At 41.0% G+C, this 72,089-nt stretch overlaps 6 protein-coding genes and 1 long non-coding RNA gene across 7 annotated transcripts in view; 2 read left to right on the top strand and 5 right to left on the bottom strand.

Moving 5' to 3' along the window:
• LOC147864137 (UDP-D-apiose/UDP-D-xylose synthase 2-like) overlaps positions 1-1,883 on the bottom strand; it is a 3,381-nt gene extending 1,498 nt beyond the window's left edge. The window contains exons 1-6 of the mRNA XM_087319809.1: positions 1,564-1,883; positions 965-1,057; positions 785-892; positions 365-479; positions 118-251; positions 1-11 (exon numbers count right to left, since the gene is read on the bottom strand). The exon at positions 1-11 is cut by the window's left edge and continues 91 nt beyond it. Of these exons, the coding sequence (XP_087175935.1) occupies positions 1-11; positions 118-251; positions 365-479; positions 785-892; positions 965-1,057; positions 1,564-1,845 (743 nt within the window). The 5' untranslated portion in view covers positions 1,846-1,883. The remainder of the gene's footprint in view (positions 12-117; positions 252-364; positions 480-784; positions 893-964; positions 1,058-1,563) is intronic.
• An 18,210-nt stretch (positions 1,884-20,093) lies between these two features.
• LOC147864136 (pentatricopeptide repeat-containing protein At4g13650-like) lies at positions 20,094-22,457 on the top strand. The gene has a single exon (XM_087319356.1). It carries the CDS (start codon positions 20,094-20,096, stop codon positions 22,455-22,457), a length of 2,364 nt encoding a protein of 787 aa, XP_087175482.1.
• Positions 22,458-23,572: 1,115 nt separating this feature from the next.
• LOC147864135 (protein KINESIN LIGHT CHAIN-RELATED 3-like) lies at positions 23,573-27,324 on the bottom strand. Its single transcript, XM_087319808.1, has 2 exons — positions 24,945-27,324; positions 23,573-24,006 (listed from the first exon to the last, which is right to left on the bottom strand). The coding sequence occupies exons 1-2, from the start codon at positions 27,056-27,058 to the stop codon at positions 23,877-23,879; spliced, it is 2,244 nt and encodes a 747-aa protein (XP_087175934.1). The 5' UTR covers positions 27,059-27,324; the 3' UTR covers positions 23,573-23,876.
• Positions 27,325-35,995: 8,671 nt separating this feature from the next.
• LOC147864134 (putative pentatricopeptide repeat-containing protein At3g05240) lies at positions 35,996-38,067 on the top strand. The gene has a single exon (XM_087319135.1). It carries the CDS (start codon positions 36,024-36,026, stop codon positions 38,040-38,042), a length of 2,019 nt encoding a protein of 672 aa, XP_087175261.1. The 5' UTR covers positions 35,996-36,023; the 3' UTR covers positions 38,043-38,067.
• A 411-nt stretch (positions 38,068-38,478) lies between these two features.
• LOC147864133 (DNA/RNA helicase protein) lies at positions 38,479-42,934 on the bottom strand. Its single transcript, XM_087319807.1, has 3 exons — positions 41,222-42,934; positions 40,708-41,014; positions 38,479-39,536 (listed from the first exon to the last, which is right to left on the bottom strand). The coding sequence occupies exons 1-3, from the start codon at positions 42,884-42,886 to the stop codon at positions 38,734-38,736; spliced, it is 2,775 nt and encodes a 924-aa protein (XP_087175933.1). The 5' UTR covers positions 42,887-42,934; the 3' UTR covers positions 38,479-38,733.
• Positions 42,935-58,173: 15,239 nt separating this feature from the next.
• LOC147864132 (uncharacterized) lies at positions 58,174-63,008 on the bottom strand. The gene has a single exon (XM_087319269.1). The coding sequence runs from the start codon at positions 63,006-63,008 to the stop codon at positions 59,187-59,189; it is 3,822 nt and encodes a 1,273-aa protein (XP_087175395.1). The 3' UTR covers positions 58,174-59,186.
• LOC147864131 (uncharacterized) lies at positions 58,174-63,190 on the bottom strand. Its single transcript, XR_015529810.1, has 2 exons — positions 63,098-63,190; positions 58,174-58,352 (listed from the first exon to the last, which is right to left on the bottom strand). It is a non-coding gene; the product is annotated as an uncharacterized LOC147864131 (long non-coding RNA).
• Between the last annotated feature and the right edge of the window lie 8,899 nt (positions 63,191-72,089).

The raw sequence follows: 72,089 nt of genomic DNA, 5'->3' as shown, positions 1-72,089 counted from the left end.
CTCAAGAGATTCTGGAAGAAACATCATGAGTTCAACGTCAATTATCACCCAAACAAACACATCAACATCAAGTTTCTGAACACACAGATTAATAATAAAAACAATGACTCTACTTACATTGCTGAAGCAAGCAAGAACTCTAGGCACACCTTCACTTGGACCATCAATTCCAGGAATGAAATCCATCCGAGGACCAATCCAATTAAAAGGTCTGACAATTGTAAACTCAAGTCCATTCTCTGCTCCCTCACCTACATACACATCATAACATTCCGGTAAAAAACCAAGGAGATTAACCATACATCTTGCAAAAAGGAAGCTCAAAAAATATCTGTTTAACCAATTACAAGATCACACGGTTTACCATAAATAACCCTTTCAATCAATTGCTTAGCACATGCATAAGACCAACGTTGCTTTTCCACAGGACCAAATATACAAGGCGATGTGTCCTCACTCAGCACATAGAATTCCGGATCCTGTAAGAGAAAAAAAAAATGGAAACAGACAACTTGATGTCATACGATTAATTTCAAAAACTTGTCAGCCAATCTGTTAACAAGGCCATTAACTCCACTGATGCAAATCCATTCGAATGGAAATAAATAAATTCCCGACATCACAACTCCTAGCACATTTGAACTATCCACAAGTATATTCTAGTGGTTAGAGAGATTTTACGATTTCTAATGAATACACACAACCAAGACTTAAAATCGACCAGTGATGAGGTCTGTTTCCCTACTAGCCAAAGAAGTGAAGATTGGACAAGTAGAACTCATACCTGTCTGAGAGGACTATCTTTTGGAAGAAAGCTGCCAACAGTCTTCCCATAAATCTCACAAGTCGAGAAATGGATAAGTCTTTTGCCATTATCTGAGCAATAGCGCACCTTCCACAACAAACAGCAATGGCATTAGGTCTTTCCTTCACTTCTACGCCCTAAAAACGCATTATTACATACCACTGGTAGAGCATCCACAAAGTTGCTGTATATTGTATCTAACGGTCGGGTGTTGTAGTCAGCTGGGGTACAAATAGCAGCCAAGTTTATCACCTGTTAAACAAGAAGAAGATCAAAGCAGTTACACCACAATGGGAGTATTGAGACTCGGAGAGACATTGTCTCAAACACGGATTTTAAAGAGAACAATCTTCGAAACGAAGCAAATGATTCAAGAAAAATAGTCGAACACCCTAGCTTCATTGTCTGTTGACCTTCTTTCATAAAGCAATTATAGAGGAGAGACAAGCATCATCAATATCTGAGCTCAATACCAAGCAGCAATGGAAGCCAAAAACACTTCCGGAACAAAAATAGTAAACACAGAAGAAGAGGGGGACTTCTGAGAGGCTAACCACGATACGAAATCCGTGGTAAATGCAAATGCATATACGATCCGAGGAACTGCCAAATTTTGAGAAAAGAAAGAAACAATGGTGGACGCAGAAGGAGAGGAGAGGAGAGCGAAATGTATGTGCGACTACACATGGAGGAGAGAGAGAGAGAGAGGGAGAGAGAGGGAGAGAGAGATGGTGATGGTGATGATGAAGATACTCTACCATGTCAGAGATCTTGATGAGGCCCTCAAGGCGCGAGTCATGCTTGATGTTGATTCTATGGAACTCAATGCGTTCGCTCCATGGCTGAGAGGGTTCAAGCAGGTGTTGGATCTTGTCGCTGTAGACATCAATGGCGAGCACTGTATGCTGAGTTTCCCACATCAGTTTCTCGCAGAGGTGAGATCCGATGAATCCACCAGCTCCGATCATACAGATGGTGAGAGGAGGAATGGGGTTCCCGTCAAGGTCGAGACGCGCAGTAGAAGAAGAATCAGAAGCCATGGGTGGGTACTGAAGAAGAAGAAGATGAAGAAGAAGAAAGGGGAGGGGATTGAGGGGAGAGAGAGAGAGAGAGAGAGAGAGAGAGAGAGAATGGTGTGGAAGGAAAGGAAAGGAAAGAAGAAGAAGAAGAAGAAGAAGAAGAGGATGATGATGATGATGTGTGATAAGGAGGCTTAAAAATAAGCAAAGGAGGAATTAAAGCGCAGAGAGAGAGACAGAGACAGACAGAGACAGACAGAGAGAGAGAGAAAGCGAGAGGAACCCAAGCCTCTGTGTGTGTGTGTGTGTGTGTGTGTGTGTGTGTGTGTGTGTGTGTGAGAGAGAGAGAGAGAGAGAGAGAGAAGGGAAGATGAAGAAGAAGAAGAAGAAAGGGGAGGGGATTGAGGGAAGAGAGAGAATGGTGTGGAAGGAAAGGATTCAGGAAAGGAAAGGAAAGAAGAAGAAGAAGAAGAAGAAGAAGAAGAAGAGGATGATGATGATATGTGTGACAACGAAGCTTAATGATAAGCAAAGGAGTAATTAAAGCGCAGAGAGAGAGAGAGAGAGAGAGAAGGGAGATGGAGAGGAAAGGAAGATGAAAAATGATGGAAGACGAGAAGAAGAAGAAATGGCTAATATATGTGTGTGTGTGTGTGTGTGTGTGTGTGTGTGTGTGTGTCTCGTCTCAAGAAAAAACAGCCCTTTTTTTTGTGTGTGAAAGAGAGAGATTGTGTTTAGTTGGGTGTGGGTTGTTTTTCGGTAAAAAGAAAAAGACAGAAATATCTATGTATCTCTACTACTTACTAACTGTGTATGTATGTATGTACTACATAGTAGTAGTATAGTATGTATAGTATACTACTACTATTACATACATACGACTACCACTAGCGACGCTACTAGTAACTACTACAGTCTACTACTACTAATACGACATGCCCACCCCCCTCTAGGTCCCTCCCCATTTTACATAACACATATGGTGTATACATACATACATACATACATATATATATATATATATATAACGTAACTCTCTCGATGTATAGAATAGATCGACTGAACCAAACGAGCGTCACACTAGCATGTGATAGAGAAGAATAAATATAATTATGGGGTTTTGGTGTTCCCCCCCCCCCCCCATTGGAGGGGGGGTTTGACCCTTTTTGTAGGAGTGCTCACTCTGCGGGCAGCCGCACACGGTGCATGCAAGGCCCACAACCCTTGACCCATCCATATTAATATAGCATTGGAACTTTAGGGTGTGTGTATGGTATGTTTGTGTTTGTGTTTGTGTTTGTAACACTAGTTAGTCATACACACCACATGCCACCCACTGTCCAAGTTAAAATGAGGGTTTGGTGAACAACGATACGACCCTTTTTACTACTCTTTGACCACTAGATACGCTAAAATCTAGAGCTCGATTTTCAAGCTAAATAAATAATATGAAGGAGAAAAGCTTGTCTTCATGTATTGTTGTTGATATTATTATTATTATTATTCTAGAAAGAACAAAGAAGAAGAAATAAACACGCAATTGCTTCTTTTACCAAACATGTGTGCCATACATAATACTTTGTTTCTCTTTTGTCCTCTTGCATCATTACAGTCCGCATGTCACATCTAAACATGTTACAATGATGACGAATAAATAAAAAAACAAAAGACAGCGCGAATGAACAGAAAACTTTACTCTAAACCATTCCGAAATAAGCTAATGATTTACGAAATGAACTTGATTTCGATTGTTCCAAAGGAAGGCAAATGCATTCTCACTATGGGCAAAATAAATTAACAAAACAAGTTGAGCCAATGCAATTTTTCAAAAGCATCACTTAACACTCTTTCTTTTTTCGCTCTTTCTTTGAGATTTGTCCAAATAGGCTCTAAAAATCTTGATTTAGTGTTCTCTATGAATGCAATTGCTATAATACGATCAACAAATATTTTGTAACAATTTACATACCAAGATCATTGTAATTCATGGTCTATAACTAAAGTTTTTATTTCTATCAAAGTGCATTATTTGACCATCCCTTTGTCATGAATGGTTCGAGACATGTATGTAACGCACCAATATGTGAAAAATGAGTGTCATATAAAACTAGACACTATATATACATGCATTTTATAGTGACATAGTACTAGATGCGCAAATTATATGCATTGGTCACATGACACAATTCTAATGGCATTAAGGACTGTGTGATTTTGATTAGATGCCTAATGTAGTACAAAATTTCCATGGATTCCCAGTGTCATGATAATGATTGTGTTTTATGGTTAGATGTTCTTTACTTGATATTGTGGTAAAACATTTATTTGCTCACAACAAAATAGAAAAATATTGCGATTGAACCTACATGTTTACATCATGAGTGTCAAATTTCCCATAGTGCAACATGCACATAAATGTTTCAGGTTAAGACATTTTACTTTAAACATATGGGTTCCACCATAATGTTCAACATGGGTGGCAATGCTAGATTAAAGCTTGCTTGTCTCTCCTTTTGACGTCTTTATAAAAGACAAACTTCTACATATAGTCAAGTGATAATAGTATGGTGTTTGAGCACCGACTCTTGCATATTTGTAACATTAAGAATACTTATGAAGTACCGAACCCAATTGTTTCATCTGGACAAAGTTTAACCTCATCATGTCATTTTATATTGTCTTACGACCACCACAAAGCTCCTTAAGCATGTTATTATAAAAGCCAAAAATCTAATTGGTTATTCACCACATATTGCCATTTAGAACTCGACTTGTATCAATGGGGCTTTCTATGTAGTAGAGGAAAAGGTAATCTATCTTATGAAAATAATTCTTAGGTTAAAGTTTAACTTAAAAGAACTTCTACCCTCCCTACCCCACAAAAAAACACACATAGGACTAGACTCCAACAGGTATGTATTCATATCATGAAAGGCATTCATATTTTCATGTATATTGATCATATATGACATGTGAAAGTTGCCATGACATGAACAATATGTATGCACTGCCAAATTTGTTTCCTTGTCAATATATACATATATATACACATAAAGGAGTCGCAACCATATGGCTACAAGAGCTACGAGCATGAGTCATTATCAATAAGGTGAAATATCTTATTTATTATCATAACAACAAGTTCTAAAGATATACAAAAAAATACATATCTTAGTACAATTCATGATTCAACATTTTCACCACAATTAGTCAAACATAAGACACACAGACACAATTTGCATGGAATCTATAATCTTATAGTCACATAATTCTTGATGCGTGTGGATTTAACCACGATGACACTCACATTCGTCATGCTCATAAAATTATTTGATCAAGCATCGCACCAGGAAATCAACATCCCATCATCTAATCTATAATTATTCGAGTCATTTCATAGCACCCATAATGTATTTCTTTTTTTTGGGGGGGGGGGAGGGACTTGCAAGCTCATGAAAGGCTCAAACTTGCCCCATTGAAAATTCATAGAAATAAGTATACACATTCAAAATTTCAATTATCTCAATCCTTCAAATTCCATATGTGCAAACAAAAACAAATCCATTTTCCTAAAACCAACGTTAGCTAAGAAGGAACTCACACCATTTCCAATGATTGATATGGGCCTAAATGAAAATGAGCATACGGTCCTGTATTCTCTTCACACATGGGTGCTTTAAAACCCCATGCATTGTAATCAAAGTCTACTCAGTATAGACAAAGGGCCAACCCCATTTCCCATGTTATTGATAAATGTAAACATGGCATACGCCCTATATTCTTTTCACACAATGATGAAGGAAAGGGACATCGTCAAATGGGAGGGAAGAGAGGTCATTCATTTCCACATCAACTACCTTGTACAAATCTTTTGCTCTCCATCTCACTTGAATGCATCTCGGCTAAGTGCAAACTTTTCATTGAAATCATTAACAACCTGCACATGTGGCACCCATAATGTATTTTTTTTGGGGGGGGAGGGACTTGCAAGCTCATGAAAGGCTCAAACTTGCCCCATTGAAAATTCATAGAAATAAGTATACACATTCAAAATTTCAATTATCTCAATCCTTCAAATTCCATATGTGCAAACAAAAACAAATCCATTTTCCTAAAACCAACGTTAGCTAAGAAGGAACTCACACCATTTCCAATGATTGATATGGGCCTAAATGAAAATGAGCATACGGTCCTGTATTCTCTTCACACATGGGTGCTTTAAAACCCCATGCATTGTAATCAAAGTCTACTCAGTATAGACAAAGGGCCAACCCCATTTCCCATGTTATTGATAAATGTAAACATGGGATACGCCCTATATTCTTTTCACACAATGATGAAGGAAAGGGACATCGTCAAATGGGAGGGAAGAGAGGTCATTCATTTCCACATCAACTACCTTGTACAAATCTTTTGCTCTCTATCTCACTTGAATGCATCTCGGCTAAGTGCAAACTTTTCATTGAAATCATTAACAACCTGCACATGTGGCACCCATAATGTATTTTTTTTGGGGGTGGAGGGACTTGCAAGCTCATGAAAGGCTCAAACTTGCCCCATTGAAAATTCATAGAAATAAGTATACACATTCAAAATTTCAATTATCCCAATCCTTCAAATTCCATATGTGCAAACAAAAACAAATCCATTTTGCTAAAACCAACGTTAGCTAAGAAGGAACTCACACCATTTCCAATGATTGATATGGGCCTAAATGAAAATGTAGCATACGGTCCTGTATTCTTTTCACACACGGGTGCTTTAAAACCCCATGCATTGTAATCAAAGTCTACTCAGTATAGACAAAGGGCCAACCCCATTTCCCATGTTATTGATAAATGTAAACATGGGATACGCCCTATATTCTTTTCACACAATGATGAAGGAAAGGGACATCGTCAAATGGGAGGGAAGAGAGGTCATTCATTTCCACATCAACTACCTTGTACAAATCTTTTGCTCTCCATCTCACTTGAATGTATCTCGGCTAAGTGCAAACTTTTCATTGAAATCATTAACAACCTGCACATGTGGCACCCATAATGTATTTTTTTTGGGGGGGGAGGGACTTGCAAGCTCATGAAAGGCTCAAACTTGCCCCATTGAAAATTCATAGAAATAAGTATACACATTCAAAATTTCAATTATCTCAATCCTTCAAATTCCATATGTGCAAACAAAAACAAATCCATTTTCCTAAAACCAACGTTAGCTAAGAAGGAACTCACACCATTTCCAATGATTGATATGGGCCTAAATGAAAATGAGCATACGGTCCTGTATTCTTTTCACACATGGGTGCTTTAAAACCCCATGCATTGTAATCAAAGTCTACTCAGTATAGACAAAGGGCCAACCCCATTTCCCATGTTATTGATGACAGGGACTACACGCTCCCTTTGAACAACGCTCGACCACAACCGAGCCTAGAATAAAACATAGAAAACAGGGAATGAAACACAAACACGATAGAGAGAAGAGTACACAGGATGTTTACGTGGAAAACCCAAACTCAGGAAAAACCACGGCAGCCCACAGACCGCAAACTATCACTATGTCAGAATGTACAATAAGAAAGCACCGAGGCCACGACCTCGAGCTTGCTGTCTTTGCCACAGACAACGATTACAATCAGAGGCAACGACCTCTTCCTCTCTCTCACTCTCTCTATACACAGTTGCGCGCTCTAATCTTGCGCCAACAAGAATGACAGTAACTCTAATCATAAGTTTGCCCAAGTCATATTTATACTAATATGACTTTTCGGCTATTTACAAATATAGCCACGATGGACTCTCAGAAACATATTTACAAATATGTCTCTTCATCCGGTTCTCACCGGGTCTGCACCATCCGGTTCTCCGTAGCCGGGTACTCGTCATCCAGTTCTCACCGGGTCTGCACCATCCGGCTCTCCGTAGCCGGGTACTCGTCATCCGGTTCTCACCGGGTCTGCACCATTCGGCTCTCCGTAGCCGGGGTACTCGTCATCCGGTTTTCAGCCTCGGCCTATCGGCCTCGGCTAAGTTTGCTCATAAGTACTGTTCTTCTCACTTCCCATCAAGAGGGACCTATTTCCTAACAAACTCCCCCTTCACTCCGGCATGGGATGTCTTACTAGTCCGACCCACTTCCGGCATGCATCCAACTTGTCGGGTATCAGTACTTTGGTCAGCATATCTGACCCGTTCTCGGCCGTGTGGATCTTCGTCAGCGCGAACTCTTGGTCATCTACTCTTTCCCGGATCCAGTGATACCTTTGCTGGATATCCTTCGTCCGGGAATGGTAAGCCGCATTCTTAGCAAGGTGGATGGCACTTTGACTGTCGCAATAGAGCCGGTATTCATCTTGCCGGATACCGAGCTCTCCGATGAAGTCCTTCATCCATAATATTTCCTTGCCGGCTTCCACAACCGCCATGTACTCCGCCTCCGTGGTTGACAACGCAACCGTCTTCTGCAACCTCGACTGCCACAAAATAGCACCCCCTACATATGTCATTACATACCCGGATGTAGACCGACTGGTATCCACATCAGCCAACATGTCCGAATCGGTAAAACCGTCTAGTTGAGGTTTTCCGGAGCCGAATCGGAGACACATATTCAAAGTGCCCTTCAAGTACCGGAGTATCTATTTGACCGCGTTCCAGTGCTCCTTGCCGAGATTGCTCATAAACCGGCTCACCACTCCGACTGCGTAGCCTATATCCGGTCGGGTACACACCATTGCGTACATCAAGCTCCCGATGACAGAGGCATATGGAACCTTCATCATATCAGCCTTCTCTGCTTTCGTCTTCGGGCTTTGCTTACCGAATAATCTGCAGTTTGCCGGGAGTGTCAATCCGACCGGTTTCGCATCTGACATGTTGAACCGGTGAAGCACCTTTGTCACGTACTTCTCCTGTGACCGCCACAATTGCTTCACTGACTGGTTCCGGATAATATGCATCCCCAACATCTGTCTTGCTGGACCCAAGTCTTTCATTGAGAAGGTCCGGTTGAGAGCCATCTTCAGCATCCGTATTTTGGCTTGGTCCCGTCCGACAATCAACATGTCGTCCACGTACAGAAGGAGTATCAGGAAGTCGCCTCCTTCGAACTTCTTCACAAACACGCAGTGATCGGCCTGCTTCTTGTGGTACCCTTGATCGGTCATGAAGGAGTCGAACTTCCGGTACCATTGCCGGGGGGCCTGCTTCAACCCATAGAGGCTCTTCTTCAACCGGTAAACCAGGTGCTCCTTCCCTTTCACCACGAATCCTTCCGGTTGCTGCATGTAGATCTCCTCTTCGAGGTCGCCGTGAAGGAATGACGTCTTCACGTCCAACTGCTCTACCTCGAGGTCCATGCTTGTCGCTATACTCAGCACCGTCCAGATGGAGGTCATCTTTACTACCGAGGCAAATATCTCGTCGAAGTCCACGCCCTTCTTCTGCTGGAACCCCTTCACCACGATCCTGGCTTTGTATCTCGGGGGGTTGCCGACATCTCCCGGTTTCAACTTGTACACCCACTTATTTCGGAGTGCCCGCTTTCCTTTCAGCAACTCCACCAATTCATACGTATGGTTCTCATGCAGGGAATCCATCTCATCCTGCATGGCACTTAACCATTTGCGGTTGTGGGTGTCATCCTTCGCCTCTACAAAGCTTTCTGGCTCCCCCTCATCGGTTAGAAACACATGCTCTGCATCCGGAAATCTCCGGGGGGCCCTTCTCTCTCTAAGAGGATATCTCTGTCTTTGGGCTTCGGTAACCGGCTCCTCCATTTGCTCTTCATCCGAATCCCATTCGGGGTCTTGGCCGGTTTCGGTTTCGGCTTCCTCTACTTCTTCTTCTGCCGGTTCGGTATCCTCACCGTAACCGGCTGGTTCCTTGAGTGCTAACCGGTCTCTTGCCGGTTGGGTCTGTTCATCATAGAATCAATCCTTACCAGTCGACTCGGAGTTCATTATCTTCTTCTCCGACTCCCAGTCAGTGAGCGTCTTGTCCTCCATGAAGATAATATCTCGACTCCGGAATACCTTCTTGTCGACCAGGTCCCACACTCGGTAGCCGAACTCATCATCGCCGTAACCGGGGAATATGCATGGCCGGGTCTTTGGATCTAACTTTCCTCTCCGGTCCTCAGCTACATGCACGTACGCGAGACACCCGAATACCTTCAGATGCCGGTAGGACACTTCCTTACCGGTCTAGACTCTCTGTGGCGTGTCTCCGTCTAAGGGTACTAAGGTTGATCTGTTTATCACATATGTCGCCGTCGACAGTGCCTCAGCCCAAAACTTCTTGGGTAGTTTTGCATGCGCCAGCATACTCCGGACCCTCTCCATTATGGTCCGGTTCATCCTCTCGGCCAGCCCGTTCAGTTCCGGCGTCTTCGGCACGGTAAATTCGAGCTGGATTCCCTTCGAGCGACAATATTCCTCGAACTGCCCCCGGTATTCACCTCCGTTATCTGCTCGAACCGCCTTCAGCTTCCGGTCGGTTTCTGTTTCCACTCTCGCGTGGAGCTCTTTGAAGACGGATAACACCTGATCCTTCGTCTTCAACGGTGTGGCCCATAGCTTCCGGTTGTGCTCATCTATGAACGTCACGAAGTACTGCGATCCGGCATGTGATTTCGTATCCACTTGACATACATCAGTATGCACCAACTCCAGTGGTGCATTACGTCTCATCGGTGTCAGGAACAGTACTAAGACAGAGAAGGACTTAGTACTAAAAGAAGTATTAGTACTAAGTGAGGTGAAGAACTCTCGAGAGAAGGAAAGAGTGAGTGAGAGGGAGGGAGAGAGAGATCGAGAGAGAGAGAGAGTGATGATAAGAAAATATATATATTATGTGAAGAAAATGTACAGTAACTAGGAGGCTTAAGACTGGCGTTGAACCAATTTGGTTCAACATAATGCCTAGTGCCCTCTTTTATAGTGTTTTCAGGAATAATCTTGAAGCTTCTAGAATGTTCAAGAGAAATCTGGAATATACACTAATTTCCTATAATAAAATGTAAATGAAAATAATATCCTACGTATTACAATAGATGGTCTAATGGTCAAGAGCTCGACCCATATAATCTAAGGTCATGGGTTCGAGTCTTGCCATATCATGACACTATCCCCCCTTTAAAACGACGAGTGTCACGAGTCGTCTTGGATTGAGGACCCGGTTTGTGTAGATATTGACGATGGAAGTCTTCAAGAAGAGCACGAGCATTGGTCACATTCTCGATCGGTTCCCAAGTACGTTCGCTGGGACTATAGCCTAGCCAATCGACTAGATAGTAGAGCTTGTTGCGAACAATCTTGGAATCAAGGATGGCGGCAACCTCATACTCCGGCCCATCTTCAAGCTCGATCGGGGGTGGAGGTTGGATAAGACGTCCTGGGATGGTGCTCTCGTGGTAGGGTTCGAGGAGAGAACTATGAAACACCGGATGTATCCGAAGTTGAGGAGGTAGATCGAGACGAAAAGTGACATCATTAATCTGTCCAATAATACGGAAAGGACCTAATCACCGATAATCCAACTTCTCACATGGGCGAGTAGTCTTGATGTGTCGTCATAGCAGCCACACCCGATCTCCAATATTAAAACTGGATGGAAGTCGATGACGATCCGCGTAGACCTTGTGTGTTTGTTGAGCTTGCTGGAGATGAGTAGATAAATCCACTTGTATCTTGCGTAACCGCTCCAAACGATCCTCCGCGCACGGATTTGTGGACACCTCTGGGGTTTCAAGTACACTCCACCGGGGGTGACATCCCGTATAAGCATAAAATGGCGTAACTTTAGTGGATGCGTGGATAGAGTTGTTATAGGCAAATTCGGCGAAGTGAAGAATATTTGCCCAGTCGTCCTGATGATAACTGAGAAAGCACCGCAGATACTGCTCCAGCGTTTGATTTGTTCGTTCAGCTTGGCCGTCGGTTTGTGGGTGGTAGCCGAAGGAGAGGTTACAAGAGACCTTGAGCATGTTAAAAAGGTGCTTCCAGAATTTAGTGGATGCGTGGATAGAGTTGTTATAGGCAAATTCGGCGAAGTGAAGAATATTTGCCCAGTCGTCCTGATGATAACTGAGAAAGCACCGCAGATACTGCTCCAGCGTTTGATTTGTTCGTTCAGCTTGGCCGTCGGTTTGTGGGTGGTAGCCGAAGGAGAGGTTACAAGAGACCTTGAGCATGTTAAAAAGGTGCTTCCAGAATTTTGACACGAACTGGGGTTCACGGTCGTTGATGATACTATCGGGAAGTCCATGATGTCGACATACTTCACGCATGACAATTTCGACAGTGTCTTCACTGGAGGTCTCCTTAGTACATGGCAAGAAATGAGCCATCTTCGTGTATCGATCGCCCACCGTTAGAATCGCATTGAACCCCTTAGAGACTGGAAGATTTGTGATGAAGTCTAGAGCAATGGATTGCCACGGCTTGCTTGGAATTGGTAATGGTTCTAATAAACCATATGGATGATGCCTTGGCATTTTCGCTCTGCAACATGTATCACAAGTCCGAACAAAATCCTCGACAAATTGTCGCATACAGGGCCACCAGAATGATCGTTGTACTAAATGTAATGTTTTAGTACTACCAAAATGCCCAGTTGTATATGTGTCATGGCAGTTTTGAACTACTCGAAGGCAGCAAGAACCATTAGGAACATACAAAAGTTCTTTAAAGAAGAGTAATCCATCATGGTATTTGAATTGCCGATAGTCCGTACCTGGTGGTTGCGACTGTGAACACGACGCTCGAGAGGGATCAATTTGTGCTAGTATAGCTTGGGCGAACGCATCTGTCTTCAAGTCTTCACGTATGGTATCGATAACGCGGGAATCCATTGGCATGTCAAAGATCTGTGTTGCTTGTAGTCGTGCCGGTCCCAAGAGGACTTGTTTTTGGTTATCGAAAGCTGGCTCGCCGGGACGGGGTGCTAGATACGAACGTCGTGATAATGCATCTGCCTTCCCTTGGTGCTTCCCCGGACAATATGTAATTTTGAAGTCGAAACGCGTGAGGAAGTGGGCCCACCGAGCTTGACGTCGATTCAACACACGAGCATCCTGAAAGTAGGCAAGGTTCTTGTGGTCACTAAATATGGTGACCGGATGAGAGGATCCCTCCAGAAAATGCCTCCATTGCATAAAAGAATCCACTATTGCCAATAGCTCCTTGTCATGAATTTCGTAGTTGATTTCGGCGGCGTCAATCTTGCGTGAGTGAAAAGCCACAGGATGTAGCTTCTCATCATTCCCCTGTTGTGACAGAATGCTCCCCAATGCAAAATCCGATGTGTCAGCTTCGATAATGAATGGTTTTTCCGGATCGACATGAGCTAGAATTGGAGCCGAGGTAAATGCCTTTTTAAGACTCTCGAAAGCCACATCCGTTTCTTCAGACCAGATGAACGGTTGTCCCTTCCTGGTAAGTTGTGTGAGAGGTAGAACGATCTTTGAGTAATCTTGTATGAACTTCCGGTAAAAATTGGCAAAGCCTAGGAAGCATTGCACATCCCGCACTGAACGCGGAGTCTGCCATTCTACCACCGTTTTGACCTTAGCTGGGTCCATGGAGATGCCTTCTGACGAAATGATGTAGCCGAGAAATTCCACTTCGTTGCACCCGAAACTACATTTTTCCAGCTTTGCATACAAACCATGTTCTCGAAGCCGTTTTAGTACTAATAGTACACGAGAATCATGTTCTTCTTGGGTCTTTGAATAAACCAGTAGATCATCCAAATAGATGATCAAACAATCATCCAATAGATCTCAGAATATATCATTAGCCATGTGCTGGAAGACTGCCGATGCATTAGTGAGGCCGAACGGCATGACCGTATACTCGAAGTGCCCATATCTGGTGCGAAACGCGGTCTTCCATTCGTCTCCTGGTCGGATCTGTACGAGGTTATATGCTCCCCGTAAGTCAATCTTCGTGAAGAACCTGGCACCATTGATCCGTTCTAAAAGACTTGAGATAAGGGGAAGAGCATACCTATTCCTGATTGTAACCTTATTTAGGCCACGGTAATCTACAACAAGACGAAGCGATCCATCCTTTTTCTTGACGAAGAAAATGGGCGTGCCCGCTGGAGATTTCGAATGCCGGATGAAACCATTTTCCAAATTCTCCTCTATATAGGCCCGAAGGACTTCCAGCTCGGTCGGTGACAAATTGTAGATCAGTCCCCATGGCGGCTCTTTTCCCGGTTGTAAATCGATGGGGCAATCGTACGGTCGATGATGAGGAAGTGTGTTGGCTTGTACTTTATCGAACACATTGGCGTAATGATGATACTTATCGGGAAGTTGAACGGTGGATCCTTCTTTAGTGGTGCTGGAGGGGTTTACTGATATTGCAAAGAGGAACATTTCCTCCTTGTGCCCTTCTTTACGCAACTGACGTAGCGAAATGGTTGCCATCTTCTGAGTTGACCCTTGGGTTTGTCGGCACCGGATTTCTCTTGTTCTCCAATCTATGTCTGGGTTATGTAACTCGAACCACGGTAATCCTAAAACTATGGGATGTTCTGGGATACTAATAATATTAAATGATACTACACATGCTAAGTTATCTAGGACAATATTAATGGGCTCTGACTCTTCTATGATATTTCCGGAAGCAATGGGACGTCCATCAATGACTACTACAGAGGTTGGACATTGGAGTTTTCTTAGGGATATCTTATGAGCTTGAGCAAATTTCTTATCCATAAAGCAAGAGTTAGCTCCAGAATCTAGGAGTGCTAGGACATGTACTGGAGGGGTACTTTTAGTACTAACTATTACTTGGGCTACGAACACATCACTAACTTGCTTAGAGGGAATGGAACCACTAATGGGCTGCACAGATCTAGGGCTATCCAACCAAATGGCTCCTATTTTGGCTGGACTTAGTCGTTTAACTCTTCTTCTAACTGACTAAGGACATCAAATCTGTTTGCTAGATCTGAGCTATTAGTACTATTAGGACTATCAGATATCCCTACTGAAATAGGCTCGGGTTTAGTACAATTAGAACTAACGACTATTTGGTTTACTTGTCTTCTTGGACTATGGGGGCAATTTATTGCAATATGTCCTGGTCCACCGCAATAAAGACATAGTCGATTTGTACGACGTCACTGCTTTTCTTCTTCGGATAATGGCCCTCAACGACGTGTAGTGTCAATCTCCATCGGAGTCGGAGTATTCGCTGGAGGCGCATTATATGACTCCCTCGGAAAAGGTCTTGCTACCACTGAGACGTAGGTGGGCTCTGATCTTGCCCTCGGCATCTGTAGTTGTCGTTCTAAACGTCGCTCAAAGAGGCAGTTGTCACATCTCACCGCGCAACTGATTGCTTCTGTTAAGGACTTGGCTCTTCGGGGAACGTCAAGAGTAAATCCTTGACGTCATTGCGTAAACCATAACGGAATTGCTCCATCAACGCTTGATCATCCCAAGGGATATCGGCGACGAGTAGGCGAAAATCTGCAGCGTATGCGGAGGCTGGACGGTCACCTTGGCGTAATCGCCGAATTTTGTTGATTGTGGTCCTGATGCTGTCAGTATCTCCAAAACATGCTTTAAACTCACCTAGAAACTCTTCAAAATTGTTGAGTAACGGAGATTCCTTTCCTAATAGTGGAGCGAACCATGCCAACGCTGAGCCACTTAACAAAGTGCCTACTAAACCCACTCGTGATGCATCGGTGGGATACCGGGAAGGATGCATTTGAATAACTAATCGTACATGGTTAAGGAACCCTCTAAACTGCGATCGCGTTCCATCGAACTTCGTGGGAAGGCCAATCTTGGGTTCTTTATGAATCCCTTGTGTTCCGGGCCCTTGTTGTTGCATCGCTACGATGGTTACTTCGAGTTGTTGCACGCGTAACGCAAGTTCCCCATGCTGTTGTTGCGTTTGCTGCTTTTCTAAGGAGATTTGCTGAAGATCCCCCAACAACCGTTGGTTTTCTTGTTCCAAAGCATGGAACTTCTCTTTCAAGCATTGAAATTCCGAGAAAACAGATTGATATTCTTCAGCGCTAACAGTGGCCATGGGATGAAAGAAAAGAGGAATAAGAGATTAGTAGGAAATGAGAGAGACAGAAGGTAGGGAAAATCGGTTCAAACAGTCAGGAACAATACTAAGACAGAGAAGGACTTAGTACTAAAAGAAGTATTAGTACTAAGAGAGGTGAAGAACTCTCGAGAGAAGGAAAGAGTGAGTGAGAGGGAGGGAGAGAGAGATCGAGAGAGAGAGAGTGTGATGATAAGAAAATATATATATTATGTGAAGAAAATGTACAGTAACTAGGAGGCTTAAGACTGGCGTTGAACCAATTTGGTTCAACATAATGCCTAGTGCCCTCTTTTGTAGTGTTTTCAGGAATAATCCTGAAGCTTCTAGAATGTTCGAGAGAAATCTAGAATATACACTAATTTCCTATAATAAAATGTAAATGAAAATAATATCCTACGTATTACAATAGATGTTCTAATGGTCAAGAGCTTGACCCATATAATCTAAGGTCATGGGTTCGAGTCTTGCCATATCATGACAATCGGTGGCCTCGATCGGAAAGAGGTCCGGTTTTGTTTATCGGTCAGACAATCAGTGCACGTTCTTCACTGGAATGAGGTTTTCGTCTGCAAGCCTCTTCATCCCCTTCTCACTCATGTGGCATAGTCTCTTGTGCCACAGCTCACTGGCAGTGTCGGATGCCACGTTCACTTCTTTCGGGCATAACCGGACATTCATCAGGTACAACGTGTTGACCTTCCGGGCCCGAGCCACAATCAAGCTCCCTTTGCTGAATTTCATAACACCGTTCCGGATGCTACCCATGTAGCCTTCATCATCTAGCCGACCGGCTAATATCAGGTTCAGACGAACTTCCGGAACGTGTCGAACATCCTTCAGTAGCAGTTTGCATCCGGTTGGTGTTGTCAGCCACACGCCTCCTATGCCGACAATTCGGCATGTACCTTCATTCCCCATTCGGACACAGCTGTGATCACCGGCTGAGTAGGATGAGAAGCACTTCCGGTCCGAGGTAAGGTGGAATGACGCTCCGGAGTCGACCACCCAAGTCATCTCGTCGCCGACAAGGTTTATCTCACTCTCCTCGGTGATGAGCATCAACTCTTCTTCACTTGTCGCGATTGCCGTCGTTCCCTTTCGGTCCGATCCCCTACGGTCTTTACCGTTCCAGTCCGGTGTCCGCTTCGAATCAGTGCCGTCGATTTCCTTGTCTTTACGGAAATGCTGACAGTTCTTTTGGAAGTGTCTCGGCTTGCCGCAATAGAAGCAAGTAGGCCTCCCCCTTGACTTAGACCGTGTCCCCGACTTTTCCCGGTTCTGGGGGCTACAAATCCTTTGTCTTCCGCGTTCCGATTTGGTAAGGAGCGCTTTGGAGTTGGAGCTCGTATCCTTATCTTTCCGACGTGCCTCCTCATCTAGCAAGCTCGACTTCACTCTTGCTAGGGATAATCGTTTCCCTTCCGGCTCGACGTTGCCCAAAGTGACAACCAACATCTCCTAGCTATCCGGGAGGGAACCGAGCAGGAGTAGCGCTAGTACCTCATCGGTGAGAGGTACTTCCAATGATGTTGCCTGGTGTATCAGCCCCTGGAAGGCATTCATGTGCTTCGCCATGCTGGAGCCATCTTGGACCGGAGTCTTACTAGCTTCCGGAATACCGAAACCTGGTTAACAACATTTTTGTTTTGAAACATAATGCCGATTTTCTCCCAGAGCTCATGAGCCTTGCTCTCTTCATTGAAGTTGTTGTATAGGCTCATGTCGATGAAGCACCGTATGTAAGTCGTTGTCTTCATGTGCATCACCTCCCATATCGTGGCGTCGATTTTGTCTGGTCTCTTGTCCCCAAACTAAACCAACAACCAAAGATCTTTAACCACGAGCATGTCCCTCCTCTTCGACTTCCACACCGAATAGTTGGAGCCGGTGAGCTTGAACATGCCTCCCAACGAGTCATCCATTTTCTGTGTCGTTTCGCTCTGATACCACTTTGACAGGGACTACACGGTCCCTTTGAACAATGCTCGGCCACAACCGAGCCTAGAATAAAACACAGAAAACAGGGAATGAAACACAAACACGATAGACAGAAGAGTACACAGGATGTTTATGTGGAAAACCCAAACTCAGGAAAAACCACGGCAGCCCACAAACCGCAAACTATCACTATGTCAGAATGTACAATAAGAAAGTACAGAGGCCACGACCTCAAGCTTGTTGTCTTTACCACAGGCGGCGGTTACAAATTAGAGGCAACGACCTCTTCCTCTCTCTCACTCTCTCTGTACACAGTTGCGCGCTCTAATCTTGCGCCAACAAGAATGACAGTAACTCTAATCATAAGTTTGCCCTAAGTCATATTTATACTCATAGATTGACACATGCGTGATATTCGTGATATTCTCCATGCGCAATATTCTCAATATTCGAGAATATGAAATGGCCCCAAGAATATTAAAAACCCATTCGTTTTGCAAAAAATATATATAATGTTTATTTATTTATTTAAATAAATTTATTTCACCAAAAAAAGAACAATTATTCATTAATAAATTATATGTAATGTCAAGAGAGTTTATGAAACTTATTTTAATTAATCAATTTATTTATTTATTTTTTAAAAACGAATACTTATAACTTATAAGTTATACATTTATTATAAAAATTTAGTTATACTTACAAATATGATTAGTATGAACTCTAAATATATGATTAGTTTGAAGTACTATTTTTAATGTCAAAATAAAAATGTCCATAAATTTTGAGGGAATAAAAAGTGAGAAATTAATGAGCCTTTATTTTATTTTATTTATTTATTAAAAATAAAACGAATATATACTTATAACTTATAAGTTATACATTTATTATAAAAATTTAGTAGTGTCAAATCCCCAAGTCCCTATTTTATTATCCCTATTTATTTGTCAAGTTCCTTTTTTTTATCCTAGGAAATTAAAAAAGACATAGTTTTTTTTTTTTTGAGTTAAATGAATACTTGACCACCCATTCGTATTCGTATTCGTTTGCATTCGAATGGGAAACCCGACGAATGCGAATATGTCAATCTATGTTTATACTAATATGACTTTTTGGCTATTTACAAATATAGCCACGATGGACTCTCAAAAACATATTTACAAATATGTCTCTTTATCCGGTTCTCACCGCTTGCATCATCCGGCACTTGCCGGATACTCGTCATCCGGTTCTCACCGGGTCTGCACCATCCGGTTCTCCATAGCCGGGTACTCGTCATCCGGTTCTCACCGGGTCTGCACCATCCGGCTCTCCGTAGCCGGGTACTCATCATCCGGTTCTCACCGGGTCTGCACCATCCGGCTCTCCGTAGCCGGGTACTCGTCATCCGGTTTTCAACCTCGGCCTATCGGCCTCAGCCGAGTTTGCTCATCAGTACTGTTCTTCTCACTTCCCATCAGGAGGGACCTATTTCCTAACAATTGATAAATGTAAACATGGCATACGCCCTATATTCTTTTCACACAATGATGAAGGAAAGGGACATCGTCAAATGGGAGGGAAGAGAGGTCATTCATTTCCACATCAACTACCTTGTACAAATCTTTTGCTCTCCATCTCACTTGAATGTATCTCGGCTAAGTGCAAACTTTTCTTTGAAATCATTAACAACCTGCACATGTGGCGGGTTGGGTTAATATGTGGTCTGTTAACCCGCGATGAGTTAGCGACATGTTAATTATGTCCAAACCAATCCTTGTAAGTTGTAATTATTATGAAAGAGCTTAAAATTTAGCGAGAGTAGTTAGGAGTGGGCGAGACTCGGTTGCAGAATTGCAGTTCTAAACTCTTTTAGATTGTTGCCACCGCCCCAAAGTGCACGATCATTTGATGACGAGGAAACTCTGTTTGATCGGGTAACGGATCAACTTGTGGTAACAAAAGCAGCCAATTTCGTCCACCCTAGTGTGAACGCAGCCATAGCCATCAGAAGAGACGCAAAGACACACAGGCACAGCGAGAGCAAGAGAGCGCGACGAGGTTCTGCAGGATCACTCTGTTTTACGGGAGGAAGCTTAAACGTGGCCATGCTGATCATTATTATCACAACCATGGCCATGATCCTTCGTTATTACCCACCTTCCATATCCAGGAGTTTAATCTCTTTGCCCGCTATGTTCATTCTCTTCGTACTCTCAGCCACAGAGAAAAAGAAGAAAAAGAAGAGGAGGAGGAAGAAGAAGTAGACCTGGACATGGCGATGGATGAGCTTTCCCATGCCAACACTCGGTTGTCTGATAAGGCTTACATTACTCTGCTCAAAGCATGTTGCAAGAGAAAGGCTCTTCATCATGCTAATGATGTATATACCCATATGGTCCTTCATAATGTTGATATGGATGCATACATGGGTCAACACATGGTGAAGACATTAGTAACATGTGGGGATGTAAACCATGCATACCAGATATCCACAAAGTTATCCGGTCGGAATGCTTTGATATGGACATTCATCATATCTGCATATACAGAGAACCAAGAAGGCCAATTTGCCCTTGAAGCTTATCAATCTATGATTGACGATGGTGTTCAACCAACCCATTATACATTTGTTTGTCTCTTCAAAGCTTGTGCTACCATAGGTTCACTTGAGGAAGGAAAGAAGATACATGATCATGCTCGCCGAAATGGTTTTTGTTCTGATGTTCACGTTGGTTCTTCCATAGTTAGTATGTATAGCAAATGTGGAGATATAGTCGAGGCAGAGAATGTGTTCTCTTCATTGCCTCACCGGGATGTAGTTACATGGAACGCTATTCTCTCTGCTTACGTTAAACAGAACCAAGTGTACAAGGCTTTGAAGCTCTACAGACAAATGCAAGAAGAAGGATGTGGTTCAAATCACTTAACCTTTGTCATCCTTCTTCAGGCATGTGGTGCTCTTGCAGATAATAAAAAACATCATATCAGCCAGGAAATGTCTATAATGTCTGGGAAGTCTATTGGTCTTGAAATTGGAAAGGCACTTCATGCTGATGCTTACAAAAAGCCAATGTGTAGTTCAAATGCCCTTCTTAGGAACACTCTGATGGTAATGTATAGTAAATGTGGGGCAATTGAGGCATCCCTTCGCGTCTTCTCTATTTTGCCTGAACGAGTAGCCACCTCTTGGAATACTATGCTTTCGGCACATTTCGGACATGGCCAAGCTCGAGAGTGTTTGCTGTTATACAAAGAAATGCAAAAGGATGGAGTGAGTCCAGATGAATTAACATTTTCAATCGCTTTTCAAGCATGTGGGCTCCTTATAGAGGAAGAATCGTGTGCTTTGAAAGTGATGTGCCCTGAAATCACTCAAGCTTTGCATAGCGATGCTTGCTTGAAGAACTATGAACGAGATGTATTTGTGGGTACTGCTCTCATAAGCGTCTATGGGAAGCTCGGATATATGCTGGAGGCAGAAAATGTGTTTAGTTTGTTGTCTTGCCGAGATGTTGTGACATGGACAGCAATGATATCAGCACATGTTGAACACGAGCAAGGGGAGAGAGCATTGCAGCTATATATGCAAATGGAAAGCAATGGTACAACCCCTAATCATTTAACCTACATTGTTGGCTTCCAGGCATGCTCCATCCTCGCGGAGAAGCAAGAAGCTCTTGATGTTAAGGGAAGGTCAATGAAAATGATATCACTGGAGATTGGGCAGGGTTTGCATGTAGATGCATGCTTAAGAGGTTTCACATCGGATTTACTTGTTAGGACTGCTATCTTATGTATGTATGGCAAGTGTGGACGCATAATTGAAGCTGAGAATGTGTTTAATGGTGCATTGATACATGTAAGGGATGCTGTATCATGGAATGCAATGCTCTCTATGTATGTAGCCGAGGGCAAAGGGGAAAAGGCTTTAGAACTGTATATTGAGATGATGAAGCAGAATGTGATAATTAATGATGGTACACTTGCTTGCATGATTCAAGCTTGTAGTGAAATAGGCAACTTAGAGTCATGTAAGAAGCTTCATTTTCATGTAATTAGTTGTGGTTTTGAGCATCTTCAGATTTTGGGAGCTGTATTAATTCATGCATATGAGCGTTCTGGAAGTATGAGGGATGCACAAGAATGCTTTGATGAGATGACCCATGCTGATATAGTTTCTTGGACCTCATGCTTATCGGGTTATTCAGATCGCGGTGATTTCAAAACGAGTATCTGTATGATTAAGGAAATGGTGACAGCAAATCATAAACTCGATGACTTTGTTTTTGCTCTAATTCTAACTTGCTGCAGCCATACTGGCCTTGTTGATGAAGGTATAAAGCATTTTGTCCTCTTGAATAGAATGTATAGAATCATGAGGAATTTAAAGCATATTGGTGTTATGATTGACCTTTTTGGTCGGGCAGGAGATTTCAAAAGAGTAGAGAGTATCCTTGCCAGAAAACAGCAGCAGGTCGATTTGGCCGTTTGGGTCAGCTTATTAGGTGCTTGTCATATCCATAGCAATATGGAAATGGCCAAACAAGTATTTTCCCATGTGACAAGAATGTATCCGACAGATAGTAGGGCATATGTTCTAATGTCAAACATTTATACAAATTCTGGAACGAAATAGCGAGATTCATAACTTACAAAGTTCCCTTCAATTTAACTTTATAAGATGTAGACTTGTCAAAATAAAATGAAATCAAGCAGAATGGGGACTCTGCATCTTCTGTGCTGCTCGGCCATGACAATTTTATGTATGTGAATACGCGTTCTGGAATTGATCAGGAAGATCTAGATAATCATAGATAATTAACTAGTTGAAGAAGGCTATGTAGTATGCTCTTTTGAACAATTCATGGATTCAGTATATCAATATATATTGAACAAGTTCCATGATTGCATGAAACACAACTTTGTAAACATTCTAAAAATATCGAACTATCCAGTTATGTGTCCTCCAAAAAGCATTAAGATAAAATCCACCAATTTGAATTGAGAAGGGAGGGCTGGGACAGAAATGGTTATCTATTATATTCGCCAATATGGCTTCAAGAAAAAAAAAAAAAGATCCACAAATCTGAGACGCGAGGGGAAGATGGAAGTGTTAAAGATCTATATCTACCATGTCTCTAAAATTTATGGAGACAAGAACAGGGTAACTTCTCCTGTCATCAGTCGATTAAACTCTTTGGCATGCACATAACGATCTAAACCTTTTCAGCCTACAATTTTTCCATTATTATGATCTCTGATTTTATGTATTTCATTTCGAAAAAGGTAAGTTACCTTTATTGCTAGAAGAAGGTTTTGCAGGACCTCACTTCTGAGGATAACTTTAAGCTTTCTTTGCAAACATTTATTATTGTTCCAATAGGCTAGTCTGACATTCAAAAGGTGCTCACACATACTAATTACCTTCTATTTCGTTAATAAAGTGGGTTTCATGAAAAAAATCAAAACATGACAAATGGTAAATGCAAACATACTTAAAAGAGCATAATTTCCAGATCTTCTTTTTGAATGTGGAAATCAGTGGTTAAGCAGTACATGAAAAATGGTAATACTAGCCGTACAACCAAAAGAAATCCATTCAATTGCAAGATAATGCTAGTCCTATCACTTACATCATCTTGTCATATGAAATGGCCGTACAACCAAAAGAAAATCCATTCAATTGCAAGATAATGCTAGTCCTATCACTTACATCACCTTGTCATATGAAATGTAATCGCAATGCCAATGGAACCAAGCAAACCATTGATTAACATGAATCCACCACCCTAAAACATGAACTGCAACAATGCAACCATGGATATTTTTTGCATATTTTCAAAAGTCTCAGCTATATTTCTTTATCATTACTTGCCAGACGTGAAGTTACATGTATCTTTTGATTGAACAAAATAATTTACTGAATCATTTCTTCTATCAAAATTTATCTGAACTCAAAACGGCCATCTTTTATTCAGCCTCTATGTAATACTTGTGCAGAATTATTTTCGTGAATAAAAAGAAACTAGAAGACCATTCTGAACTCCATTCCACTCTAAGATTTTGCCTGCTGCAATAGCTCCTTAAGCTTTTTCTCAGCTTCAGTCAAGGTAACATGGAACTGCGATCCTCCCTTCTTGACTGCCGCAACTACATGCTTTTGGCACTCAATTGCTTTATCAAGCCTGAACATCAAAAAGGTAAATGTTAAATACCAAAGCACAACAATGCTCGTAAAACCATACAATTAAAATTCTCTCCATGATATTCATTGCTTGATGGATACAGTATTTTCAATCATCTGGAAGTTCATGCCATCAATTCTTACACCACACTAGGAAGGAATGCATCAAGAATGACATTAATTGGAAATCCTGCTGGCTTACATGTGGATCTAAATGCATTAACACAATTGCACAGTTTTGGAGAGAATAAATGTTTGATCATCATAAACATGAGAGTTGGATCAGTTTTTAATTGATGGAGGGGACAGCAAGCTAGCTGCATGTATGCATTGTATAATGCAAAGCATATGTCTCATGAAGCAAGGTGAACAATAGCTTACAAGCTGGACAAAATAGGATCCACACCCACTTTTTCCTTTTTAATGTGTGTATTCTCTTCCTTTTTATCAATCTACTTGGCATTGTTTTCCTATTGTCAGCAGAGGAGAATATCGACATGTTGAAAGAGTCATAGAGTATACTGACGTTAAAAAGCGACACATTACTGCATAAGATTCTTTCTCAATCTCAAGATATCCTACAGTGGGAAGGCGGCAATATGCCATGGCCACGTCATGCCCATATCCCTCTTCCTCTTGTTGCCATTCATGCTCCTCATCCTATGTAACTGTAGAAAAATGTACTTGAGACAAAATGTTGGAGTTTAAACAATTAAATTTTGTTCTAGATTCTAGAGTGTGAGCGCTAAGCACACATAAGCCCATGAGAATATTCACAGTTCGGATAAAAGCTTGAGTGAAGAGTTCCTTTCATATCAAGTCCTGTCTCATCTTCTTTGATGGAAGTTCTCAACATTAGTGACTTTGGAATAGATAAAGGTTAAGAGATGTCCAAGCAAAACCTCAAAAACAGAATATTTATAAGTTTTCGCTACTAACCTTTCTAAAGCAGAATATGTGTTGGCAAGGTTGCAATATATGGCAATTGTATCGCCATCTTCTGGTCCATGATTCTCAGTCGATATTACTCTAGCAGCTTCAAACTTGACCAATGCATCTTCATATCTTTCTAGTTCTAAATAAGCAATGGCAATGTGATTATAAACAGCTAGTAGCTCTATACTATCTTTGCCATAAATGGTCTCTAACATATCCACACTCTTCTCTAAATATGGTAATGCCTCTTTAACTTTGCCTGTATAGAGGAATAGCCCTCCTATCTGGCCTTCAATTTCAGCTGAAGCTCCTAGCTGATCTGGATGATGTTTAAAGATAGAATGAGCCAATTTCAAGGATGCCATAGCTTGGTCTGGTTCATTTATTTGTTGATAAACTGACCCTAACTCCATCAAGCTTGATCCAGCTTCAAGGGAGTATTTTTTATTTTTCAAAGCATTTAATGCTTTTTTGCAATATTTGGCAGCCTTACTGTTCTCTTCCATTTCTGCATAGGCTTTACCGATCAAAACCAGTGCATGTCCATGAAAGCGGCTAGCTTCTTTAGTCTCTTTAACAACATCCTTTAGCTTTATGATGGCTTCTTTAAACTTCTCGAGAGAAATCAAAGTCTCTCCAGATTGCAAATCCAGAGAAGAAACTTCTTTAGATTTTCCCAATTTCACCAAAATCGGTCTAATTATTTCATGCTGGGCAAGGACCTTTTCAAAGTCTTCAAGGTCATCATAAATAACAGCCATAAGTCTTCTTAGGGATGCCACTTCAAAAGAATTTGACCCATAGAAATTCGTATAGATTGGTAGTGCCTTCATGCACAAGTTAAGAGCTTCTTCATATTCTTCTGCTTCGATATAAGCCTCGGCAGCTTGTTGATAAGATCTGGCAAGGTCAGGGTTACCTGGTTCCAATAACTCCTCATTGATAGAAACACCATCACGATAATGTTTCAATGCATCTTCTTGTTTCCCAATAGACATCTTAGCATGTCCCAAAAGAATTTGAATGGCATACCTTATGGTTCCAACTTCACGAACCTTGGAATTTCCCAATTTCTCCAGCATTGTAGCTGCCTTCTCTAAGTGTTTTATTGCATTTTCAGAGTCATCCATCTTATAATATGCAGACCCAAGAACATGATCACACATAGCACACTCAAATGATGGTTCTGAAGATCCCAGAATCTTAAGTGCTTTTCCACCATAAGACAATATCTTTTCCGGTTCTTCATCCAAGGAATCATATAGTTGTGCTAGTCTTAAACATGTGGTACCAATACGAGGATCATTTGCCTCTACTGTTTCTTCCAATTCTCTTAATGATGCTTCAAGCGCCTCTATGCTTTCTTCCTTAATTGCAGAAGAGATAGCGGGTTTGTTCGTATCACAATAATCACGATCCTCCTCATCACTATCTGTATCAACAATCCCTACTTCATCAATCTCTCTCTCATCTCCTACTGTTTGCATATCTCCATTCTTCTCATTCACCATATGTTTCCCATCTTTCACATTCAACACACGTTTTCCATCTTTCTCATCAAATTCATGATGTCCATCTTCCCCTTCATTGTTGTTTGAGGACATAGCTGCTGTGCCATACCCTCTTCGATTCTTCAACTTATCACGATACAAACCAACTCCTAAACTTTGCATCCAGCATTTCTCAGCAAAAGGCCGCGTTCTACGCTTCCTGAGGACTTCCTTATCCAAAATTCCAGCTCGAGGTGGTTCAATCCGAACAGATAACTTATGATCGTTATCTTCAGAACATGCATATTTGGAGTAATTTCTCACTTGCTTACATGGCTCAGCATCAAAATCTTCTTCTACCTCATGAGTAACAGAGGTAATGGAAGAAGAACACCCAAATCTTCTTGCAAGAACTCCATGGCGAGTTATATGATAGCCATGGCACGAGCTTCTTAAGTTCAGAACTATTCCCGAGAAGTGGCTTTTCTCAACCTTTCTACAAATCAATGACGTTTCTTTCTCTTCCATGCAAGATCTGTTAAAGCTATAGAAACGGGGAAAGCTTCCACTTCCATAATTCCTCTTAGCATAATGTAAAAGCCTAGTGAAAGATCGTTCAGCGACCATTTCTTTTTTCTCGTTTCTTTGGCGGGCAGAGAAACACAGAGGAAGTAAAGAAGATGGGAAAGGGAGAACAACAGGGGAAGGTAAAGCAGAGTCCTACCAATCGTCGATCAAGTCGATGGTGCGAATGAAGGACGGGTCGACCAAACAAGAAGAAGAAGAAGAAGAAGCGAGCATCTGTCCTCTGTTCTGGCTGTGTCTGTCTGTCTGTCTGTCTCTGTGTGTCTGGCTCTCAGGAAAATGAGTATGTATTTCTGACCTAGTTAGTGCTTGCCCATACATACATACATACATACATACATACATACATACATACATGTATCACGTATGTATGTATGTATGTATGTATGTATGTATGCATGTGTTTGTTTATTTAGTGTTTGAATTTGGTTAAACTACGGATATGGCATATTAAGCTTACCTTCCTTCCGGTTCCAACCACTAACTCCCTCCCACTACCCCAAGCTTTTATCACTTCAGCCTTCCTTCCTTCCTACTAGTCGTCGAATGAGAACCCGTCGTCAAGGCCATTGCCAAGAACCACGACTGAATTGAAAAAAAGGAATAAAGAGAGAAATTATGAGAGGGAAATAAGACGTGATTGACACAGTAAGAACAAGATATACACGAGTTTGTCGAATACTAGCGTCGAACCGGAATACATATGCATGTATAGCATTGTTTGGACACATACATGCATGCTTGCCAACTCATAGCCATGCACGCACACTATCGTGTTGCCAATGCCACACGATGGGAAACCACCTCCAAAGCAAGTATGTAAATTATCTAATTTAGGGGAACACAACTATCACTAAGATAACTATTTCATATATTAAAAAAAAAGATTATTGTATGTTAGCTAAACCGTGAATGCTAAGTGGCTACATGCTCTTAGCCCTTAATGCATGTGAGACCCTATATAAAGGTGTGCTCATCTTAATATGTAAAAGGGAGGAGAAAGAAGGTCTAAAGAGAAAAAAACAAAATAATATGTGTGTCAAGAAGAATAAAATAGCAACTTGGCTCAAAAAATTCTCAAAAAGAGGGCTGAAATCTGGGCTTTGTGTGTTCGAGACCTATCTTGGCAAAAACTATCCTTTGAAGCCATCTTTTCGTTCCTCCACCACTACTTGCGAATAGAGGCCCAATGCTTGTTCGTGTACATGTGACATACACTTCATGATAAAGCTACTTGGTGATTATGCATGAGCATGTGTGAGGTGACGACATTTCATAATATTTCGTATATACTCTAGATAAGTCATGAGTTCAAATATTTGTCAAGTTCCCATGTTTGATCACTGGTGTATACCTTAACCAAGGAACCAAGTAATATAATGTATTGCGCACAACTTTGAAGTCCAAAATGGTTTAGGAGGTGCCAGAGGAACAACACAATCTAGAATCAAGCTCAAAGCATAAGGTTCCAAAAGTGATACATGAACATCATATGAAGATGCATTTGGTGGAAGAATGAGACAAGCACCAACCCACTTCCTGTTGTGTTAGACATCAAACATAGATTGAAAATAAACCTAAGAATGTGACGATTTTCCTTGTAATTGTTCGTAATGACTATGAAACTTCACATGCCAATAATAATCGGAAACTCTCTGAACAAGCTTCACAAAAGCCAAAGATTATAAAAAACGAAGGCATTAGTGCAAGGTTACATAAAAAACATAACCTAACCCTAGTATTGGAATGCCATCACTTTTTTTCTCCTGATTTCTTTTTGTTGAGAGATCAAGTTCAACGTAGTTTAGTTAGTTAGTCAACCATGTAACTTTGTAGTTACCTAGATAGAATCTAGTTAGAAGTGTTGACTATAACACCTTACATAGGACCTTGTACTTAAGTGGGATATTCTAGATCCTCCACTCCTAAGTACATTTAATATAGGACTTACACTTTTGTACCTATATTATCCTCACACATGTGCACCAGTGTTGGGCAAAGTCTCTAGCCCCTACCAGAAATTTTCCTGCTTCTCATGAACCTAACCGGAATTTTAAAATTTTGGCCGGCCACGTTCCTACTAGCGATAATTTCAACCGGAACATGTTGAAATTTGTTTTTGGCAGCATACCAAAAAAATATTCTAGCGCGATACCAAATCAAATCAATCACAAAAATTTGGATCCCAAAAACTAAAGATATATATTTAACAAAAATAAATTCTAACTTTATAAACATAATTCACTTTTCAAACCTTTGTAAAGTAGCATTAACAGCATATCAGATCTAATTAGATCTAATATATAGAAAGTTCCAAAACAAAATCAATCAAATTTACAAAGTTTTAATCTATATCTTCTATGAAGTCCTCGATGTCATCATCATGCTCATGAGAAGTTCCTGTAAAAATATGACGATATGCCTTGCTTTCTCGCCACAACAAAATGTTGGCACTAAAGTCATGTTCTTATAGTTCAGGTCCTTCACTAGAGATTCGTATCAATGCATCAACGACATTGTTTTTTAGCCTATTTCTAAACTTATTTTTTATTAGATTTATGCGACTAAAGCCTCTCTCACATGCTGCTGTAGAATAACATTGAATTAACCCTATCAATGAAAGCTTTAGAAGTTCGGGTAGCTTTTCTTTCCACACATCATTACAATTTATCATACCCCAAACATCTAAGAAATCTCTTCCAAGCCATTCCGTGGTAGCTTGCCTTTTGAAAATTGCATATTCATAATACAATTTATCATTATCAATTATGGGAGAAAACGCTTTCCCATCTACCATTTTTTGAATGCCATAAAAATTTCCAAGTGTTTTCAACTCATTAAGACCCATAGTTTTTCGTGCTAAAATGCTTGTAGATCCGGTAGAAATGTTCATTGGTGATAACATTTTCAATGCGGAAAGGGTTACCGGATCTTGAAGCCTCTTTTTTATTGTCTTTATTAATGCCTTAGAAAACAAAGTTTGGAATCGTATGGCTTCAATTAAGTCTTCACCATCAATACTTCTATCCATGAGGATGCTTTTATACATATTACCTTTAATAACATCTCTTAAAACTGAAAGCATTCATTTTTCTCTACCATATTCTGGAATAATTGGATAATTATAGCTATCATTCTCAAAACCATTGAGATCCATTATAACATGATGTAGAAATTGTTCTTCTATCTCCCCAATGGCTATCATAGCCAAACCTCCAATGTGTGACATCCACATATTCCTTTTGGAATTCCATAATTAACGTTGACATGATCTTAAGTACATCTGTAAGGAAGTGAAGCATATACACTACTTTGAAGTTTCTTAAACTTAAGAATACATTGTATGCATCACTTTGCGATTGCAAAGTCTTCATCAATGGTTCATACACATCACATACCCTCATGATAGCACCATGCAGACTAAGCCATTGTGTCTTCACAATCCCAAGAATATGCAAATGCGTGTATTCTAATGCATCTTGCATCTTACTTAATTCACCTTGGCGCATTGAGCTCCTTGAGAAATGTGCAGCCACCCGATTCACAAGGGCATCTAACTGCTTGCATGTTTCTTTGACTTCAATGTTCTTTGAAGCCTCTTGCACACACAAGTTTGTTTGATGTGCACAACAATGTAATGAAGTCATAAATGGGTTATATGACTTCAATCTTGTAGCAACACCTGTAGACGTACCTACCATAACAGATGTTCCTCTACTTCAAGTAACCCCAAATAAGAGGTTCTTACTTGCCTTCCTTGCACAAATGTAGCGTAAAGGATCAAGTTCTTGGTTACGCTTACATCGGTAGCTTCATCTACCATAAGTCCAAACCAAGGACTTTTCCTCAACCTATCATAGATCTCAGCTTCAAGAGCCTTGCTAATGTGCAAAATAAAGCTTGCACAAGCCTTATTATCGTTATACATTCGTGGAAGGCCTTCCACACCACATTCTCTTAACAATCGTAAGAGGCTTTCCAATTTTCTAAATGCCAAATCCTCTTTAGCTATAAAATATGCACATTTAAACAATTTTTCAATTGCTACATCCACACTAGCTTTTTTTTTATGCACATTTTTCAAGACCATTCTTGTCTCGTTCTTGTAACAAAATGCCATCTCGATGGGCCAGACTTCTTGCACGTTCTTCTAATGCAGAAGTCTTAAAGTTTTTGGCACCTGTTTTTGCCAAATGAAGACTTACAATGAGGATCACTCCTACAATAACTACACCATAAAAGTCCAGTTTCCAAATTCTCTTGAAGCCACTTAAATTTACTAAGCCAATCTTCTTGAAATTTTAGTTTGGCCGTACTAATTCTATTCATCTCATGAAGTAATTCTTTAGATTGTTGATGGTCCTTTATAGGCTCTTCTAGAGACACATCTTTATTGGAAGATGGAAAGTTTTTCCTAAAACCAGGCATTGTAAAGAGGCTGATTTGCTTTCCTTTGCCTTTTATATTTTGGTTGTGGGACATACTGTAACAATAATGTAAAGAACGTTGGACTAACATAATCTATGGATTCCATTTACGAGAAGGCGAAACATACATACACAATCCATGTTTCCCAAAGAGAAAAAACAAATTAAGATACCGGTGATATTTGAAGATTATGAGGCAATAAGGATTGAGTTTCCACTATAGATCTTCCAATCTATCAAAAAATAAAGAAGAAAGAGGATGCCTCACATTAGCTTACACACACATGCAAATCCATGTATGTAATGTGAAAGACATCGAGGAAACAAATATATTGCAAACCATATTGAAGGAAAGGATGAAGACAAAAAAGGTAGTGTATATATTAAAACAAGAGGACAATACAACTGCAATTAAATGAACATTTTGTCATGAACAATTGATCAATCAAACACTCTTGATAGTGTCATTAAAGATATTATGTTGTGAGTCGTGACAATTATATTGATTTATATTCAAAAGACAAACATAATACTTATTCATAGTCTATTTACTCTCTCCACTGTCATAACTTATTCAGATGGTTATGTTATTTGAAAACAGAGAAAATAGAGAGAATTCACATAACAAAGAAAGACAAACATACGTACTAAAGTGGTAGAGTGGCAACAAGCATGCAGGGATGAGCAATCGGCAACGAGCGAGCAAGGATGAGAAATCGACAACGAGTGAGCAAGGATGAGAAATCGGCAACGAGCGAATAGGGAGGATCAACCAACAACGAGCTGCAAATTTTATGTGAAGTTAAAATCGAAGCGTATAACTGAATCAAAATACAGAATGTATTTAACTTAAACCTAAGAATGTATTTAACTTACATCTCATAAATGCACATATCTTAAAACTATTTTAGAGTTCTTCCTGTTCTAAGCCCATCAGAACTGGCAAGAACAGGCAGCTAGTTGGAGGCCATTAGCAAGAAAAATTGGTAGTGCTAAAGATTTGGGAAAGAGACCAATAAAGACCTTAATTATATATGCAAGTGACCTTGTACAAATTATCGCTAAGGTAAAGTTTATGCAACATATTTTGCCTTATGTTTATAAATTTTCCAAGATATTTACTTGATGACTTCTTTCCTTGCAGGATGTTCCTTTAGGGGGAGAATGTTTGCAAAATGGGAAATCCCGTGAAAATCGTGCAGAGTTGTATACGACCAAACTCGAAAAGGGTCCTCAAATGCGAGAGCGGGAGCGAGATGCATGGCGTATTATGCGTGAGATTGAAGGACAGAGCACAAAAAATCTTCATTTGGCTGAGGTAAAAATTCTTCAAGACTGTGTACCCCATCGTGCAATGAACAGTTTTTCTCTATGGCATAAAATTTACCTTGAAGTATTGATAGGCTGAAACTAAACTTTATGATGGGTTTTCCTTATGATTGAGGCTAGTTAACGTAATATAATCAGCACATGTTATTGTGCTTTCAAGAAAGAGGTGTGGCCTTGAGCAAGGAATTTGAGCTGCTAGATGAAGAGAGTAGATACTCCTCTGTATTATGTGCCAGTGAAGACTTTGGTGATGATAATGAGGATTCAAGTACAAACCTCCTTAATAATATGACATTTGGAAATTCTGCTGTTGAACTTAAGACCGTGGATGTTGGGTCCAATGAAACTGAGCCTTGTCCCAAAAATATAGCTGAAGGGAACACACAATCCTCTAGTTTGTCTAAGGTAATAAGCCTTTGTAGATTAATAAAGTTAGCTTAACTATGCTTAATTATTGGCCCAATGTGTTCTTTTTAACAACTGAAGGATAGATCTGCAGAAGGGGGTCCATCTCCTTCAGAACAGGAGCCCAATGCAAACCCAATGGAGAGTTATGTTCTTGAGTGTAATTCTAACACTATCACCTCCTGCTATTGTAATGCGTAAGTTTTATTGGTAGCCAAAGCTTAACAATCGATCCGTGAGTTTTATTGGTTTGAAACGATCCGTGAGTGCGCGCATGAAACAAGAGCAGGAAATAGACCGAGAGAGAGAGAGAGAGTGGGAGAGAAGGATTCTCTGTGTACTGACGTTGACGTTGACGTGTGTGTCGGGAGGGGTGAAGACGATGGTTTTGCAGAAGAGGGAAGAGCTAGCAATCAGCAACGGGGGAGCAGGGAGGAGCAATCAACAACGAGCGAGCAAGTAGGCACAATCGACAACGAGCAAGCAGAGAGGATCAATAAGCAACAAGTGAGCAAGGAGGAGCAATGGGCAACGGGCAAGCAAGGAGGAGCAAGTGGCAAGGAGCCAAGCAGGGAAGAAGGAAGGCGAGGCGAAGAAGAAAGAATGGAGCAGCACTACGCTTAGAATGGAACAGACAGGGAGCAACGAGCAACACGAAGAGGAGAAGCAGTGAATCGGGATTCGTGAATAGTGAACAATAAAAAAAAATGAAGAATAGGGAAAAAGAGGTGGGAAAGAAATATTTACATAAATATACAATACCTTTTTCTAATCTATATAAATAGCCGGCTCATAAAATATGAACCGGCTAGATTCTGGCCAGGTGGAAAACCTGGCCGGAATCAATTCCGACTGTCTCTCATGGTGACTGGCAAAAGTTCCAATTCAACCAAAACCTTGACACTGTTCTTGGGACTTTGCCCAACACTGATGTGCACCCTTGCACATGAGATCTATATATACCTCATTGTAGGTATTTTTGTATTTGATGATGATAATGCTAATTTAATATAGTTACTCATCCCCCATCTTGTGTTGTTCATAAGTGTATCTCTCTCACACACACTCTCTCTCTCTTCCTCTCACACACATACACACACATATCACTTAATCTTCTGCTTAACTTAATCACATAATTAGGTACTAATTAACCATCGCTTAATTACCTAATTCTTAACACTTTTATTATTATTATATTTTATTGTAATTAGCCTACCCTATTGGTAAGTTGTTACACTACAAACTATTAGGAATATCTCCCTCCTATGGGAGAAGTCGATAGTCGGTGTATATGAGAGAAGTTGGCAGTCGAACAGAGACAAGCCGAACATAGGATGGTCGATCGGATCGTCAGCAACTCGACAGGGTTGTTGACTGCTCTGAAGGAGATAGAGAGAGTCGACTATAGTAGTCAACTACATCTTGGATGCTCTAGGTCAAGGAGAAGGCTGACTAGTCGGGTCGATTGGATAACCGACATGGGAGTCGGCTAGTCAGGCCAACTGGAAAATCGACATAGGACTCGATTAGTCGATTGATCAACTGAGATTATTAATAATAATAACAACAATGAAAGCTATGTTTGTAAATTGCCCATACTGTGTATGAGTATAAATACTCCTAGGGCAAACACAATGTTTGTGTGTGTGTTGTGTAGAACATAACGCAGAGTTTTTGTACATAGGGTAATAGTGACGAGGGAAGAGAGACACGCGCACGCGAGAGAGAGAGAGAGAGAGAGCTTGCATGCAGGCATAGACGTAGGCAGAGGAACTTGTCGGCAGAACCCGAAGTGGGAATACTCCATTGTGCAGAGTCTTGTAATATGTTTTCTTTCTCTTGTATATCCACTCTATAGTGAATATCTATTGCCCCATGGTTTTTTCCCTGTTTAGGGTTTCCAATTAAAATATTGTGCACTGTGTATGTTGTGTTTCCTCTATTGCTCTCTGTACATTTTTTGTTTTTCTACGTTTGTACAAGATATCACTCTACTGTTTTCATAGATGTACAATCTGAATCCTCACAAACTAGTATTAGAGCTAGAGGTGCAGAATGGAAGGAGGCGTGAGCGGTTTTCTAGTAATGATGGTCCTGAACTCACAACTATGTTGACTAGAAGATCATGATGGAAGATCTTATAATAATCAAAGATATGTACGAGCCCATAGACAGAGAAGAAATACCCACTGGGGTGTTAGAGTCTGAATGGAAACTCTTGAATAGGAAGGCGGTGGCCACCATCAGACAATGTGTAGATGTAAGTGTTCTACAACATGTTGCAAACGACACGAATGCCTACGAGATGTGGCATAAAATGTCATGGTTGTACGAGAGGAAGAATGCTCTCAACAAAACTTGGCTGATGAGAAAGATCGTAAGACTGAAGTACAGAGATAGAGACAACATAGTAGTACACATCAATACCTTCATGGGGCTTGTAAATCAACTTGTTGTAGCCAAGTTTCCCCTTGATGATGCTATGCAGGCCCTCCTACTATTGTATACCCTACCAAACAACTGGGAGAACCTAGTGGTGACTCTCAACACCTCGTGTCAAGAAGTGAACTTGTGTGTGTTATCCCGATCAAAGGCGAATGTGACACAATATTCGGGCTGAGGAAGGAACAAGCAAAGAAGTCAATAGAGAAGAGACAAGTCTCATGCGAGATATCCCATTTTGGCCTTAGAAGACGTTTATATTTCTTTCTTTCTTTCTCTGAGGTAATGTAATGTATAATGTGCAATTCCTCCTCCTCCTCCTCCTCCTCCTCCCTGTAGAAGAATGTAGTGTAAGTTTGGTGAAGGGGGGGGGATGAAATAGTGGTCCAAAAGCTGATTGATGCATGCATTTTCTCCGTGCTGCTTCGGATGGCTGTCGATCTCTACCGAGACCACCACGACCCATTTCTGCTCTCTTTGCGACTTACGGCCTTCCATGGACGGGACTGTTCCGGAATGAAGCCATCTCTCTGAATCCACCCACAAAACCTCAACCTCGTCCATCGAGCTTTCCTTGGCAAACTCTTTTTCATCATCGCCGTTCTGTTTCACCTCTCTTCTCTTCTGTTACCTGCGAATCTTTACGTAATGATATTGGCAATGCCAACGCTGCTGCTGATTGTGGTGACGATGATAGTGAAATACTCATCCATGATTTCTGTGGGAAGGAAGAGTTGGATAAGGCTGTGGATGTGTTATGTGGCTTGGTCGTGGCTCCTTCTGTATCTTCATGTCTGGCTTGCCTTAAAGTTTGCATCAAAAAGAGGAACTCTCTTCAGGCAAAGAGAATACATAGTTTTCTGATCATACATAAACACAGTATCTTGCTCAATGGCATTGTGGCTGATTATCTTGTTCTTACCCTTGCAAAATGTGGCTTCATTGATGAAGCACACGAGCTTTCCATAGCTTTACCATCAAGATCTGTCTTTTCTTGGACAGCCATCATCTCTGGTTATGCAGAATGTGGCCGTGGCCATGATGCTCTGAAAATCTATCAATGTATGCTTAAGGATGGTGTTGAACCTAATGTTTACACGTTTGTTAGCCTTTGTAAAGCATGTGGTAGTCTCAGAGACCTTGATCGAGGACTAGATATGCATTCTGACGGCATCATGAAAGCCTTTACATGTGATGCTTATGTGTACAACACTCTGGTAAGTATGTATGGAAAGTGTGGAGCAATACTAGAAGCAGAATGTGTTTTCAATGGTATGTATCATCGGAACATAGTCTCATGGACTGCAATGCTATCTGTATATGCAGATCAAGGTCTTGCAGAGAAGGCTTTGCATCTTTATAGGCAAATGCAAGAAGATGGCGTGAGATCTGAAATTCTTGCATTTGGAATTGCTTTAGATGCATGTAGTACTCTTGCAGAGAAAAAGAAGTTTTATCTTATCAAAGGGCAACGTAACACTCGGGAAATGTCATTGGAGATCGGAAGAGCTTTGCATTCAGATTCACGAAGGAAAGGTTATTTTTCAGACAATCTTGTTGGTAACACTCTTTTGACTATGTATAGTAAATGTGGTACTATAGAAGAAGCTGAGAATGTGTTTTGTGCAATGCCACATCATGATGTGATTTCATGGACTGCGATGATTTCTGCCTATGTGCAACATACTCAACCCGAGAAAGCATTGTCCCTTTACAAGGAAATGCTAAAACGTCAAATATGTTTGAATGATATAACAATTATTAGCATCTTGCAAGCTTCTGGTGAAACAGGCTGCTTGGAGATGGCTAAGATGCTTCATTTTGATATAGTTTCAGTTGGATATGATAACATACCCTTAGTGGCAACAACTCTCATTTATGCATACGGAAGTTGTGCAAGCATGATAGAAGCAGAAACAGTGTTTGAGGAGCTTTCCAAGCCTGATATTGTATCATGGACAGCTTGTATTGATGGTCATGTGGGGGAAGGAAATGTGATAGGAACACTTAAAATGTTTTATAAATTGTGTGTAGAAGGTATGACGCCTTCTAATTTAACCTTTAACTCTGTTCTTTTAGTGTGTAGTCATGTTGGTTTGATTTCTGAAGGCCATGTCATTTTTCAATCCATGAGTATATATTATGGAATTTCCCCGGACTTGAAGCAATATGGCATTATGATTGACCTTTTGGGTCGTGCCGGAGACTTTAAGAGAGTTGAGGACATGTTGCATAGATTGCCAATGAAGGCTGGCTTGACCATTTGGCTTTGCTTGTTGCGTGCCTGTCATACTCATGGCAATGTAGATCTAGCAAAAGAGGCATTTCATAATGCAACTCAGTTGCAACCTAATCAACCATCTACATATATTTTGATGTCCAACATATGTGCAGATTCAAAGAGGAAGAAATATATTATATGAGCCCAAGCATTTATTATTTGTCTTATATACTGTCACACATTAGAGGATATACATTTAATGAATGTGAATGATAGATTATTTTGTTCAAATATGATGATAGCCCTCTAGATGGTGAGGTCTATGTGGATAATGTTCCCACACTAATATGGTTCATATCCAGAAATAATCATCCCCTTACCTATTGATTAATAATACAGATCTTTGGCCCTACTCATCACTAACTCATAGGAGTATAGCATCAACTAATATAATAATGAATGCCATGGTGTTATTGTGTCATGAGTGTATGCAATTGTTACATAAAACCTACTTACAAAGCAGTGAAAATTTGAATGCTTTCCACTTCAAGTTTCTGCAACTATAGAGTAAAACCTCTCAAAGCCCAACTTGCAAGCAATAAACAATTCAAGTCGCATCCACTTTAGAATGCATAGCATCACAGAAGTATAATTGACATTTTGTTGCCTATTATAGCTTCATACACCATCCACAAAATAGAAAGTGATACACTGGAATTTCGTAAGGTCATCTCTCTTATAGGATCTAATGAACAGAGACAGAACCATGATGCGGCATGTTAGGATGTCTGTGCAGATTAATTAGTAGAACAACCGTAAACACTCCACTGGAACGGTCATCATTTCATTAGTCTATACAAAACTGTACAACATGAGCTTATATACTCTCAATTTCATAGTTGCATTAGACGTTGTACATCCTCAATTCTACCTTGGCGCATCTCCCCAGCAGATTGCTTAAATGCACCACTGGCAAGATTTCTTTTCCTTTCTTGCATTCCGAGAATGCGCTCTTCGATGCTATCCTGAACTATCAGCCTTACAATCTCAACATCTCGTTTTTGTCCAATACGATGTACTCTATCCATAGCTTGTTCTTCTACAGCAGGATTCCACCATGGATCAAGCATATAAACACGTGACGCTGCCACAAGATTTAACCCAACTCCAGCTGCTTTCAGGCTCAACAGAAACACTGATGGGCTGTCTGATCCCTTCGATTGGAAAGCTCTCACTGCTGCCTCCCTTTTCTTCAGATTCATGCTCCCATCGAGCCGAACATACTTAAAACCAGCAGCTTCTAAAGAGCTTTGTACTAAGCTCAACATCCCTGAAAACTGTGAGAACACCACAGATTTTGTGGTCGGTTCATTCACTCTGACATCTGTAAGATGTTGAATAAGGGCTTTTATTTTGGCACTAGTTTCCTGTTGTGTGTTCTCTACTCCTCGGTCATCTGTTGGTTCAACTTCAGGGGCGGTGAAAAGATCTGACATTGCTAGAGGAACTCGGCACATGGGACATTTTTCCTTATCTTGCATCAGGGTTTTCTCTATGCATTTGCGACAGAAAATGTGAGAGCACTTTGTTATGACTGCCAATGATGGTGGGGAGAGACAAATGGGACAATCAAAATCATCCCCACTTTGTAATACCGATAATAATTTTTGAAGCAATTCCGGAGATGATGACAAATCTAATAAGTGGCATTATACAAAATCAGTAAATTATTTGACAATAATGATTATAAATCAACAGCAAAGCAATGTGATACAGCATCTTACAATGGGAAAATCTCCTATCCTTTTAGCAGAAGACAACAAAATTATGGGTAATATTTTTAAAATGCCATAAAAAGCCAACTGTTTATTCTTGCTTCTTCATGCAGGGCTACCATCTATGAACCAAGAAAGGCGTTCTTCAGAAACTCAACAAAGCTGTGAAGTTATCTCATGGTTAACTCAGTGTGAAAGTTTTTGTGATTTAAATTTCAATTATGTTTACTGTAAGCATAAACAACTGCCTCCATACCTTCCCTACTATTGCTTCCTATGCTTGTCCATAAATTATAATTACTTCCTTTAATTCAATGCTTAACTTCTTCAAGATCAATTTAGCCTTCTTAATTCATTTGCAGCTTTCTGTATACTAATTTTAGTATTTCAACCTCCATTACATTCATATTTTTTTCATATTAAGTGTAATATGCAGAGCTCAACCATGAAATGGTACCAATGAATATGATTACAGGTAGAGGGAGAGATTCTTCCATTTTGGTACAAACTTGTACTTTGGTTGCAATCAGAGTACCAAATATCTTCCCACTTGGAAATATGGCTCTAAAACTGTATTAAAATTTTAAAGCTACTCTAGACAGTTGAGAAATAGAGAATACTTACTGCAAGCCATGCCTCTCAAAACCACATCGTTATGGTTATTTCCCAAGAAACATTAGCTCATACATGGATGATTGATATAATGTACAGAAAAATTGATGGCTAGATAAATGTATATAGGAAGTTTCCAAGTAGGTTGGAAGATCTGTTTGAGAGTCATGTATTTCATAAGAACTAGCCAAGGGTTTGACCTTACAAATATATATTTTTAAACCAGTAAAAGACAAATCCTGAAGGAAGACCAAGGTCCACTTTCATAAGATCAAACGAGAAATAGGTGCTTCAGAATTAGAATTTGGACCTCTCTTTGATAAAAATTCTGTATTGTGCTGACGTAAATGCAAAGGACATGAAATCAATGCAGATATTGATAGAAAATTAAAATAAGACAACTTCTGTACTTGAAGTAAAATTGGGGGGAGGGCAATTAAAAATTTCTACCACTACGAATTGTAATGGTCACATGCATACCTCCAAGAGAAGAAATTGTATCAAGAAAACCTTCCTTCACGGGACATAGACTTGAATGATCACATATCTGTCTCAGCCGCAAAATGATTTGCAGAATTGTGCTGTAATTTTGAAGAACAGTACCAGATTCAACAAACTGGCCAACCAGTCTCTTGCCTTCAAGCTCCAGTCTGTCATAAATTCGCCTGTCTTCTATACCAAGCTCCACTTTATGAACTGTCACAGTTCTCCGAGGCAAGTCAACTAGCCTCTTATCATCAACTTTCATGTCTTTTGTCCTCCGGAGAGCAATTGCCAATAACAAAGCCTATAGAGAAGGTCAATTAACAACTTGGTTTCCATCTATGCACGCCATCATGTGGTATTTGCACTAATGCAAATCATTGTGTTTGCATGTATATGTACCATATATACAATATAATCACATGATATTTTCATTGATGCAAATTACTGCATGAATGAATGTGCATGTCATAAAATTGGATTTCGAAATCAACTGTAAAGAGTATCATACCTGTAACCGCATAAATCCAGATGCATCTCCCGATAGTAAAGGACGTTGAATAGTTCTATTCCAAAATGATTTTTCATCTAAAGGTTGAAGCTTCAAAAACATCATTAGGCTAAGAAGGTCTTTAACACCATTCTGAATGGGTGTGCCAGTGACAGCCCACCTTCTCTCTGCTTGTAAGCTAACTGCTGCTTGTGTCATTCTGGCATTTGGATTCTTAATAAGATGAGCTTCATCAAGCACAACCCTTAACCAGTTAACTTCTTGAAGGGGTGATTTAGCATCACTACCTTCAGATGCTAGAATGTTATATGTTGTTAATACAATGTCATAACTACCCAATACACTGGATTTCTTTGTCCTATCAGGACCATGATAAAAATAGACTTTCAAACTACCAGCGACTGTGTGCTCCTCCAGTTGGCTAACCCATATGGGCATTACTGACAATGGGCAAACAATTAAGGTCGATGAAGTCCCTTTAGAGTCATGTACTCTAACACCTAGATCATCAAGTTTTTTCTTCTTCATAGGTCTTCCTGAAGTTGATTCATGTAAATTTTCGACAACAGTATGAAGCATAACATCTTGCCTATTTGTCGCAATCAAAGAGATAAGTGTCAGTGTTTTTCCTAGTCCCATCTCATCAGCAAGAATGCCTCCGCGGAAAGGCTTAGGCTTCTTCTCTGTCATGAAATTGGTCAGAGTGTTTACATAAAACACCTTTCCATCTCTCTTCTGAGCTTGCTCCCGCCAAAATGGGGGCAATTCAACGGAGTTCTCCCTTCCAACAAGCCATGCTAACGCCTTCTTTTGATGAGAATACAAGCGTGTTTTAATAAAATCTGGAGAAGGATCCATGGTAGGTGTGGCCTTATTCTGCTCCATAACAAGTGAATCAAAAATCTTGTCAATGCTTTTCCCTGTATTTTCCTCAACATTTTTCGTTTTCTCGGATATGGAAAGATCTTCGAAACTTGGATCATTGGGAGTAACTACCGAAGCACCACTCCTCACAAGCCTATTAAGCACCGTGGAAATATCTTGATATTTACTGAAAACAAATACTTGGCATGGCATTCTATATGCATTCTTGCTACCTCGAGGTACTATACCCTCAACAAGAGCAGATCCATCATCAATGATAGGTGCAAGATAGCATGCTTTATATCTCTCCACGTGCCCTACTTGTTCACCTTGCATGTTCTCAACTCTAATAGCATTACAATCATAAGCATTATATGGTTCTCTAATCAACCTAACCATTTCTCTGTTATTCACTGTTCCACGATAGTACTGCAAACCAACAACATTAACCTCAACAAATCCCACAAGGTACCTTTCATCTTCGTCTTCTGGGGCCGCTTCAGGATGATGCACCGAATCAACAAAAGGGGATGTATTCTGATTACACGGAGAAAACTGCGAAGGAAAGAAACATGGTTGTGGAGCCATAACGCTGGAAGGATCCGAAGGAGTAAATGATGAAGGAGAATGAGAAGAAGCCGCAGCGATGAGCAAAGATGTTGCAGACTTTATTTCTTCTTCAAATTGAGACTGTGGAGGAGTTTCATCTTCGTTGACGTCTTTGTCCAAGTTTAGGGTTTCTGAAGATCGTTTCCGGACACTTCTTCCTCTGCCTCTGCCTCTGCCTTTGCCTCCCGCCATCGCTGCCCCTCCTCCTCCTCCTCTCACAACACTGTTCTTCAGAAATTCGAACAATGCTATTTTATATAACTCTGCGATTTTCCCACGTGGCACAATGTCATTCGCCTCCTTCCCAGCATACGTGGAATTCGCCACGTGGCACATTGTCATTGGCGTTTAATGCTCTGCATAAATATGGAGAGGGTGGTAACTGGTTCCTCCGCTACCTTCCGCTCAAAGACGACGTTATTTTGTGGGTTTCGCCCAGAACCTTCATTTTACTGACTTGCTTTGTGGTGCTTTAGATAGATAGCTACCTTTCGCTCAAAGACAACGTTATTTGTGGGTTTCGTTAGAACCTTCATTTTAGTGACTTGTTGCGTGGTGCTTTAGATAGAGAGCCAGGTGAGGAGTTTCGGTTTGCTATCTATATGGCTCAATTTGGGTTACAATAAGATGTCTGGCACGTGATTTTATTGTATCGGTTTTCCTAAGAGAGATTCCTATGTACATATTGATGCAGATACCAAATATGTTTGAATGTTTAACTTATGATCCTTCCAACCTACACAGATTGGAACAACCCTAACTTGCTTTCATCATATATTTATTTACATACTACATTTATCTAGTTACTAAATGTTAATACCTTATTGTGTCTAGTCTCTAAGGCTGACACCTTCTTGGCACACCCATGAGACAACTCCTAATTTATAGTAGACAAACCAACAAAAAAAGAAGCAAATGTGTACATGTTTTGTCTGCCTCTTCAAAGCTGAATTTTGAATGAATGTTTGCTACCTTGATTGGCCAACTTCATAGTTCTTCACGTGGTTGATAAGAGACGTGATCCTCAAGAGCTTCTTTGGATTCTCTTCCCACCTCACTTGGACGATTAAGACAAGTCTTTATATAAAGAATCAAGAGATGGATTCTTGTGAAGTGGAAGAGATGTGAGTTATGTGTGTGTGTAAGAGAGAGAGAGAGAGAGAGTGAGTGAGTGAAACACAGAGAATATGCAAGGTAAAAGTATATTGACAAAGGAGAAAGACTCAACATTTTACAAGGTGGGAGGAGGGTGCTTTATGTAGTCACCCTCTCTCTTCATTAACTACAAGACTCATGGAGCATGGAGAATGTGAAAGCTCATAAGTTATGTGTCATAGAATATGATTCTATGACTCATACTAAATGCTAGAATACAAAGTGGTGACATAATGGTGACTCTTGACCGTTGGAGTGTCCCTTCACTCTCAAGGTGAGTTCACACACTAGACCAAGTTGAGCTTGAATCTCAACACTTTATACTCCATTTTCAGCACAACAATTGTTGCTCTGAAAGTGGTAATTACCTCTATTCGATTTTGTACTTGGCTTGCTTCATGATATTGCATGCTTCGATAATTCCAAGTGTCCAATCCTCTCACATGTACATTTGGGTTTTCTTGGGAATGGTTATCCAATATATGAATGCCTAGTGTAAGATCACTATATTTGTGTGGAGCCTTGCTTCCTTTAGTCTAAGGTTTACCACATCTTTCACTTGATGTTTCCAATTATTGGCCTAATCCTTATTTAAATTGAAATTGATTGGTGAGTGCCAAAACTTTAAACATGGCATTATAGATCCATTATATGTCCAGCTTCGGCTTTCATGGTGGAAAGATAATACTTGGTTCTTCTATTTAGGTGAATCTCCCTTTTATTAGAGATGGAACAAATGAGGATCCACTGAAGTTCGAGTGTGTTTTATCTTCAATACTTAGTGCCAAAGACTTTGACTCTCCTTTTCTTTCAGACTTGCTTGGTCTCTCAAACACCCTAGATATTTGGATGTCTATTGACAAGCAACAAATCCTCATGTTTCTTTGTCAATTTGTGGATTTTACTATTTGCATTGACTGCTAATTTGTTGTATGAGTTTTGGATGTCTCACAATAGATCCTTTACTTCATCTAAGTTTAAGGAATCCAATCCCTTACGCATTTTATTGGTTCATGACTCCTTATTGACATGGAGCACTTGAAGTCATGTTGCTTCATCCACCTAACTATTGTGATACAACTATGATCGTGAAATTGATTCCAACTTGTACCATGCTTAAAGCCATGTTAGTGCATCTTGGCGGTATATTTTCTCCTGGCACAATGAGCTAATTTAACCAATTATTTAAACATTTAAGTTACTAGTTTTTGACAAGTTACGTACTATGGCAATGAAAATGGATTATATACTAGAATACTTTCACATGATTGACTTTGCATTTTTAACCCTTATTGTAAATTTAGTAGTATGATGCTTAATACTTTTTTATAGGATTCAAAGATAAAGTATGTTGGTTACTTTTGAAGTATGTCCTAGAGGCTAGGAGTTCAATGTTTTTGTGATCTTCTTGTACAAGTTATCAAAGGTTCAATGTATAATGCATGGACCTTGTTGTGTAAATGATGGCCCCCTAATGCCTAAATGTCGACATGTGATGATGAAGAATTATCAATGTCTATAAGACATCAAATACAATAGTTCACTAATTACATAACGATTGGATGGAAAATGAGGGTCATGTTCCTCCTTATCATTATTCATCATCTCAAGGAGTTTTGCATGGGTTCAAGGCAAAGTCTTCAATGGTGCTCATTTATGAAACCCTTGTTGTAATTAATGTTAAGCAAATAAAAGGAGGAAATAATGAAGATGCGGTGTTAAACCGCCCAATCACTCCCTAGCAAAGGTGAGAGATAGATAGATATGAGTCTCGTATCGACATCCCATACCATTGAATTCGAACATGGATCGTACCTTGGGTTTGAAGCATGAGGAACATGTGTATGAAGCTAGAGCTTTGCCTAACTCTATTAGATTCTCTAAGTAATTACTTTTTTACCCCTTCATGAAGGTAGCCAACCTTCTTTTATAAGTTCAAACCCTAGGCCCTCTGTAGGTTTCACACTTACCTACTTCATTATAAGTGGTCAAGTCAAAAGTTATCTCCCACTGTAGGATCGAGAATAAACTTGCCCACACCTACTAACTAACCGTAAGATTAGAAAATTATGATTCATCATACCATGTGGTTATGACCGTAACACTCGCACCTTCACAATATTATTGGTCTTAGAATCCCTTTATTGGTAATACCAATTTCATGTTATCCTCAACATTTCCTCTAGTGACAGATTATGTAATTCTCATGCTTTTCACATTCTTCCCATTTTCATGTTCATGTATTTTCACATCTAAGTGTTTCATGAAATCTTGTTGTGCATATGATTGTTTAATTCCTTTATTTGTTGATATGCAATCAATGAAATGGAGCAATTTGATGTGGGCACCCTTTATAAATATATTGTCAATTTAAGATATTTCTATGAGCTTGCTTGCGAGATGTACATTACCAAAGCTAGTACAAGAACATGATTTTATTATGAAGTGTGTTGGTTCATGGTGTATTAAGCAATGGGTTGGACGTTGCATTTGTTATAAGAAAACTTCATAGCGGTAGTTCAAGATGAGGCTCATAGATCATTTGCCTTGCGAAACAACACTGACATTGACAAAACCATTGTTTGCCAACGCGAGAGATATGATTGGAAACACATGTAAATAACTATTAACACACAAATGAGCAAAGTGAGGGAAATAAATGAGTGTGACTTTGGCCATTTGAAAAGAGGTGAGGTCTCGGCTAAGTAGAAAGAGATGTTGCCCAATTCTGGTGCCTATTAATGGCGATCGATCGAGATGACATATGCAACAGAGTGGGGTGTATGGAAAGGAAAACTCGTAACGTAATTTGTGAGAGGGTATGAAAAGCATGAGCCTCTATAGTACGCACTTGGGTCATTTGGATCGATCGAGATGACATATGCAGCAAAGTGGGGTGTATGGAAAGGAAAACTCGTAATGTAATTTGTGAGAGGGTATGAAAAGCATGAGCCTCTATAGTACGCACTTGGGTCATTTGGTACTATGCCGTCTCCATTGGATTGGTTTGGATCATCAAGTATGGGAAGGGGGAAACGAAGAAAAGTGTGGGTCATGGGCCCATGGGCCCATGGGCATGGGCATGCCCCTGAAGACACGTGATGCAAAATGAACGACGCTACTGATTCTCTGGAAAATCTAAGAGTTAAAAGGGAAAGAGGAGCGACGCTTGGCGTTTCATTCATTCATATATATATTTATTTATTTTGGGGTGTGATTTTGGTAATTAGGAGCAGATCGGAGAGGCGTGGCGTGGTGTGGCGTGGGGTGGGGGGGGAGTTGGCTTCCTCCTCGTCGTGACCTTTGGCCTACCCTTTTTCTTCCTCTTTTTAAGTCCCCTGCATCTTCCTTCCTTCCTCCTAATTCCTGCACAAATTTGAAGCCCCCCAAAAACACTGTAACCACGTTATATTATATTGTCCCATCGGATCGATTGCATCATCAGAGAGGCGGGGCGGGGGTAGGCACACACCACCACCGCGCAATTCCAATTCAATGCATCGCATCCTCCATTCATTCATTCATTAGAACCTCCCACCGACTCCCTCCAAACAGAAATGTAGAGCGCACACACACACACGCACGCACAAACTCCATTCCTTCCTTGATCTCCAAAAAGAATAAAAAAAGTCCCCTTTCCCTCGTTCTCTGTCATAAAAAAAAGAAAGAAAAGAAAGAAGAAGAGTGCCCTAATTTGCTTGTAACTATTGTTTGTACTGCAGATATACATAAAAAAAAGTAAAAATGGCGGGATCAGGATGTCATGGCGGGAGCAGGTGCTCGTTGGTGATGGTGATGGTGATGGTGATGGTGATGGTGATCTGCTGCTCCGTGGCACGTGCGCAGATACAGTGCGACAAGGTGCAGACGGGGCTGGTGGTGGAGGACTGTGTGAAGGCGATCAAGTTTCTAGGGGAGGACTCGTACACGCTGAAGGCCGGGTTCTACATGCAGGAGGTGTACGGGTCGTGCAAGGCGCGTGTGAGCAACCGCGGTGCTCGCCCCCTCAAGATCTACCGAGACGCCGTCACTCTCGAGTTCTCCGACATCATCGACGAGTGTGTCAAATTCAATGGCCACCCGGGAGCCATGCTCATCGGCAACAATGCCATCTACTCCCTCACCTCCAGCTCCATCATTAACAACTGACCACCCCCCCCCCCCCCCCCCCCCTAACTAAACCCTTATTACTACTTACAATTACAATCTATTTGACACCTACTTCTTGTTGTAGTAGGATCCTCCTACCCACCATTACTCCTTAACTTTTGCTTCCCTACTGCAGGAAGTCCAGCCTAGTCTCTATACATACATTTAATATGAATATGATCGCTCTCTCTCTCTCTCTCTCTCGACAAATGGTTTAATAATCATCCACATGTGTGTTCATGATATATTATTACATGCTTCAAAGTCTCTCTCAATCAAACCCTACGCTTTTGTGCACATGCTCTTGCAAATTATGTGGTTTACATCATTTTTTATTCATGCCGCACATGGTCACGTAATTAGATGAAAGTGAGGACCAAACATGCAATCACATTTCCTTGGCCCTACCAAACTAAGAGCACATTGTCATTGCCAACAAGTACATTTCACTAATAATCAATCACTCACTACTTTTATATACCATCATGGAATTACTTTGTCATTTGATCATCATTGTCAACCACGCTTCTTAGAAAGTTTTTTTTTTTTCACTTTTTAGAAAGTTGTCCAATGGAAGAGCATACCGTCCTATAAAGGTTCTTTAGGTGAATCCTTGATAAGCTCATTAAATACACAAGGTTGGTTGTTACATTATGATATCCAAATAGTTCGTGAAGGCAATGTCTTCAAATTTGTTCGTAAATCAAAATTGTTCCAGAAATTCCCAAACATAATCCTCACAAACCCATTTTGTACATGCTCATACGAAATTCACTCTTACTTTTTTGGCGAAAATATCATAGGAAATATTGAATTGACCTAAGCTATTGTGACACTTTAACAAGAGGAGAACATAACAATCTTAAGTAAACAGGAGAATGCCAAAGAGGCAAACCCATGAACATACCCTCTCCTTGAAAATTGTAACTCTCCAAATTCTTCTCAAACATTCAACCACAATATAATCGGCATGTGTGTGCCCAACAACTAATACCCATGTACCTCTCTATCCATGACAAACGACTCAAAGAAACATATCATCCATTGCTTTGGTTGTAAAATAAAGAAAGGCAATTCTCTACCCCTCACTAAATTCCAACACATTAGTAAAGTTCTTGAGCATCAAGGTCACTCATAAGATCCACATATTATATGAAAATGCTTCCTACAATGACAACGAGCATTCTTACAATGACACTAGCTATGAAATAAGCATTAGAACCACCTATGACATCACCTTGTAAGTCTCACATATATGTGCATTGAGGCATAATTATAACTTAAATATCCTTTCCAACCCTAATAACTTCCCACTAGTTAATTCTAGTTTTATAGATCATATTTATCTTTGATCAAGTTGTCCAACATACCCAACAAGAAGCTTTGATATTTGTAAAGAAAAACTGTAGTTTTTTCATCCATTGTTTACAATAGCTCTTCAATGAGAATAACTGATGCCGAAACCAACTTTCCTTCAAGTGCAGGTCTCATGGGAATCAAAACTCTTTTATTTCGTAACAGTAAATGTCCATAACATATATCTGGCTCCATTAGTTTCACAACTTCTTGTTCTGCTATGTCAAAATTATGATATTGTGATGGTTTATGCATCTTGATTGTTCTACTGTTGCAGTAAACTAATTAGTTTAGAATAGATAAATAGAAAAATAAATTATACGAAATGCTAAACAATATGAAAAGGTGCACCCCAAAAATAGAGTGCACCTATAACCATATAACCACCACAATCTCTCTCTATGTGGTCAGTTGGCTATAGAGAGAAACAAATCCTCTAATAATAAAGTTTCTTTCTCTCTCTCTCTCTCTCTAAAACACACAATTATATTAGTAAATGTGTGTAAAAAACACTACTTACAATGGGTGTGACAATGGACTATGGTCACCCTCTAACTACACTACATGGGTAGTGGAATATGTTGAATTGCCAATAGGAAAGACGAACACTCCACCGAGGAAAGAATTTCCACTTTCTCCAATAAAGAAAATTGCCACATTAGTACTCCCTCCAACTTTCGTAGATATGCTTTCACTCCATGTTTACCATCGTATACAAAAGCGTTGCACATATTCCAATTATGTTGCAATCCCCAATATCTCAGAAATAGAAAAATGATCTCCATCTCTAATTTTCAGTCAACTTGTGTAAATTGTGCAAACACCCACTGTCTAGATGTCAAATAACACCGTGATAAGACTTGCAGATTTGAGAAATGTAATTCTAAATCTGACAAGCAATCAAACATTGTAGAAATAGATGAGTACTATCCTCCATTTGAATAGTGCAAAGGAAGCAATTGCTCGTTGCTAGTCCACAACGCTTTAGAGCTAATCCCAAAGGCAATCCTCCAATCAAAACTCTCCAAATGAAGACCTTTGCTCCATGTGGCAATTTAGAATGCCAACTACGTTGTAAGATCTGCCACCACCCATGATCGGGTTTGTGTATTCTCCATTTTTCTTTAGCCTTAGATGATAGCCATCCAAGAGACTCAACAAAGCAATGATACAAAAGATTAGCAGTCACTTGTAACAACGACGTTTGACCCTTTAAACACCAATCAATCCAGGGTCGTTCTCCTGTTTGTAGAGGTAAGGGACCTTGCATCAATGGAATATTTTGTAGTTGTTGCCAAATAAACCCATAATTAGGTAGAATGCGTAATAATTGTTGGGCTTCAACAAACTCCAAAATTCTTTGAGATGGAGCCTCAACTATATCTCCCAGCTCTTTGACTCCCAAACGAAACAAACGATTAAATTGAGAGCGCAATCTCTTCTTTCCTAGCCAACATAATAACCGAGAAGACACAAGCAACTCTTTTTGCAAAGAATTACAATGTTCTCTACTAGGTGATAGTTTCCATACACGTAACAAGAGTGCTTCTTGCCATGACGTAACCAAGTGTTGAACACATGTAGAGCCCTAAATCCTAAGTGAAATACATCCATTCAGTAATTGTCACTATGAAGCCTTTAATCATTGTCCTCCCATGTGTTGAACCCTTGTTCTCAATGAAATATTGAACAATAGATATCCATGGTCGTGAGTTTGAACATATGTCTTGTAATAATGAAAATCTACGAGCCATCATATGCTTAGATAAGTTCAATATTCCAGTTCCCCCCAAGCGCTTAGGGGTTTCTAGATGATTCCACACAACCCAAGTAATTCCCATCTTATGTAAAGAATACACGGAATAATGCTCAGCCACAACCGAGTATTCAATCACTTCTTTGAGAATTACAAACATAGAAATGGGAATGTGGAGATAGATGCATGTATACACAAAACACTGTAAGCAGGAGAGTACACAAGATATTAACATGGAAAACCCTGAGAGGGAAAAACCACGGGAGCCCACAAACCCCAAACTATCCCTATATCAAAAGAATACAATAGAGGGGCATAGAAGCAACGACCTCGTGCTCACTGTCTTCGCCTAGCGGTGGTTACAACAGAGAATCCCTCTGTGTCTCTCTCTCTCACTCTGTTACGCTTTGTATAACAATTACTCATACAATAACTCTATACACAATAAGGACAACAACTCACTATTACTGTTTGCCCTAGGTCATATTTATACTAACATGACTTTCGGGCTATTTACAAATATAGCTCATGTGGGCTCTCTGGAACATATTTACATATATGTCCCTTCATTCGGTGAGAGGTTCTCACCGGGCCTTCATCATCCGGCTCTCACCGGGCCTGCATTATCCCATCCGGAGGGACCGAAATCCTAACATCTTATCCCTCTTCTTCCCCAAAAAATATCGAAGAGGTTCCAAAATAGAATGCAAAGCCTTCTTTGTCCATGGCAACAATGGCAAGTAATATAATATCATGGGTTCCATAATAAATTGTACAACCTTCAAGCGTACATGAAATGACCAAGGTTGTGACTTCCAATACATGAACTTATCCCTCAACTTACTAGACTGTATCCATTCAATCAATTGACCATTTGTAACATTCATTCCTAATGGATAGCCCAAGTGTCGAAAAATAGAGCCTTTCTTGACCACGGATCCTTGCCATCCTAAACATTCCAAACCCCCTTTCAGTACATGATATGAGACTAGACTTCCTCCAATTAATATGTAATCTGGAACCCAATGCAAATTGGTTCCATACAAGCATCCCCTTCTCAAGATTCTCTCGTGAGGCTTGTAGAAACATGAAAGAATCATCAGCCAAAGCTTGTCCCACTAGTTGCCCTTCAGACGGAAGGTGTAGACCCACAATGCCACCATTTGTTGCAAGCCTTGATAACATCACTAACAAGGGATGAGTAACAATAAAACAACAATGGGCTAAGAGGGCATCCTTGATGAATGGATCTTGTGAGGGCAATATTTGATGTAACTCCCCCGTTAAGCATTACTCGAGACACCGTATCTTGTCCTAATACAAATATGAGGCGACGCATACGAGGTCCAAAGCCCATTGTATGCATTAACCCAGAAACAAAGGTCCAATTAACATGATCATAAGCTTTCTCCAAATCTAATTGCACCATAATCAATTCTTGATGAATGTTTCGAGCATAATCCATGGCCATTTGAACATTCAACATATTATGCAATATATTCCTACCTGCAATAAAACTATATTGGGCGGGATGTATCAACTTTGGCAAATAATTTTGTAATCTATTTGCCAAGACCTTTGTAAATATCTTATACAACCCCCCCATCAAAGAAATAGGTCTCCATTAATGAAATGACTCGGGATATGCCAGCTTTGGAACTAATTTAATTAGACCAACCTTCCAAGCTTGAGGCATACGACCAGAATCCCAAGAATGTTGAAACATCAAAGTTAAGGGCCCCTTTAAAATGTTCGAATATCGCTTAAAAACTTCATTTGTCAAGACATCCCAACCAAGGTTCTTACCACTAGGAAGATGCCTTAAAACTGTGTCCACCTCAACCTAAGTGAAATCCGCATCCAATTCATGACAAATGAGGTCATGCACAATACATCCAACCACATCATAAAACTCATGATGTGCTCTACTCACCTCATTTGTCATTAACAATTGTGGGCCAATCAACTCCTTAAAGTAATGAACACATATGTCAATTATTGTAGTAGGATCCACTATCCATTCGTCCTCTTGCTTCACATGTACCACATTAGATCGAGCATAAGTAGGATGTAACGCTTGGAAAAACAAATGAGATTGACATTGATTATTTATGAGCCCATCCCTCAGTTGTCGCATCTTCACATAACGATAACTTTGGCATTGCAACTGAGAAATAATAACATGCAATTGACTTTGGATATCAATAATGCATTACACCTGGAGAGAACTTGTGAGAATTGTCGATGAAGACCTCTTCTTCATTGAGCATTAGTTACTCCATACATACGATGAATGATCGTAATGTTTCGTAACGTGATATCCCATGCTTTAACTCCTTTAAGATTCACTTCTTGTGAAAAAATTGCTCCATGAGACAATCAAAGTGAGGTTGAAGCAAAAGAGAAGAGTTAAAGCGTAATGGAGGCTTTCCAAATAAGGATTTATACATGTCAATTGCATGACTACAAACCTCCAAACAAATAGGAAAGTGATCTGAAGTTCCTACATCTTGTAGAACTTTCATACGAAGTGATGTCGGTAAAAAAGAATCATTGGGCATCACATACATTCTATCTAACCGACTTCATGCATTATGTACAACAATGCACCACTTGAATGTGTGGAAAGCTTCAAATATCTTGGCCTTGAAGTTCCTTCAAATCATATATGGAATGAATGTGCTACACGCCCCTTAGAGGCGGGTAAGCGAGCATACATGCAATCTTGGAGATATTAAGAGTTGGGTCCTCAAGAAATATCTTTTCAACACTTTGGTGACACCGGTTCTTCTCTATGGGGTGGAAGTATGGGGCGGTAGCATCCCTAAATCTATGTGGAAAGAGTTTGAAAATGTCCAAAAACATTTTCTTACGAAGTTTCTACAAGTTAAGAAACAAACGCCCTACACCCTCCTCCTCCTCCTCCTCGAGATGGGATCGCTTTCCATTGAGATCATGGCCATGGAAAGGGTTGTTGAATACATGCTTAAGGTTCAAAAAAGTCCCTCACATCGACTTCCTAGAATTGCATGGGAAGCAAGCAAAAAGATCCAAAAGACGCATAAAAACAAAATTTTGTGTTCCGGTTGGATGCAAGATATAGAAAAATGGTTTGGTAGATGGTATGCAAGACACTTGCTTCATGATGCATCACTAGATTCCTCTGTAAATGAGGCCTTTTTGCAACACCAATGTATCATGACATGGGACAAATGTGGAGGCTCGCGCTTCACACATTATACTACACATATTCTTTGCGAAACAGGAAACCGTACACATCGATACATGTTAGAGCCCATACCGTTATCTGCCATTTGAACCATTGCTTCCATGCGACTTAGCTCACATGCCACACGCTCTGATACCATCTTAAGAATTAGGTGATTAACTACGGGTTAATTAGTACCTAATTATGTGATTAGTTGATAAGCGGAAGATTAAGTGATATGTGTGTGTATGTGTGTGAGAGGAAGAGAGAGAGGAAGTTACACTTATGAACAACAATGGATGGGGGATGATTAACTCTATATTAAATTAGCATCATCATCATCAAATACAAAAATACCACAATGAGGTATATATACATCTCATGTTCAAAATACATCTCATGTGCAAAGGTGCACATATGTGAGTAGAATATAGGTACTAAGGTGTAAGTCCTATATTAAATGTACTTAGGAGTGGAGGACCTAGAATATCCCACTTAAGTACAAGGTCCTATTTAAGGCGGTACAGTCAACACTCCTAACTAGATTCTATCTAGGTAACTATGAAGTTACATGGTTGACCAATATAACTAAACTAAGTTGAGCTTGACCTCTCAACAATATTCAACAACGTATTCAAAACATATTTAATGTATTCAACTTATTTTACCTTTAAATACGTATTCTAAGAACTTATAAATTTTTTTAGAATACTTGTAAAATACGTAGCATACGTATTGTACGCGTATGGTATGCTACGTATGTTACAACCATGAGCAATTCCATGTCTCGACCCAATCGTAGTTGTTCAGTTGGCGTGATAAGTCAATTCATGCAGAGACCGACAATCGAGGACCTTCAATGTGCGCAGAGATTATTGTGATATGTCAGCGCCACGAAGGACAGGGCGTTACTGTATCAGCATGGCATAGTCAAACAGTTAGTCAGCTACATGAATGCCGATTGGGCCGGATATGCTTTCTCTTTAGGAAGTGTCGCAGTTGCTTGATGCAATAAAAAGCGGATGACAATGGCATTGTTGAGCACTAAGGCCAAATACAGAGGAGCAGTTGTCGCTACATGCGAAGCCATATGGCTCAAGTGGCTACTGAAGGATTTGCAGATGGAGGTGTCTGAACCAGCAATGATGCAGTGTGACAACCTTAACATCATCCAACTAGCCAAGAACCCCGTCTTCCACGATCAAACCAAACACATAGAAGTGCATTACCACTTCGTGCACGAGCGTCCTCTCTCTAGTGAAGAGAAACTGCAATATGTTCGGACTAATCGTAAGGTGGCCGACATCTTCACCAAACCCCTCGGCTTAGACAATTTGCGGCATTTTTTGAGTGTACTTGGCTTGCAGCATCTCGACATACCGAACTTAAGGGGGAGAGATATCGGAAGAGACAGAAGAGATGGAGTTCGAAAAACTGAATCAAATGAAGAGTTTAAGTTCGGAATGGCTGAAGAAGCCGAGGAATGATGCAGGGGGAGCGACCAAAAGGACGAGTTGAAGCCAACTGAACAAAGGGGAGACCAAGACTAAGAAGAAGTAGAATCGACTAAGGAAGTCGAAACATCCTGTAGAACCGAAGCAAGCGACAGAGTCAAGAAGGACCGGGCCGAGCGGAAGAAAAAGGCTGCAGCCAGGACATGGTCGGATGTGGTTAAGGGCCTGAAAAGGGAGAACAAATTGGAGTCAACCAATTCAGACAATAGCGGGAACGAATCGGAGACAGTCGATTCGGTCGATCGGTTTGATTTGGACGAGCCAAATTGCATGAGGGCCAAGCGGACAAGAAAGAGTAGACAAGCCGACCGAGGAGGTCGAAGAGCACAGGACTAGACGGGTCAAGGAGCACGTGCCAAAAGACGAGCTAGCAGGAGGAGGCGAGGCGATGAACCAATAGAGGAGGAGGAACCTCAAGTTGAGCTTGAGGGGGAGTGTTGAGAGACAAGCTCAACATGAGCCGGATCGGCTAAAGGTCGGTTGGCTGAAGAAGCTGACAGTCGAGGTGGCTGAGGGAAGTCGGTTGAATAAGCCGATAACTGGACAACCTAGGATAAGGCTGATAGGCCATTAGAGCCTATATTCCTAGTCTTAGTATTAGGAATATTTTTAGGGAGTTAGTGTTGTAGGCTCTTTATGAGCATTCAAGTACTGGCGGTACTTGTGTCAGCCCGCTGTCAGGGCTTGTATAAAAGTGCTCGTTGAGCACATTTGTATGTATAGAGAACGTATTATTTTGAATCGAGTTTTTTGTCTTTTGCTTTTTCTGTCTCTCCTCTGCTTACTATATTTTCTGCTTTCCTCTGTGTTTTACCTAATTGTGGCTAAGCCGACTGTGTTGTTCATAAGCTTCCACATACGAAACTCTTTACATTAATTCAATCAATAAAAAATCATTCATTAAACCATTTAAGGGGAAAAAAGTTAACCAAAATCAATAAACCTTTAAACCAAACCATTTAAACCTAGAAACTGATAAACTCGACTTTTAGAAATAAACCAAACTGAAACCAAAACGTTTCTTGAAAATCCAAACCATTAATTTTTTTTGGAACCAATAAACCGTTAAACCGTGGCTTAACAATTCAGTTCAGTTTGAGTTGAAACCAGACCCATAGTTATAAAGGTTAGAAATTGAAGGAAGGGTGCCCATCATTTCCACCAAAGTGAAATACTCAAGATCCTTACTCAAAAACTTGTCTATTCCACTTTCATGTTTACACTTTGATAGCTTTAGTTGGACAATTATGTTTGGTAGTTGTTGGTTAGTTATGGGCGGTTCTTAGTCATGTTGTAAGCACCTTAACTAGACCATGGTTAACCTATCATGGCTAAGGTTATCTTAACTTAGAATGGATTGTGGTAATACCACAATATATTGTGGTGTAAATGCACAATATGCATTTTTTATTTATTCACGTAATTGCAAAATGCTTATTAAATTCATACAAGGTGATTGAGAAAGCCATCCACCAAATTAAAAAACTCACGTTAAACTATCACACATGCATGCATGTGAAGAAATGCAACAATCATTTATTTGCACATCGATCAAAGTTCACTAGAATCAATGCAACGTTAAAATTATTAACATGTTATTGAGAATAATTTATGTATGTTATATCTAAGTTAACTTGTTTACACTACCATAGGCAAGTCAATGTAATGACAAAACGTCCCATACACACAATTTCATATGCTTAGTTAAAAAAACAATAATCTCCTTGTTCATTAGGAGCTATAATCCCCATGCACCAACCTACAATAGAAATGATTATAGATCCCAAAATAACATTCATCGCACACCATATTGTGACCATGGAATATCATAATCGACTCTATTAGTCAAAGAAACACTCAGAGCAAGACAAGGCAACAACTTTATATTCATTAAACAATGAAAAATAGAAACCATAGACATGAGCTAGAATGCAAACCCACAAAAGTTGTGCACACCTATCTACTACGAAGTACAATTTCATAGTATCTATAATTGTGTCATGATATTAAGTCAAGCAATCACGAATGCCATAATCACACCATGTTCATACTAACATTCCAACAATGTCTTCACACATTTAATTTCCAGAAAGAAAAACAATTAAGAAATATCACCTTAGTGATGATAAACAAATAATTATGATAAAAATATATATAAATCTGTTCATATACAATACATTCAAGTAATTGTGCAATTATTCATGAGCTTCAAAAAGCTTACTTTAATGTAAGAATTTCAGCATGGATTTCCTCCATCATTAAGATCAGGGAAAACCCCATAATATCATTGGAGTAAAAAATATGCACAAGCAAAAGACTGCTCATGATGGATGTGAATACATCAAAAAGTGGTCTTCACTACAGGTAAGTTTTTACAAACATAAACTCATGGCATATAGTTTATATCCAAGGGAAATATAGCTACTAAGATTCTAACTATGTCGTTATATGCCTGATACGAGTACCATCAAATGTCATACTACCAAATTTATTTTGCATGTCAGCGCTCATCAGTACCTTCTACACGTAGATTGAAGAAAAGTGTCTGTAGTTCAGCCAGTGAATGACAATTGAATTTAAATGCAGTGAAATACATATACATCATGGCATATAAATAGCTTACGTAGATGTACCTACTAAAATGGTAACAATGCCATTATACAACTTAGGAAATGTGTTCATATTGTGGAGTCAGTGTGTACTGTATACAAATTGAACAAAATACGAATAAGAAATCGACGTTGGGGTCAGTGAAACTCTAACCATCTCGAATTCGGGACTAGTGGCAAGGTACATCATCGATAATGTTAAATAGAATCATTAAGTGATGTTGGGGTAATGGTATCAATTTTTATACCTTCACGAATACTGTTGCAGTGGTAGCAATCAATGGCAACTGATTTCTCAACTTCCAATTTTGACATCCTGAGCTCAAAATTTCACTGTATGTTTATATAGGAACTCTTCAATGTCAAAAGATTTTGATCGCTCAAAAAGCATCAAACCTCTTCAATGTCTTCATGGACAATGACGGTGTGTCAAACCTCTTCAATATCTTCACAAGCAAAACATTGATTATCAGGATGGATGGTGGCACGTCAAAAAGTGGTATGGATGGATTACATTTGCTTCACAATGCCTTGATAGACCATGCAGTGAGGCTACCTTCTTGGCATGTCATTGAAGAGAAAACCGGTGGCTCATGCATCCGAGTTCTCTGTCAAGACTTCATATTTCTTTTTCTTCTCAGAGCACAGAAAAGGTCATGCTCGCTACTACATGCTCAAGCCCGTCTCTGTGTCCTCAATATGGACCATTCTTTCCATTCCAATTTCAGTTCAAATTCAAGGGAAGTTATAGCCTCCCCCTACAATCAAAGCTTCCACATAAGCATGCAATACTCTCTTCATCATTTGTGGGACATCCATAATCAAAAGTTAGCTCCCTCAAGGGAGGAATATTGTCCATTGCAAATAATTTGATCTGAGGGAGTTTGGCATGCTGATGGTGAGACAAAACCTTCTGAATAAGAAGGTTGGGTGAGCAGCTATGATTAATAAATCGAGCCACATTACCACATTGGTTAGCATCTATAATAAGCTTAGGGGTCCCAACATCTGACATTATGTCTGAAGGAGACCTGTTCGGAAAAATATTTGGCACATTACCCCAGCGGGGTGTTTTAATAGGGGCCCTTCTTAAATCTAAGATAAACTCTTTATTACCCACTGTCTTGATCATTTCATCACCAAAAACCAACTTACCGGTGTACTCACAAACAAAGCTTCCTGCTGCAATCATCTCTAGAGACCGAACACCCCATCCACGGTCTTGTGTCTTGAACACTTCAAGTCTAATCTTTGGAAATGCTCTATTTCGGCAACTTGTAGAGCATGAGCATTGGTTACCACACTCAAAAATGTAGTCTTTCTCTCTTACAAGGGATCCCATATTTAAATATGGGAACTCATCTCCATTTCTTGAGAAACAACTACACTTACTAGAAGGTGTGCACACACCTTTACAAGTGCACCCAACTGCAGAATCAAACTTTTCAATGCCATCAGGATATCTTACTTCTGTTACATATTCAAAAGCAAGGGGTGCTTTCTCATCATCAACTGTATTTTCAACACAGATGGGTAGGCGTTCCTTACCTTCAGATAAATCTTGGACAGTAACGTTTGTACGGGATGCTGGTCGTTGATTCTTCATCTTTTGAGCTAGCATAAACAGATTAGATCCAAGTTCTGTTTGATCAGGCATACGCTGAAGCCTGAATTGGAACTCATCAAAGCCATTTAAACCTTTTCTGGTAAAGGTATCCACAACAGAGTAGAGGCCATCATAAACAAAAACTTTCCCAGATGGACTATTAGCATCCTTGATGCCACGAATAACTCTCACAGGCACCTTGTGTTTTCTGCTTCCATCCATGGCCAAATTGCCTCTCTCCATCTTCTGGTCAGCAATTTGCTTATTGTCTGCAGATCTGCCTCCTTGACCACTATAAATAAGTTCTTCTCCATTATCTTCACCATCCTGGCCAGCATTTGAGACAATCCCTATTGCAATAGGCATATCCCATTCAGAATCCTTTGCCGTTAAGTATTCAATACCACCTTGAATTGGACCATGCACTCTTGTAAATGAAGCCTCTGTCCTAAAACAAAATATATCCCCAATGTCTAAACCTGGAATTGAACCAATAACCTTCTCAGTCTGAACAAAACCTTGATCCTTTACAAGTGATAAAGTTTGGAGATCTGATCTACATCCTCTTCCTTGTTTTACATATTTCTCTTCATCCTGAACAACCTTACGGCGAACAGAATCAAATAATCTCAAGGTCTCTCTCAAGGCCTTTTTAGGATGGCCTATCTCTGTACCTAAACCTGGCTTCATTAACTTTCCAGATGATAATCTGGCCTTCTTTCCTGAATCAGATGGTGTCAAAGTCTTACTTTTCCGTTTTATAGACATGGGAATGGCATCCTCTTGATCATTTTCAGTTTTAATCTTGGAGTCTACATCCTTGACCTCATCAGATGGTCGAGAATCAGGTGTAGGATTAGATACTTTTGTATTTCCTTCAGCAAACTCTGGTTCCTTGAATGGTCTCTTCTTCTTTCCACTCTCACCAGCATTTCTGCTATCCTTGGTTGTCTTCTCTTTAATTCTGGAAACCTCTGGAGGAGAAGATTCATCTCGCTCTCTATCACAGCTCTTAGTGAGAATTTCTTTTCCAAGTACAGGTAGTGATTTAGCCACATCAGGAAGATCCCTAATTGCAGACTTTCTTTGTGTTTTCTTGACTCGCTCAAAAGTTGCCACAACTTCAATCTCCTTCTGAGAATTAATTTCACGTTCATTAACAATCTGAGTCCCCTCAGCACCATCCTGATTCTTTTCGTGTTCAACTCTCTCTAATGGAATATCTGGTTGTGATTCATGGATTACCTTATCCAATGACACAAATTTCTTTCGATTCTTTCTTTGGTAAGAGATCTGAGTGTTCGATTTCTCAGCCAAATCACCTGCACTTCCAGCAGCTTCAGATGATTCTACATCATCCATTTCCTTACTAACAGAATCTGGGAAATCCTTGATTGTCTTGTCTTCTTTTTCTTCAATTTCTAATTTTCCACCCTTCTGAGGCTCTTCACTACCATCATCAGGTTTGTTCTGTTCAAGTTTGTGCCATGGAATATTTAATTGCAACTCTAGAATGGATTTTTCTTTTGTATCTGATGATATGAAATCCTTTTCTTTGTTTCTCAGGCACAATATCTGACCATCAGATTTCTCAATTGTATCATCTTCATTTCCAGTATCTTCAGTTTGTTCCATGGGATCTAATTTCTTTCCATCATCTTCAGATTGTTCCAAGTCATCTACTTTCTTACAAATAGAATCTGCGAAATCACAAGTAGCCTTTTTCTCTTGCATATCCTTGAGTACTGGGAAATCCCTCATTGTTTTCTTCTCCTTCTGTTTAATTTCTCTTTTTCCATAAACTAGAGTCCACTCAGCACCATCCTTTTTTCCCTGTTCAGCTCCCCGTGATGGACTATAAGGATGTGACTCTAAGCTGGCATAAATTTTCTCATCAGATGATAATATATAATTTTCTGGGAGATCCCTAATTGATTTTTTCTCTTTCTTACTTTCCTTTCCTACATCTTCTTGTTTCGTGTCATTTATGACCTTAACAACTGAGTTTGCGAAATCACCAGGAGTTCTTTTCTCATTCTTATCTTTGAGAACTGTTGGGAAATCCCTGGTCGCCTTCTTCTCCTTCCTCTGGACAATTTCACCCCTCTCACATATTTGAGTTTCATCATCGCCAGCATCAACTGTGTCCTCTTCTTTTTTCTGCAATCTCATATCAGACTGAGAAACTAGAATGGAATCTTTTTTCTTATCTGATGATACAAAATCTTGTTCTTCCTTTTGCTGATGCAAGATCTTATCATTAGATTTGTCAACCATATCAACTTCAGATTTCCCTATATTATCTGCCTCCTTCCTGAATGAATCTGGGAAATCTCTTGTAGTCTTTTTCTCTTTCTTATCTTTGAGAACTGTTGGGAAACTCCTGATTGTCTTCATCTCCTTCTTTGCCATATGAGGCACTTCATCATCATATGAGGCAGCTTTACCTTCTTCACATTTCTGCAATGCAATATCTGCCTGTGGTACTGGAACAACACCATTTTCTTTATCCGACAAGACAAAATCCTCGTTTCTATTCTTTGTTGAAAAACATTCCTTCTTTCCCTTGTCCGAAACAATACCCTTCTTTTTCTTCTTCTCATTCAAGGTCTCAACGTTACATTTTTCCGCGATAATCTCTTCATGTCCACACTCTTCACACTCCATTCGCTTACTGATAAATTCCGGGAAATCCCGGACAACCTTCTTCTCTTTCCTATTTTCATGGATGGGAAAGTCCCTAACCGTCTTCTTGTCGTTAGGAATGAAGCTTGAAAAATCACGAGCAATCTTACTGTTCTTGCCTAAAGGTAGAGAATCAGGATAGTCACGAATTCCGCAAGGTCTAACCTTACCGTTTCTCATGATTCCACGATGTTTGCATCCATTTGCAAGAGATAGAGAAGTTCTGAGGAGAATATTCTTCTCTGCACTAGAAGAAGCAGAAGCCATATCCTCCATGTTGAAAGAATGATCCAAAAGGAGATAAACGGTATCTCCTTTGAAATATACAAAGAGACTTCAGCGAAGAGGTTCAGAGAAGGAAATACCTAAGAAGTGCAGGATATTGCGATTCTGCAGCAGGAGGGGGTCGTGCTCATCGTTGTCGTCGTCGCCGTCGCCATCGACGACAGACGCTATTATATTACGCAGACTACCATTCATGAAAATACGCATACATACTTTATTATTACATATATATGATAGATATATCATATACATATGTAGAGTCACTACATATATGTAGAGTCTAGACTATACATACATACAAGAATCCTCCATACATTTAGGAGAATTTGCAAAACTATGCCTCCAAATTGACATGCATTTCCTTTGCACTCACTCACTCATACATACATACATACACATGTATGGGAGGTCGGATGGATGTAGTAGCTCAGTTGGTAAGGTTGCACAATGAAAGACTAAGAGGTAAGGTTGCCCAATGGAGACCAGATGGTCATGGGCTCAACCCTGACATTCCACAGTGGCATGTAATGAATTAAGAGATATGTATAAAGTAAAAGACAGGTGAGAAATTTGGGTTTCAAACCCAAGATGTAGTGCTTGTAGTAGTGTAACAACTTAGCTTAGGGTAAGCTAATTACGATAATAAAAGAGAGAGAGAGAGAGAGAGAGAGACATTATATTATCGTCTTCGGAGGTCAAATATGACCTATGAGACCAAAAATATTACATTTCACGTGATACGTGTGAAAGTGAGTAGTGACTCTCGATGTTCAAGAACTTTACCAATGAATGTTGCAATCGAGAGTGCACATTGTGGTTGTGAGAGGAATTCATGCAAGGATTGGGCTCGGTCGAAGAGATGTGAAAGCATGGTCGAATATGATCAAAGGCAGAGCATTGTATCAAAGTGTGACACTCAGACCCGCAAACTTGTTTAAGGCAAAGTGTGCATAGTCGATCACTGTCATCACTTGTGCCCCAATGCCCTGTCTCACATCGCAATGCATGTGAGCTAAGTTGCATGGAAGCAATGGTTCGAATACCCAAATCAATGCTAAGTAATGTTACATTTAAAATATAGATGTCGGATTATGTACGATAGAATATACACTCTCAAAAAGTAGTCAACTATCCATTGGCATTTAAGAGTGGCTTTGTGGAGATCATCTCAAAATGTCTAGTCTTCTTTTGTGGTTGGGGGAATGTCTCCTTGTCTTTGAACACAAAAGTGTGTACTTGCTCACACTAAGCCCATGTGAAGATGTTGCTTTCAACCATGTAGGATATTTGTTGAGAGATCAAGCTCAATTTAGTTTAGTTAGTTAGTCAACAATGTAACTTCGTAGTTACCTAGATAGAATATAGTTAGAAGTGTTGACTATAACGCCTTAAATAGGACCTTGTACTTAGGTAGGATATTCTAGATCTTCCACTCCTAAGTACATTTAATATAGGACTTACACATTAGTACCTATATTCTACTCACACATGTGCACCTTTGCACATGAGATGTATATATACCTCATTGTGGGTATTTTTGTTTTTGATGATAATAATGCTAATTTAACATAGTTACTCATCCCCCATCTTGTGTTGTTCATAAGTGTATCTCTCTCTCTCTCTCTCTCTCTCTCTCTCACACACACACACACACACACATATCACATAATCTTCCACACATAATTAGGTACTAATTAACCCTTGCTTAATTAATTACCTAATTATTAACATGGTATCAGAGCGTGTGGTTTAGAAAATCCACTAAGCCCACCTGACTCCATGATTGCGTGTTCGAGATGCCGACGACAAAATCTGGCTATCGGCTACCGTAGTGCCGCTACGTAGCACGTGTACGTGATCGAAGGAAGAAAAGCAAAAGAAGAGAAGACACAATCAACATGAACACACAAATGGGTAGCTCGCTCCCTAGTGAAAAGCTAGACCGGAGCAATTATTCATCTTGGGAGTACAAGATGACCCAATACCTCGTCGGCCAAGGGTATTGGAGCTACATCAACGGCACTCAAGAAAATCGACCCGACTCAAAGAACGCCGACTACGCAACATGGGAGCAAGCAGTGAGTCGAGTCATGTATTGCTTGGCAACATGTGTTCACGACCACATGCTTAGCCACATTCGAGATGCCAAGACGCCTAAAGAAGCGTGGGCGAACTTAAAGAAAATGTTCGCCGCCAACACAACCGCTCGAAAGCTTCAACTCCGACAAGAGTTGAACAACGTTCGGCAAAAAGACATGTTCGTGTCGGACTACACCGCCAAGATCAAGAGCATTTGCGACTCACTCGGCTCCATTAAAATAAACATCGACGAAGACGAGATGGTTCAAGTTGCTTGGACGGCCTCGCACAACGATTCGATCCATTACGGACGGCAATCTTGGCGAGAGAAAACCCTCATTCATTCTTTGACCTCCAATCAATGCTATTGGTCGAAGAGAATCACGTCTGAACCAAAAGTAAGACGTTGGAAGGACAAATGTTCTTCTCGAATTCGGACGGTGGCCGAGGAGGAGGTCACGGCGGTAGAAGAGGTCAATTCGACCCATCACGCGAAGGGAACTCAAACCTTCACAGAAGCCATTGAGGAACCTTCGGAAGAAGGGGGAGCTTCCACGCCGAACATGGTCGGCAAACGAGGCCCGCAACTTGCAATTATTGCGGCAAAATTGGCCACTACGAGGCAGAGTGTCGGAAAAAGAGAAGTGAGTCGGCTTCAACAAGTCGACAGCTCACAAACTACGCATCGAACTCCGACCACGACAACCGCAGCAAAATGTTCACAAATCACGCGTCGAATTCCGACTACGACGATCGTAGTGAAATGTTTACAAATTACGCCCCAAATTCCAACTACGGCGACCATGGCGGAATGTTCGTAATGAGGCATAGAGCGAACTCTATGCCGGACTCCAACTCCGCAAGCACCTCCAACTCAGAAGATGTGTGGTTCGTCGATTCCGGCGCCTCACATCACATGACATCTCACAAAGAGTGGTTTCGTGATTTATGAACGCCGGATAGACCTGGTTTCATAGAGATGGGAGACGACACCACACACCCCATTCGGCACATCAGCAATGTCCCATTCGGGAAAGAAGACAAGCAAATTTGCATCAAGAATGTCTTGCATGTGCCCACAATAACGAAGAATTTGGTCTCGGTCGGCTAAATCGTGGAGCAAGGCATGCAAGTCCGCTTCAACAACGAAGGTTGTTTCATTGGGAAAGATGGTTGACTCATAGCTAAGGGGCGGAGAGATGTTTATCCTCGATTCGAACAAGGTGAAATCGGCAATGTACACCAAAGGTCTCAAAACCGAGACAAGCATCCAGTTGTGGCACAAGAGAATCGGCCACATAAACCTGCAACGGCTTCGAGCGATGCAAAACAAGGGAGTCGTCATCGGACTTCCGACATACGAGTCGAAACGAGGCGACCAAGTATGCGAAGCGTGTCAACTCAACAAAAAACATCGACTCCCATTCCCGAAGGAATGTCACGCAAGCAAAGGCGTCCTCGACGTCATACACTCGGATGTATGGGGACTGGCTCAAACGCCGAAGATCGGCGGATGCCGATACTACGTAACCTTCATCGACGACTACTCATGCTACGCGTGGATCTACCCGATGAAGAAGAAAAGTGAAGTGCTCTCCCACTTCCAAAAGCTCAAGGGCCAAGTTGAAAAAGAAATTGGTCGGCACATTCGATGCCTACAATCGGATGGAGGAAAGGAGTACTTCTCCGACAAATTCACCTCCTACCTCCAAAGTGAAGGCATTCGGAGAGAATTCTCGTGCCTACACACACCCCAACAAAATGGAGTAGCCGAAAGGAAGAATCGGCAAATACTCAAGGTAGCATGCACCATGATGCATGAGAAGCACATGCCGAATTTCTATTGGTCCGAAGTGGCATCCACGACCGTCTATCTCATGAACCAGTGCACCACTAATGGAGTCCATGAGCTAACTCCCTACGAGCTTCTCGTCGGAAGGAAGCCAATCCTGTCACACCTCAAGGTGTTCGGAAGCATTGCGAATGTGCGCATCCCGAACGAACAACGACAGAAGCCCAACGTGAAGTCGGAGGAATGTATCCTCATAGGATACTCATCAGAGAAGAAAGCATACAAGTGCTACAACCCTTCTACTCGAGTGGTTCGGGTAAGTCGAGCCGTAGTCTTCGACAAGTCCGCATCCTGGTACGCACTAGAGACAACTTCGACTCCGACTCCGCTCGACCCGTAATCCGCCGAACCAGAGGTAGAAGATGGAGATCGCTTCGAACACATGTTCGAAGAAAGACGGATTACAGCAAAGCCTAGTGGGCCACAAGAGCCCCCACGCGACCCAAGCACGTCGCGGCCAAGTACGAACTTGGACAAAGGCAAAGGTAAGATGCCTGAATACAAAGTCGACCACCCCGACAACAATGATTCGGATGGATCGACTCCCTCACTAGACAGTGAGTTTGGTGTACCCATCATGCGTACACCCGGAGTAAAGAAGGCGCTCACATCGTCGAGCGAAAAACTTCGACGCTCATCTAGAGCTAAGAACCCCATCACTCGGTACGGCTACAACGAGTACATGGCCCATCATTACACATTCACGATGAAGGTAGCGGCCGAACAAGAGCCCAAGAGCTCCACCAAAGCGGCTCGTAACCCACAATGGGTGGAAGTAGTCGACCTTTACCCACACACAACAAGCCTTCGTCATCGGCTTGAGGGGGAGGAACTGAGATTGCCACAACGAAGAAAGCAGAAAGCTGGACGGAAGCACACGAAGCCGACAAAAGCCAAAACGGATGTTGGATGCCTCACACTTGAGCTTGAGGGGGCCTGTTGAGAGATCAAGCTCAATTTAGTTTAGTTAGTTAGTCAACAATGTAACTTCGTAGTTACCTAGATAAAATCTAGTTAAAAGTGTTGACTATAACGCCTTAAATAGGACCTTGTACTTAAGTGGGATAGCGACAATCAGGGTGTTGTTGCTTTGTCAAAGAATCCGGTTCTCCACAATGCCTCCAAGCATATCGACGTTCGATATCACTTCATTCGGGACTGCGTCATTTCAGGGAAAATCGGTCTCAAGAAAATATCCACAACCGATAATGTCGTAGATGGAATGACCAAGTGTCTTTCGGCGGATCGTTTCCGGTTCCTTTGGCACTAGATGGGCGTTACGAAAAATCAGTCTGGTTAAAGTTGGACATACAGTACATGACGGCTTCGGACAACAAACATCGGTTCTTTGAGGTTCGGCTTCAGCTCTTCCGACCCGACTAGTTCGGTCTTCTGTCTTCGGATCTTGCCAACTCTAACAAAACCGATCTGTTCGATAAACCTTGTATATACCTAGAATTTTTTAGATAACCCATGTATATGCCCATTACGGGGGAGTGTCGAATACGAGTGTATAATGGTCGTATTCATCCAATCGGTCGGCTTCTCAAAGAGCGATGAGGACCACTGTCTCTTCACCAAACAGCTCAAGATCGGTCACCCATCTTCCTCATCATCTACATCGATGACATGCTAAGCTCCGGTCGGCACACCGGAGAGCTCACCGAACTTGTTCAGAAACTGCGGTTGAAGTTTGCCATCAAGGACCGCGGTCTGGCAAGACACATACTTGGTATGAAGATTAGTCAGCATCACGTTAAACGACAACTTTTATTGTCTCAAACCGAATACATCGGACGTGTCTTGGAACACTTCAACATGCACTTGGCCAAGTCTACTTCAACCCCACTCCCCATTAACCTTCGACTGTCTCAGGGAGACTGCCAGACATCTGGTCCAGAGGGGGAAGATATGAAGTCAGTACCGTATGCACCGGCAGTCGGCTCCCTTATGTACGCAATGGTCGCAACACGGCCTGATATTTCTCATGTCGTAGGAGTCGTCAGCAGATTCATGCACAACCCCGACCGATCGCACTGGAACGCAATCAAGCATGTGTTCAGATATCTGGCTGGCACAAAAGACCTCGGCATCCTATTTTGCTCGAACCCAACCTCAGGCGTAGTCGGTTACACCGACTCGGACTTCGCGGGCTATGTGGACAGTCGGAAATCAACAACTGGATATTGCTTCAAATTCGGCAATGGAGCAATCTTGTGGAAGTCGAAACTTCAGGAGTGCACAGCCACCTCAACGACCGAAGTAGAATATGTTGTTGTGTCCCACGCAGGAAAAGAAGCCTTATGGCTCGGTCGACTAGCGCAGACATTTCGACAAGTCGACTCCGACTTGTGCTCTAGTTGTCTACAATGATAGTTAGGGTGTTGTTGCTTTGTCAAAGAATCCGGTTCACCACAACGCCTCCAAGCATATCGACGTTCGATATCACTTCATTCGGGACTACGTCATTTCAGGGAAAATAGGTCTCGAGAAAATATCCACAACTGATAATGTCACAGATGGAATGACCAAGTGTCTTTCAGCAGATCGTTTCTGGTCCCTTTGGCACCAGATGGGCGTAACGAAAAATCGGTCCGATTAAAGTCAGACACACAGCATAGGATGGTTTCGGACAACAAGCATCGGTTCTTTGAGGATCGGGCTTCAATCTTCGGATCTTGCCGACTCGAACAAAACCAATCTGTCCGACAACCTTGTATATACCAATAACTTTAGTATAACCCATGTATACGCCCATGACGGGGGAGTGTCGAATACGAGTGTATAATGATCGTATTCATCCAATCGGTCGGCTTCTCAAAGAGCGATGAGGACCACTGTCTCTTCACCAAAACAGCTCAAGATCAGTCACCCATCTTCCTCATCATCTACGTGGAGGACATGCTAAGCTCCGGTCGGCACACCGGAGAGCTCACCGAACTCGTTCAGAAACTACGGTTGAAGTTTTCCATGAAGGACCTCGATTTGGCAAGACACATACTTTCTATGAAGATTAGTCAGCATCACGTTAAACGTCAACTTTTATTGTCTCAAACCGACTACATCGGACATGTCTTGGAACACTTCAACATGCACTCGGCCAAATCTACTTCGACCCCACTCCCTATTCACCTTCGACTGTCTCAGCGAGACTGCCAGACATCCGGACTAGAGGGGGAAGATATGAACTCGGTACCGTATGCACCAGCAATCGGCTCCCTTATGTACACGATGGTCGCAACACGGCCTGATATATCTCATGTCGTAGGAGTCGTTAGTAGATTCATGCACAACCCCGACCGATCGCACTGGAACGCAGTCAAGCATGTGTTTAGATATCTGGCTGGCACAAAAGACCTCGGCATCCTGTTTGGCTCGAACCCAACCTCAGGCGTAGTCGGTTACACCGACCCGGACTTCGCCGGCTATGTGGACAGTCGAAAATCAACAACCGTATATTGCTTCAAATTCGGCAATGGAGCAATCTTGTGGAAGTCGAAACTTCAGGAGTGCACAACCACCTCAATGACCGAAGTAGAATATGTAGTTGCGTCCCACGCGGGAAAAGAAGCCTTATGGCTTCGTCGACTAGCGCAGACATTTCGACAAGTCGACTCCAACTCGGCTCTAGTTGTCTACAATGATAGTTAGGGTGTTGTTGCTTTGTCAAAGAATCTGGTTCACCACAATGCCTCCAAGCATATCGACGTTCGATATCACTTCGTTCGGGACTACGTCATTTCAGGGAAAATAGATCTCGAGAAAATATCCACAACCGATAATGTCGCAGATGGAATGACCAAGTGTCTTTCGGTAGATCGTTTCCGGTCCCTTTGGCACCAGATGGGCGTAACGAAAAATCGGTCCGATTAAAGTCAGACACACAGCATAGGATGGTTTCGGACAACAGGCATCGGTTCTTTGAGGATCGGGCTTCAGTCTTCGGATCCTGCCGACTCGAACAAAACCAATCTGTCCGACAACCTTGTATATACCTGTACTTTAGTATAACCCATGTATACGCCCATGACGGGGGAGTGTCGAATACGAGTGTATAATGGTCGTATTCATCCAATCGGTCGGCTTCTCAAAGAGCGATGAGGACCACTGTCTCTTCACCAAACAGCTCAAGATCGGTCACCCATCTTCCTCATCATCTACGTGGACGACATGCTAAGCTCCGGTCGGCACACCGGAGAGCTCACCGAACTCGTTCAGAAACTACGGTTGAAGTTTGCCAGGAATGACCTCGATCTGGCAAGACACATACTTGGTATGAAGATTAGTCAGCATCACGTTAAACGTCAACTTTTATTGTCTCAAACCGACTACATCGGACATGTCTTGGAACACTTCAACATGCACTCGGCCAAATCTACTTCGACCCCACTCCCTATTCACCTTCGACTGTCTCAGCGAGACTGCCAGACATCCGGACTAGAGGGGGAAGATATGAACTCGGTACCGTATGCACCGGCAATCAGCTCCCTTATGTACACGATGGTCGCAACACGGCCTGATATATCTCATGTCGTAGGAGTCGTTAGTAGATTCATGCACAACCCCGACCGATCGCACTGGAACGCAGTCAAGCATGTGTTTAGATATCTGGCTGGCACAAAAGACCTCGGCATCCTGTTTGGCTCGAACCCAACCTCAGGCGTAGTCGGTTACACCGACCCGGACTTCGCCGGCTATGTGGACAATCGGAAATCAACAACCGTATATTGCTTCAAATTCGGCAATGGAGCAATCTTGTGGAAGTCGAAACTTCAGGAGTGCACAGCCACCTCAACGACCGAAGTAGAATATGTAGTTGCGTCCCACGCGGGAAAAGAAGCCTTATGGCTTCGTCGACTAGCGCAGACATTTCGACAAGTCGACTCCAACTCGGCTCTAGTTGTCTACAATGATAGTTAGGGTGTTGTTGCTTTGTCAAAGAATCCGGTTCACCACAACGCCTCCAAGCATATCGACGTTCGATATCACTTCGTTCGGGACTACGTCATTTCAGGGAAAATAGGTCTCGAGAAAATATCCACAACCGATAATGTCGCAAATGGAATGACCAAGTGTCTTTCAGCAGATCGTTTCTAGTCCCTTTCGCACTAGATGGGCGTAACGAAAAATCGGTCCAATTA

This window comes from Azolla caroliniana, unplaced genomic scaffold (assembly GCF_043228905.1).
Source record: "Azolla caroliniana isolate FFs.n. ecotype wild unplaced genomic scaffold, voAzoCaro1.0.p SCAF_5, whole genome shotgun sequence".
NCBI lineage: Eukaryota > Viridiplantae > Streptophyta > Polypodiopsida > Salviniales > Salviniaceae > Azolla > Azolla caroliniana.
The sequence above is the reverse complement of the archived record's forward strand: the minus strand, read 5'-3'. Positions and strand labels throughout refer to the sequence as shown.

Coding starts and splice junctions, on each gene's coding strand:
- LOC147864133 (XM_087319807.1), bottom strand. CDS start 42,886: ATGGCGGGAGGCAAAGGCAGAGGCAGAGGCAGAGGAAGAAGTGTCCGG. Junction 41,015..41,221: donor CTGGATTTATGCGGTTACAG/GTATGATACTCT, acceptor CCTTCTCTATAG/GCTTTGTTATTGGCAATTGC. Junction 39,537..40,707: donor TACAATTTCTTCTCTTGGAG/GTATGCATGTGA, acceptor GCCACTTATTAG/ATTTGTCATCATCTCCGGAA.
- LOC147864134 (XM_087319135.1), top strand. CDS start 36,024: ATGCATTTTCTCCGTGCTGCTTCGGATGGCTGTCGATCTCTACCGAGA.
- LOC147864132 (XM_087319269.1), bottom strand. CDS start 63,008: ATGGAGGATATGGCTTCTGCTTCTTCTAGTGCAGAGAAGAATATTCTC.
- LOC147864135 (XM_087319808.1), bottom strand. CDS start 27,058: ATGGTCGCTGAACGATCTTTCACTAGGCTTTTACATTATGCTAAGAGG. Junction 24,007..24,944: donor ACATATTCTGCTTTAGAAAG/GTTAGTAGCGAA, acceptor TTTGATGTTCAG/GCTTGATAAAGCAATTGAGT.
- LOC147864136 (XM_087319356.1), top strand. CDS start 20,094: ATGGCGATGGATGAGCTTTCCCATGCCAACACTCGGTTGTCTGATAAG.